Below are 72,089 nucleotides of genomic sequence, written 5' to 3'. Positions count from 1 at the left end.
ATACTGTCATTCAGTCAAACATACAGCATATGGAAAATATTATATGGAAAGTTGACATTGTTTCGCTGCTAATTGGTTCAAATTTTGAGTGGCACATGCCGTAATATTATACAGCAGAGCCAGGTGTCATAACCAACTCAATTGCTGTTATGAAATGTTAGTAAATCCAGATTATGTTCAGATACACACACAGTCTCTCACTCTCTTTCTCTCTCTCTTTCTTTGCCAAAGTTATTGTTGTCCTGCTGTGGGTCTAAATGGTTCACAGCCAGATGATGACAGTTGAAGGTCCTTGGTAGTTAGCCTCTCAGCAGTTATCTGAGCAGGCTAACACACAGACACAGACACACATACACACACACACCCACACATACTAACAGGGGGGACGCAGGGTACCCTTACACCCTGAAAATACTTCTGAGGCTTCTCACCCTCCTGGTTCTGGCACAGCACCAGAACTAATCTGTCACGGTGGGTTTTAACCACTAACTGTCACGCCCTGGCCATAGAGAGGCTTTATTCTCTATTTTGGTTAGGCCAGAGTGTGACTAGGGTGGCCGTTCTAGTTTCTTTATTTCTATGTTTTCTATTTCTTTGTTTTTGGCCGAGTGTGGTTCCCAATCAGAGGCAGCTGCCTACCGTTGTCTCTGATTGGGAATCATACTTAGGCAGACTTTTTTCCAACCTGGTTTTTGTGGGTAGTTGTTTTCTGTATAGTTGATTTGCCTGCAGAACTGTTCGTTTTTCTCTTTGTTATTTTGTTTGAGTGTTTTGATCAATAAAGAATAATGAACACTTACCACGCTGCGCTTTGGTCCATGCCTTCCGACGAGAGACATGACACTAACTTTAGCCCTGAGCTAATGAATAATAAAACAACCTGCTATTATTCATGTTCCAGTGTTACAGGACGATTCTCACCTACAACAATCATCTCCAGGAGTGAGACAAATACTGTTAGAATTAGCTACTCCTCTCTTATTTTGCCTATTTGGACTGTTTAATTATGTTGACAGCTTTTTTGTTACTGTTAGCAGTCCTAAGAACATATACACAAATTGTTCCTCTTATTGAGCTGAGACGATAAATTGAAAAGTACAAATTGCTTCACTGTGGAATGCATAAATATTTCAAAGCCAAAGTAATGCAACAACATTCTGGAGTTTTCCTGCAAATTCTCTTACTGACTGGTTTGTGTTTATCATAGACACATCTCAATATTCTCTCCCCATAGTGACAGACCTGGGTTCAAATACTATTTGAAATGATTTTGCTTGCCTGGCTTAATGGACCATCTGGAATTCCAGGCAGTCTAGGGTATTTAAAATAGTTCAAATAATATTTGAACCCAGATCTGCTGGTCTGTACCCAACTGACCAGGTCTGCTGACCAGGCAGGGTTCTCCCAGTAGCCTGGTGATGAAACTGATCTCCATGTTAACGTGAGCCAAACATTTGTATTTCAGACTGCGTCTGTGTGTTAGCTAGCAGTGAAGTGCTGTGCTGGCCCTCTGCCTACTGGGGAAAAACCTACCATGGCCAGGGTTCTGGAATTACAGCTGACTAGGGTTCCAGCCAGGTCTCCATGGCTGAGCAGTATTTAGGACATTTAGCTTGAGTCCCAAATGGCACCCTACATAGGCCCTGGTCAAAAGTAGTGTACTATATAGGGAATAGGGTGCAATCTGGGACACATCCTAAGATGTTGTTGATACTCTGGGGTTTCAAGCAGATACATCATTCATATGAATAACTTGTTAATAGATCATGTTTCATATTTATGAAGTGCTTTTAATTGAGCCCACTTTTCACCGCTGTGTTGCTGGCAGAGAAAGAGGCAGGCAAGGCTAGCAAGGGAAGGGTCTTTAGTTGTAGCCGGTGTTGATGTAAGTGATCAGGGTTGGCCTGACTCCCTGGGTGTTAATGGTTAATGGATATCACTGTGTTTCGATAAATAGTGGCTCGACCGGGAGGATTGACTTGTAAAATACCACAGAAATGTGTCGTACCTACCTTAAGAAGATTGACTACTGGATACTCCCTACTTGAAACACCACGTACATACACATACTGTAATTCCTATACTCTTCACTCCCCTGTCTTTCTCTTACTCTTTCTGTCTCTCTCACACACACACACACACACACACACACACACACACACACACACACACACACACACACACACACACACACACACACACACACACACACACACACACACACACACACACACACACACACAGTGCTAATTGTCATCTACCACCAACCACTGCTCTGGCTACCTCCCAGACAATCTTCTGTATTTCAGCCATTGCATTTCTCAGTTCTAAAAATATCATAGTTTAAATTATAGGTGGATTTTTTGTAATTTTTTTACAGGGTGTATTTCACCTGATGAGTTCAGGATTTGTAGCTATACACCCTACACATTTCTGTTGCCATCTTATAGGCTTTTATGTGATCAGTAGAGAGCAAAACCTTCAGAACAAGCTATAAATATGACAACAGAATCACTATTAATCTGATGCTCTTGGAAAGATGCACCGAAGAAAAAATCCTTGGATGTTAACTTGGAAGTAATTTGGCCTTTTGGCCTCTCATCTCAGTCTGGTCCATACAGTATGTTATTGGGCAGTGCTCCATTCAATGTTACTACGTACACTGCTGGTGGATGCAAGATTACAAGTCATTGAGTGACCAGTGCAGTCAGGTAAACTAGCTGTCAGATTGATATCAAGGAAACACATAATCAGGCTTGTCTCATCTTTTATAGGGTTGGGTTTATGGTATGGTTAGTGTTAGGGTTTTTTATTTTATCTTTATTTAACTAGGCAAGTCAGTTAAGAACAAATTCTTATTTTCAATGAAGGCCTAGGAATAGTGGGTTAACTGCCTGTTCAGGTGCAGAACAACAGATTTGTACCTTGTCAGCTTGGGGGTTTGAACTTGCAACCTTCCGGTTACGAGTCCAACGCTCTAACCACTAGGCTACCCTGCCGCCCCGGGATAGGTTATGGTTAGGGTTAGGTTAGGGTTAGGGTTAGAGTTAGGGTTAGGCCATATAGTCAGTACTAGTAGGAAGAGAGTCTAGTTGGACAGAGATGTGAGGAAAAACAGATGATGACCCTAATGTTAAGGACCAAACCGTAGTTTCTTCTCATTGTCCCAGGCCAGTCCCAGGCCACACACACAGGCCCTGTCAGTGAGAACCCCTAGCAGAAAATAACCAGGTTAAAATACTTGAGGGCCATAAGGTCTTTGTGCTTTTTGACAGCACTTTTGACCTCATGTGGTGTTCCTCATATGAAAATGTTATAAAAATGAAACACTTTTACACTGTGGCACTGGCTACTATCCCTTATAACGTTGAGCCTCCTCAGTCAGCCAGACAAATTACACTCAAAAAGTATCTGTTGTGTTGCAGTGAAACCATAGAGGAGGATAATGTCATAACAGCAGCTTAAGTTCAAGTGACAGGTGACCTGTTGAGTGCTGCTTGGGAGAAGAGAAGGAGGAGACATAGAAATGTTCATAATTACCAGTATGTGAAAGTGGCCTGTCTTGACTGACAATCGTAACAAAGAGAGGGCTCGTGAGAGAGGAGGGGGTCAAGGGGGAGAGGGGGCAGGCGAGGGGAGGTTTAGAGTTATAAACAATACTCTCAGTTAGAATACTGGTGTGTTCTAAAGAACCTAAAGTAAATGTTGGGATTGTGACAGACTGGGAGGTCCTGTCTGAGAGGTGATTGATTGACAGCTCTCTCCCCCTGGACATCACTGAACTGTAGCTGGGCAGGGCAGGGCTGTGTCCATCCTCATGGCAGACAAACATACCTGAGACTAGACAGACAAGGTGAGACAGATCTCTGATCCCCTGATCCTTCTGGCCCCTCCCCTCAGGGCTCCTCCCTTCAGGCTGACCGGTCACCCAACAACACAGGCAGAGTCGACATGGCGACAGACAGAGTAATAGCCCAATTACCAGTGATTTGTTAGGGAGTGGGCGGAGAGAGAATACTCCCTGGACCAGTCATTGGCAGACAAATTAGCGATATCACAATAATACATCGCTGGACGGCCGTGGTGGGCTACGGGTTTCAGCCCTTAAAGGTGGAGGTATCGAGTGTCGCTGAGACTATTGTGGCTACAACTACAGGGAATTCTATTGTGACTTTTGTGTAGAGGAGGAGGGATTCATTTTAGTTTTTCACTCCAGTCAGCGCTTTGCTTTCTCATCCCTTCACCCACTTTCAAATGTATTGTGTTTAGTTCAAAGTTTAAAATATACTGAACTAAAATATAAGCACAACATGCAACAATTTCAACGATTTTACTGAATTACAGTTCATATAAGGAAATCATTCAATTGACATGAATTCATTAGGCCCTAATCTATGGATTAGGGCTAACCCTAACCCTAAGCCATCTGGGAGCCAGGCCCAGCCAATCAGAATAAGTTTTTCACCACAAAAGGGCTTTATTTCAGACAGAAATACTCCTCAGTTTCATCAGCTATCCGGGTGGCTTGTCTCAGACGATCCCGCAGGCGAAGAAGTCAGATGTGGATGTCCTGGGTTGGTGTGGTTAGACGTGGTATGCGGTTGTGAGGCCAGTTGGACATAGTATAAAATTGTCTAAAACCATGTTGGAGGCGGCTTATGGTAGAGAAATTAACATTCAATTATCTGGTAACAGCTCTGATGGATATTTCTGCAATCAGTATGCCAATTGCACCTTCCCTCAAAACTTGAGACATCTGTGGCATTGTGTTGTGTGACAAAACTGCACCTTTTAGAGTGGCCTTTTATTGTCCACAGCACAAGGTGCACCTGTGTAATGATCATGCTGTTTAATCAGCTTCTTGATATGCCACACCTCAGGTGGATGGATTATCTTGGCAAATGAGAAATGCTCACTAACAGGGATGTAAACACATTTTTCTGGGATCTTTTCAGCTCATGAAACATGGCACCATATTTTGGTTCAGTATACATTAAAACAGCAGTAGTTTATTTTATGAAAATGTGTTTTATTAAAATGTTAAATAAATATATTTATATTTAGGTGGTTGAAGCCCTAACGCACCATATTCTAACACAGTTGGCAGCTCTCCTTCCAAATGCTAAGTAGTGCTGCTTAACATGCTCTGGCACTGTGCCTCAGTACACTAACTGTCTGGAGCGAGGGGTTGAATGCCCTCCACTTCCCCACAGCTAGGCTATATCATGTTCTGCTTCATCATTCTTCCCAGGCTCTCTCTTCTCAGAGTGGGTCTGTCTGTCTGTCATCTAACAAATCTTTTTTTATTGGGCCAATGAATTGTGCGAGCTGCTGGTTTTCCAATCCTGGACAGACGCGGTGGTGGACGGAAAGGACGGAAGGTTTCCATTTCAGTAATGCAGTAATTTCCTCTGATCTGTAGACAACGGCTGGTCGCTGGATGATTGCTGCTGTCCAAGCCATCAGTCCTTTCTGGGTTGGGGAATGTGGGTTTCATCCCAAATGGCACCCTATTCCCTATTATGACCAGGGTCCATAAGCCTCTGGTCAAAAGTAGTGCACTATATAGGGAATAGGGTGCAAGTTGGGGAAACGTCCTGTGATGGTGATCTATAGGGTACACAGACAACAGGAAGAGGTTGACCTGCATTCTCAACTACTCACCATAAAGTCTCACTTCCATTACTGACTGGGCATCTGTGTTTCAGTGTCTTTGAGAAAGACAGATAGAATTGGACTCCATGTTATATGGATGCTTTGAAGTAATAGTTGTAGTATCTGTGGATGTGGTCAATCTGATGGAGGCTCTGTCTTTGCACAGTATCCGCAATATCTTAAGGAGCCAGACCACAGCTACTCAGATACATCAAACCAATTATTAACAGTGGCAGTAGAATCAAACAACCATTTTGCATGTTTTTTCTTCATACTAACCACATAATCTAATTTCACAAGTTATGTAGTAACATCTATGCATGGTGCCAAATACCTTGTTGAAGTGTTTTTTCAGACATTCTTGCCTGTGTCTTCTGAATGCTCTGTGCATACTGCTGACCTCAGCACCCACTCCAGCTGAGGTGTGTTGTAATGACATTACAATGTGTTCCAAATGGGTCCCTCTTCCCTTTATAGTGCACTACTTTGACATGGGCTCATGCCATTTGAGATGCACTCACTGAGTCATTCCACAGGCCCACCACAACCCCTCCACTCCACTCCACCACACAGTAGCCAGAGAATGGTAACTGTTTATGGTGAGGAACACATGATACTCAGTTTATCTATGCAAGTTATTTAGCAGCTTTCAATAGTGAGGGATGTTGGTTGGAATTCTGTTGGCATATTGCTGGCTGGTAGGGTTTTGTGATGATTCTGTTTGAGTTCTTGTGAAATGTCTAAATGTCTGTGCTAAAAACATATATATTGTTTCACCCCTTTTTCTCCCCAATTGGTAGTTACAGTCTTGTCCCATCACTGCAACTCCCCTGTGGACTCGGGAAAGGCGAATGTTGAGAACCATGTGTCCCCCAAAACACGACCCTGCCAAGCCGCACTGCTCGCCTAACCTGGAAGCCAGCTGCACCAATGTGTCGGAGGAAACACTGTCCAGCTGGCAACCCAAAGTCAGCTTGCAGGTGCCCGGCCCGCCACAAGGAGTCACTATAGCACGATGGGACAAGGAAATGCCGGCCAAACCCTCCCCTAACCTGGACTACGCTGGGCCAATAGTGCGCCGCTTCATGGGTCTCCCAGTCATGCACTGCTGTAACACAGCCTGGGATCAAAACAGGGTCTGTCGTGGTGCCTCAAGCACTGCGATGCAGTGCCTTAGACCGCTGTGGCACTTGGGAGGCCCCCTTGGTTTCTTTTCAAATTGAAATGATAACTTACACGGCGGCAGCCTTTAACGCATCAATATTTCACATAGCATCCCCCTATTCTTTACCTTTATTAAAGAGGTCAGGCATTTTTGACAGGTATAAACTCACTTGGATTTCCCCCCTAACTCAACAAAGACACACTTGTCTTCAGCGCTGTCTCTGATGAGGACATCAAGTACTGACCTCTGACCTTTCAGAGCCCTAATGGCGTCCATTTAGTGCCATCTGACAGCCCTGACCCGGCAGTGTCCGGGAGACGCATTGATTTCAGTAGGAAGCTGTGGAAACTTAGTGTCCGTCTGGCTCAGATTCAGAAGACGTTAGAGGGATGGAGGATGGAGGAGAATTGGCTGCAGTTACAATGGTAGTAGCCATGCCCAGATATCTCAGTACAGCATTAAGCCTTGACCAGGCAACCTCTCACACAATCAGGCCCTTACATTGTGGAGGTATTGGCATACACCTTCCCATCCTGTGCTTAGCGTGCCCCAGAGTTAGGGATACCCGCGCGTCGCATTTATGACAGGAAGTTTAGACTCACCACCCGAGGGGAATCTAGTCCAATTTAGAAATGAAAATGTTTGCTGACTCATTATAACATTACAAAATTGTTTGGGATTTAACTTGGTACAGACATATACAGTACACACACACACCAATTTGCTTCAGCTCTTCAAGATCAGACAGATTGATGTTTGTTTGTTTGTGTACCTGCCTGTCCTGCCTGTCTGCCTCAGCCAGACAACACTGACATTTATTGGGTTTAACTGACTGTGGACCGACCAAGACTAATTACATAATGAGTTTATTAGAGGTAAATATGTTGAATCAAATATTCAGTATTACGTTGCGTCCCCCTTTCATCCAGTAAGGAACAAGGAGGTCTTTTCAGGATATGGCTCTGCTCTCCAGCTCACCAGATGTCTGGAGTGTGTAATCGCTCCATTTTAAAACTCTTTTAGCTCTGGAGCCAAAGACTGCATGTCTTTTTTATCACATTGGGAGTTATTGGGGAGTTATCAGGAAGACCAGCTCTTTCACACATTGAAATATGCAGTAATAGTAGGATTCCATTAAGGCTGTGAAGGTTGTCTGCTGACTCCTGGCTCTAACTCTTGTCCATAGACTCCCGTTCCTTAGACTCTGTACTCTGCTGTAACAAGGATGACATTAGTTAGTTCAACAGTCAGAAAAAACATGCTTAAACCCTCATCCAAAGAAAGATCCCTTCAGCTCATCAGCTTTGTGAAACCTCCACCATGTTGTGTGTGTGTGTGGGGGGGGGGGGTACATTACCTGTCCTTCTAGCACATAAGATGTCACTTCACTTCTCCATCACAATGCAGGTTTAAATGGTTCAACTGTATAATGGCATGTGCAGGAATGTACAGAGCCTTGTCCAGAACCCAGCTTAGTACCCATATCATTAGGACTGCTTCCCAAATGGCACCCTATTCCCTAACTAGTCACTACTTTTGACCAGAGCTTTATGGAACCGTGTCATTAGTAGTGCACTATATAGGGAATAGGGTGTAATTTGGGATGCATCCTTTAGCTGTCAAAGTCACATTCCTATGGGATTTAGAGTATTCCTACCAGCTTCTGTTTTAGCACCACTAGAAAACAGAGAGTTTGGTGGGGGTGAATTAAGTGCATCCTCTGTGTAACAGACGGCCAAAGAAGTAAGAGGTCTAAGTATATAAATCAGGTGAACACATTTTGTGCTACACACTATGATCTATAATTTTTTTGAATTAATGAATTAACTAATTGATTATAACAAGCCCTCATCATACAGCCGAATACAGACAAGCACTCATGCCTCAGAGCCACTGCAAACCATAATTTTGCTTTCAGTTACCCAGTGAGTTCCTGAACCTGATAGGCATGTAAAAGAAGGGCTCCCAAGTGGCGCAACGGTCTAAGGCACTGCATTTCAATGCTAGAGGCATCACCACAGAACTTGGTTCGATTCCAGGCTGTATCACAACCGGCTGTGATTGGGAGTCCCATAGGACGGTGCACAATTCGCCCAGCGTTGTCTGGGTTAGGGTTTGGCTGGAGTAGGCCGTCATTGTAAATACATATTTGTTCCTAACTGACTTGCCTAGTTAAATTAATGTTATATTTTTAAAAAGCCTTACCAACACACAGCAGTATTGAGACAGGCCTGGTTAGTGGGTATAGCTGGCACCCACAGACAGTAAACCACTTGACAACAACATGGCTCTGGTTTCTAACTCCACCAGTCTGGCTCAGATAATATTTCCCCAATTTATAAAATCCTCAGGTTGTCATAGAGGTTGTCAGCTAATTCCCCTCAGTTTAGACGCTTTTCCTTCCCTCCCAGTATATTCAATCAGAAATATTGATGTAATCTGTGTTTGTTCTGATTGTCATAAAACCAATAAATACATTTCAATCTCAAAGCTACACTCTTAAAAACTTCTTAGGGCTGCAATCCCGTTAACGGGATGATATGACAACAGCCAGTGAAAGTGCAGGGCGCCAAATTCAAAACAACAGAAATCTCATAATTAAAATTCCTCCAACATACATGTATCTTATACCGTTAAAGGTTAACATGTTGTTAATCCCACCGCAGTGTCTGATTTCAAATAGGCTTTACAGCGAAAGCACCACAAACGTTTATGTTGTGTGACCACCAACTCACAGGAAAACCCAGCCGTTTTTCCAGCCAAAGAGAGGAGTCACAAAAAGCACAAATAGACAAACAAAATGTATGACTAACCTTTGATGATCTTCATCAGAGGACACTCATAGGACTTCATGTTACACAATACATGTATGTTTTGTTTGATAAAGTTCATATTTATATCAAAAAATCTGAGTTTACATTCACTAGTTCCAAAAACATGCAGTGATTTTGCATAGCCACAACAATTCAACAGAAATACTCATCATAAATGTAGATGAAAATACAAGTTATACACATGGAATATATATAGATATACCTCTCCTTAATGCAACCACTGTGTCAGATTTTTTAAAAACTTTACGTAAAAAGCAAACCATGCAATAATCTGAGACGGCGCTCAGAAAATAAATAACATTTTCCGCAATGTTGGAGTCAACAGAAATCAGAAATCACATTATAAATATTTCCTTACCTTTGATGAGCTTCATCAGAATGCACTTGATTTGTTCGAAAATGGCCATTATTTATGTCCAAGTAGCTACTTTTGTTAGCGCGTTTAACACACAAATCCAGACGCTCTTGCAGGTCCATCCGAACGTCGGACGAAAACTTCAAAAAGTTATATTACAGGTCGAAGAAACTTATCAAACTAAGTATAGAATCAATCTTTAGGGTGTTGTTATCATAAATCTTCAATAAAGTTCCAACCGGAGAATTCCTTTGTCTGTAGGAAAGCCATGGAATGCAGGTCGCTCTCATGTGAATTGCGCGGTGACCAGCCTTTGGCTCTCTGCCAGACACCTGACTCATTCAGCTCCCATTCAGCCCCACAACACAGTAGAAGCCTCATTCAAGTTTCTAAAGACGGTTGACATCTAGTGGAAGCCCTAGGAAGTGCAACTTCATCCATATCCCACTGTGAATTCAATAGGGGCTGGGTTGAAAATCGACCAACCTCAGATTTCTCACTTCCTATTTGGATGTCTTCTCAGGTTTTTGCCTGCCATGTGAGTTCTGTTATACTCACATACATAATTCAAACAGTTTTAGAAACTTCAGAGTGTTTTCTATTCAATACTAATAATAATATGCATATATTAGCAACTGGGGAGCAGGCCGTTTACCTTGGGCACCTCTGGGCACCTTTCATCCAAGCTACTCAATACTGCCCCTGCAGCCATAAGAATTTAATTAAAGCATATAGGATGTATCCTACAAGCACTATAAATAACTATACAATGTCCTACTATCATGCATCCCATTCCCAATACTCAAGCAGTAGACACACAGCACCATTGCCTTGCAGCCCAAACTTGATGTTTCGGTGTTCTCATTGTTGCTCCTGCAGGGCTACCATTAGGAAAAGACGTTTCCTCACCGAGCATGACCTCTGACCTGGGCTAATCTGTCATGGACAGACAGGTCAGGGAACGCTCAGGGCTCAGTGCAAACCTGAACAGTCACATAGCTGCTGGACTGGACATACACCCACAATGGCCACTGGAGCCATAGTCTCTCACAAATCATCTCTGCTGCAAACCTGGGTTCAAATCCTTTTAGCATTGACTGTAGCCTGGATGGAGTGCCAGATGGGTGGGGTATGCACTTGTGCGAATATTCCATTGGTTCTATTTTGCCAGGTAAGCTCAATCAAACACAGATAAAGTATTTGAAATTATTTCAACTAGTATTTGAACACAGGTTGTCTCTTCTCATCTAGGACATTGAAGGATGGGGGAACAGCATGGCTGAACTAAATCAGGAACAATCAAACAGCGAGAAGGAAGGAAGCTAAAGCAGAGCCATGCCGTTATTCATACCTTAATGTGTACTGTAATTACGGCTCAACTGACCTCCTGTGGTTATACACCACACACACACACCATGCTAACCCTAACCCTATTCGAACCAGCTGGGGGTAGAATACTGTTTTATTTACATTTTAAATAATGGACTTCCTTCATGTCAGTGGTATAATCACCTTGTGGTTCATATTATCTAACATCCAATACTGCAGCAAGCAGCAAATAAGCGCCACAGGCTGCAGAGGGTGAACCCACTCTCCTTTTCTCTGACAACCTGATGAAAATCTCCTATGGCTCTGCCATGCCCCAGATCATGTACTCTAGAAAACAAGGAAAGGATTAGAGTGAGTTTAAGCAGGGGAACCTTCAGGTGTTTTAGGACTGTTCCTCAGGTGGGCTCAGCCTGTGCGTTCCAGCCCAGTAAGTCCCCACCTAAGTGGGGTTCTTAACATGCAGTGAAGGGAGATATTATCAGTCACATACTGCTCTGGTTCAGACTGGGCTTTTTGTCTCTTTTCAATGTTTTATTGTTGTTTTTAATGACTGTGTGCGGTTTGGTCTGTAACAAGCCTCTGATACAGGCAGAGTTGGATCAAAAGCCATGAAACAAAATCACAAGTTGGGGGGTAGTGGATAGGTCAGGATTGTTTTAGTGTTGTTGCTGTGTTTAGTAATGTGTCAGTTTGGAGATGCCCCAACACACTCACAGTTGCACTTTCGCACTTTCGCACTTTCGCACTTTCGCACTTTCGCACGCACACACACACACACACACACACACACACACACACACACACACACACACACACACACACACACACACACACACACACACACACACACACACACACACACACACACACACACACACACACACACACACACACACAGAGAGAGAGACACACACACACACCTTCTCTCTCGGAGGACCTGAGCCCTAGGACCATGCCTCAGGACTACCTGGCATGATGACTCCTTACTGTCCCCAGTCCACTGTCCGTGCTGCTGCTCCAGTTTCAACTGTTCTGCCTGCGGCTATGGAATCCTGACCTGTTCACCGGACATGCTACCTGTCCCAGACCTGCTGTTTTCAACTCTCTAGAGACAGCAGGAGTGGTAGAGATACTCTTAATGATCGGCTATGAAAAGCCAACTGACATTTACTCCTGAGGTGCTGACTTTCTGCACCCTCGACAACTACTGTGATTATTATTATTTGATCATGCTGGTCATTTATGAACATTTGAACATCTTGGGCATGTTCTGTTATAATCTCCACCCGGCACAGCCAGAAGAGGACTGGCCACCCCTCATAGCCTGGTTCCTCTCTAGGTTTCTTCCAAGGTTTTGGCCTTTCTAGGGAGTTTTTCCTAGCCAACGTGCTTCAACACCTGCATTGCTTGCTGTTTGGGGTTTTAGGCTGGGTTTCTGTACAGCACTTTGAGATATCAGCTGATGTACGAAGGGCTATATAAATAAATTTGATTTGACACACACACACACACTTGATTTGATCTGTGTTGCTCCCGACCCTCTGCTGCTCTGTCACACTGACATGTTTAACAAATAGTGTCTGGGCTGGGGGCAGGACATATTATTATGTCAGGGTGGGGGGCAGCAAGTTGTTGTCTATCTCAAGAAGCTATGATATAGTAAATTATGTTCAGGAACTGTCAGGGTGGGGGCATCAAGTTGTTGTCTATCTCAATAAGCTATGATTTAGTAAATCATGTTCAGGAAGTGACAACCTAAATCATATTAGGTTAGTGTCTTCAGAATTCACATACAGACTTCAAATTATTTTAATGTTCTAGCCAGTTCATATGGCAGTTCATATTGTTCATATTCAATGATTATGTGATGAGAAATACATAGAGATGAGAATTAATTGTACATGTAAATGAGACTATCATCTTTACATCTTAATTCTTCCCAATGGATCTCCATACAGGCAGACATGAAGCCTGGCTGCTGCAGGATGTTCAGAGGAGGGGGTGGATGAGGTCTTTCTCCTCATTCATCAACTAAAGCAACAAAAGGTGCCTCTGTAAATATTTCAGCTGGTTTGACACCTTGGTCGTGTCCCACAGCAGGCAGTCTGTTGCCTCTCAGAGAGACCCATTGTGTTCAGTGAGGGTGGTGAGGAGAGGCCTGCTTTGTGCCGTGTGCTGCCCTGATAACTCACTCTGTGTGTGTGTGTGTGTGTGTGTGTGTGTGTGTGTGTGTGTGTGTGTGTGTGTGTGTGTGTGTGTGTGTGTGTGTGTGTGTGTGTGTGTGTGTGTGTGTGTGTGTGTGTGTGTGTGTGTGTGTGTGTGTGTGTGTGTGTGTGCCCTTTAAGGAGGCAGCAGTGCTTGCATGCATAGCGTACAGCAGAGGACTGACTAGGTTTGCGTCCCAAGTGGTCTCTGGTAAAAAAAAATAGTGCACTATGTGACACAGATTTGTGACACAGACTGGAGGATTAAAGCCCTGGTTGGTTCCCTGTCCTGTGTCTAACTGGCTGCCATGCATGCTCCAACGCCTTGGCACAGGGGACACAGTGTGCCACAGTTGGCCTGTTCACTATCTCTGTTCCCCAGGCTACTTAAGTCAGCCATGTCCCTTGATACCATCACACCACCATCAGTGGTGTGGGTCTTCAGGGAGGTTTCCAATAATAGTAATGTCTTCCCTCGTGTCCGTCGCGCCGCCCGCGACCATTCAACAATTTACGGGGAGATTACAGATTCAAATAAAAATGTTGTAGTCTTAATTAAAGGATCTGCTCCTGATTTTATGACAGTTCCCCCCCCCTTCTGTTGCTACCTCTCCAATCTAATTATACTGATATACCTCATTAGCATGAGCTGGCCATTGTTCAGCTCATTTGCATATTATATTTGATAATTGAAGGAGGAGGCTGGTGATTAAATTAGAGGGAATGACAGATGATTCAGCTCCCGGTCCGTAAGGAACAATTAACAGAATGACCAAGCTGGGAATTAGAGCTAGTTCATTTTCATGCATATTCATTTTGTTCCCCAGCTGGTTGCACTCTTGCTAATTTGAAATAGGCTCTGCACTACTGTGAAGTTGTGAGTCTGCTCTTTACTCGCCACTGCAGATCACAAGCTGCTGTGTTCCTTCCTGCTTGGCATGCTCTTCAGACCCTGTCACAGATATACATCTGTCTAAAATGGCACCCTATTCCCAATATGGTGCAGGACCTATAGGGCTCTGGTCAAAAGTAGTGCACAATAAAGGAATCAGGGTGTCATTTTGGACACACAGAGAGAGCTGTGAAGGCTATGTCAGATGAAAGATAACACTTGGTGAATTGAAACATGTTTTGAAAGTGTAGCTTCATCACTGAGGCAACACGTTTACAGGATGAATGATAAGACAGATTGGAGCAGTGTTGAGACATTCATTTCTGAGCACTTCTAGTGTAAACACAGACTACTCCTAGCTGGAGTCTGTTACATCTACAACTGTTGCTGCTGCCATGGCTTTATTGATGCCTGCCTGGTCTAGAAAACACAAATACAAATACAAATGTTTTTTATCAAAGATGTTATAATTTTTTTTAAAGTAAAACATGGTTTTAAGTGTCTATTTTCATGATAATTACATTTCCACATTCCAATTATACAAATGTTAAAATTCTGCAAATTAGCATTTTAATTGTTAAGAACCATGTTGAGAAAAATATTAAATTTTTACACAACATTTGAAAGCGTTCCTCTTATGTTATTAATCCTAAAGACATGTCCTCCTGGACAATGTAGAACAAGGCTCCCTGGAATGTTTCCACGCTGGATCCAGGTTCCAAGGCGTCCATACAGGCAGGATAAATGTTTAGAGGGGATATTTGGAGCAGCTTTAGCCTTTCACATGGTAATGTAAGCACTGGCGGCAGAAGAAAGCTGTCCTGACCCGGGGGGCACGCCGTGACACAGCCCCCTGATTCACCGCCCCCAGCCTGGAGCTTTGTTTATGTGTGTGCACAAGAAATAATGCAGAGCATAAAACAGGAGAACTTTGAAGGGGACCCACTACCCTGGATGATAAATGTTGCCTGCTCTAAGGGTATAAATAATCCATCCAATAGTACAAAAGTCATTTCAGGAATGACTTATACATCGTCATTTGTACAATAACATTGGTGCATGTTTCCGCTCTCTCTACTGGGAACCTATCAGACTAGGGGTTGAATCACCCTCCTGGCGTTCCACACTTCTAACTTCTGAAGAAGACAGTTTGAAGTGAAGATATACTGTTTTTTTGCGATGTTTTTTTGCGATATTTAAAATAAAATGCTTAATTTGCTACCATTTTTATTAACTCCATTAGGCTACTGTAATTCGGTTGATTATTTTATCATCATTATAGGTAAGCAGAGTTACACCAGCAGGCATAGCTTTTATGTCTTTATGTTTCTGTTGGACAAACTGATAGTTATTATTTTTTAAGATGGTTGTAAATGTAATGCAATAATCTCTCCAGCAGTATGAAAGTGGTGGATAATTCAAAAATCTAATGTTTTCTATAGCCTAGATGATTAAAATAAACACTTATAGATGTATAAGGTGGTGATTAAATATATTTACCTTTAGTAAAAAATAAAAAAAAGATTTTATGTGAGTTTGTGCTCTGTTTCTTTCAAGTTCTACTGCTGACAAACACAGTTAACCAGATATGGATATTTAAATCCGTTTATAAGATCTTGTTGTTCTTGGTTTCCCTATTCATTGCCTTGCGAAATCTGTTCTCTTCCTACCCCAGTATACATCAATGCACAGACTGTCGTCTCATTGTCTGAACAGAGACAGTTTTAGGAGGCAGCGGAATTTACACAACCTTAGTTTGCTCTCATCCCACTATCTGTCAGTAGGTGGTAGGAGCTGTTAAGTGAAGTCCTTACATCAGTCACTTCCTCACAAGGGCTCTCTCTCTCTCGCCCCCCCCCCCCCCCCCTCTCTCTCTCTCGCTTTGTCTCTCTCTCTCTCTCTGTCTTTCTCTCTCTCGCTCATGGTGTCTCTCTCTTTCTCGCTCTCTCGGTATCTCTCTTTCTAGCTCTCTCTCTCTTTGTCCTGGTCTTTCACTCTCTTGGTCTCTCTCTCTTGGTCTCTCTCTCTCTTCTTTCTTCATCTCTCTGATACGGCCTCGGCTCTTATCAGTAACTTGACCGTGCCCACTTCCAGACTTCCAGCTAACGCAAATGTTTGCAGAGAAGATGGAGATCTGTTCTGTTGTTGTGTGTTTTGGGGGGGTTGAGATGAGACTCTGAGATTTGTGGAGCGGTAAAACACACACACACATGCATGCACACACACACACTCAAGTCTCAAAGTTAAGGATGGCCAAGGTGTATAGACTAGCAAGGTAACAGGAACTGTAGCAATGTGTGTGTACTGATATATCTTTCCCTCTCTCACTCACTGAGTGCTTATGTAAGGAGAGAGTACAGTGTATACCAGCTAAGCCCCCTGAGTAATTAGTGTTGTGTTCTCCATTAGGTACCCTGACCTCTGTAGCAAGAACATTTGTGACTCACCACCTGGATTCAGCCTTATGTAGCAAAATGTGAAGTTGTGTTTTTTTTTTACATTGGATAAGAGTAGAGACTCAGAGCTACAAAACTGTATATCATACACTGCATTTGAGGAACAATGGGAAAGTAATTCTGCTTTGAAAGTTGATCAACTTGTAAACTGACATTTTAGAAAATTGCCTTTGAATGTTTTGGTATCTAGTGAAGAGCTCTTTGTCTACACCCACTCAGCATCGTTCACACCCTCTTAAGCTTTAGCCCCACCCATCACGTTTTACCTCTGTATAACATGAAAACAGCCCAACTAGCTCTGCTGGCAACAAATTCATGCTTTTTTGCAGACGTTTACTGACACTGGCCGTATTCAACGGGTGTTGTACACACGTCACGTAACATTAGCTAACGAGCCAGGCCGCTAACGTTAGCTAGTTAAACAACAATGAACAACAGACTCTAACTAGAAAAGCAAACAGCTCTGGGAAACAAATAATAACGTCCGCTAGGGAGCCAGCCAGCTAACGTTAGCTAGCTAGCTAACAGTACACTTTATCTTAAGACATATAGTTGGCTAGCTAGGTAAACAATGAACCTATCTAGGTCAATTTCGTTAAGACCACACATGTAACGTTAGCTAATGAGCCAGCCAGCTAATGTTATCTAGTTAAACAACAATGAACAAAGTGCCAAAAATGCCTAACATTAGGCTCTAACTAGAAAAGCAAACAGCTCTGGGAAACAAATAATAATGTCCACTAGGGAGCCAGCCAGCTAACGTTAGCTAGCTAGCTAACAGTACACTTTAGCTTAAGACATATAACTAGCTAGCTAGGTAAACAACGTTTAAGATCACACATGTCACATAGTTACTTTCTATCTCTTTTGACTTTTAATTTGTTTATACCTTCCGGAAACCTGCCTCACCCAATGTGATACGGAATCGCTATTATTTTTTATTTATTTTTAGAACACACTCAAGAACCTCCAGAAGCTAACCAGCTAACTAGCTACAAGCTATTTAGTCATTGTTCGTTTTTTTTAACCTGGATAACACTCGCCAGTCCAGCTTCCCTTCCCCATCCACCGCTGCCCCCTGGACACTGATCTCTTGGCTACATAGCTGATGCACGCTGGACTGTCCATAAATCACGGTACTCCATTCTGCTTGTTTGTTTTATCTGTTGGCCCCGTTGCCTAGTCTACGCCATTTTACCTGCTGTTGTTGTGCTAGCTGATTAGCTGTTGTCTCACCTACTGTTTTAGCTAGCTTTCCCAATTCAACACCTGTGATTACTGTATGCCTCGCTGTATGTCTCTCTCAAATGTCAATATGCCTTGTATACTGTTGTTCAGGTTAGTTATCATTGTTTTAGTTCACAATGGAGCCCCTAGTTCCACTCTTCATACCCCTGATAACTCCTTTGTCCCACCTCCCACACATGCGGTGACCTCACCCATTACTACCAGCATGTCCAGAGATACAACCTCTCTCATCATCACCCAGTGCCTGGGCTTACCTCCGCTGTACCCGCACCCCACCATACCCCTGTCTGCGCATTATGCCCTGAATATATTCTACCATGCCCAGAAACCTGCTCCTCTTATTCTCTGTCCCCAACGCTCTAGGCGACCAGTTTTGATAGCCTTTAGCCGCACCCTCATACTACTCCTTCTCTGTTCCGCGGGTGATGTGGAGGTAAACCCAGGCCCTGCATGTCCCCAGGCACCCTCATTTGTTGACTTCTGTGTTCGAAAAAGCCTTGGTTTCATGCATGTCAACATCAGAAGCCTCCTCCCTAAGTTTGTCTTACTCACTGCTTTAGCACACTCTGCTAACCCTGATGTCCTTGCTGTGTCTGAATCCTGGCTCAGGAAGGCCACCAAAAATTCAGAGATTTCCATACCCAACTATAACATCTTCCGTCAAGATAGAACTGCCAAAGGGGGAGGAGTTGCAGTTTACTGCAGAGATGGCCTGCAAAGTAATGTCATACTTTCCAGGTCCATACCCAAACAGTTCGAACTACTAATTTTGAAAATTACTCTCTCCAGAAATAAGTCTCTCACGGTTGCCGCCTGCTACCGACCCCCCTCAGCTCCCAGCTGTGCCCTGGACACCATTTGTGAATTGATCGCCCCCCATCTAGCTTCAGAGTTTGTTCTGTTAGGTGACCTAAACTGGGATATGCTTAACACCCCGCCAGTCCTACAATCTAAGCTAGATGCCCTCAATCTCACACAAATCATCAAGGAACCCACCAGGTACAACCCTAACTCTGTAAACAAGGGCACCCTCATAGACGTCATCCTGACCAACTGGCCCTCCAAATACACCTCCGCTGTCTTCAACCAGGATCTCAGCGATCACTGCCTCATTGCCTGTATCCGCTACGGAGCCGCAGTCAAACGACCACCCCTCATCACTGTCAAACGCTCCCTAAAACACTTCTGTGAGCAGGCCTTTCTAATCGACCTGGCCCGGGTATCCTGGAAGGACATTGACCTCATCCCGTCAGTTGAGGATGCCTGGTCATTCTTTAAAAGTAACTTCCTCACCATTTTAGATAAGCATGCTCCGTTCAAAAAATGCAGAACTAAGAACAGATACAGCCCTTGGTTCACCCCAGACCTGACTGCCCTCGACCAGCACAAAAACATCCTGTGGCGGACTGCAATAGCATCGAATAGTCCCCGTGATATGCAACTGTTCAGGGAAGTCCGGAACCAATACACGCAGTCAGTCAGGAAAGCTAAGGCCAGCTTCTTCAGGCAGAAGTTTGCATCCTGTAGCTCCAACTCCAAAAAGTTCTGGGACACTGTGAAGTCCATGGAGAACAAGAGCACCTCCTCCCAGCTGCCCACTGCACTGAGGCTAGGTAACACGGTCACCACTGATAAATCCATGATTATCGAAAACTTCAATAAGCATTTCTCAACGGCTGGCCATGCCTTCCGCCTGGCTACTTCAACCTCGGCCAACAGCTCCGCCCCCCCCGCAGCTCCTCGCCCAAGCCTCTCCAGGTTCTCCTTTACCCAAATCCAGATAGCAGATGTTCTGAAAGAGCTGCAAAACCTGGACCCGTACAAATCAGCTGGGCTTGACAATCTGGACCCTCTATTTCTGAAACTATCTGCCACCATTGTCGCAACCCCTATTACCAGCCTGTTCAACCTCTCTTTCATCTCGTCTGAGATCCCCAAGGATTGGAAAGCTGCCGCAGTCATCCCCCTCTTCAAAGGGGGAGACACCCTGGACCCAAACTGTTACAGACCTATATCCATCCTGCCCTGCCTATCTAAGGTCTTCGAAAGCCAAGTCAACAAACAGGTCACTGACCATCTCGAATCCCACCGTACCTTCTCCGCTGTGCAATCTGGTTTCCGAGCCGGTCATGGGTGCACCTCAGCCACACTCAAGGTACTAAACGACATCATAACCGCCATCGATAAAAGACAGTACTGTGCAGCCGTCTTCATCGACCTCGCCAAGGCTTTCGACTCTGTCAATCACCATATTCTTATCGGCAGACTCAGTAGCCTCGGTTTTTCGGATGACTGCCTTGCCTGGTTCACCAATTACTTTGCAGACAGAGTTCAGTGTGTCAAATCGGAGGGCATGCTGTCCGGTCCTCTGGCAGTCTCTATGGGGGTGCCACAGGGTTCAATTCTCGGGCCGACTCTTTTCTCTGTGTATATCAATGATGTTGCTCTTGCTGCGGGCGATTCCCTGATCCACCTCTACGCAGACGACACCATTCTATATACTTTCGGCCCGTCTTTGGACACTGTGCTATCTAACCTCCAAACAAGCTTCAATGCCATACAACACTCCTTCCGTGGCCTCCAACTGCTCTTAAACGCTAGTAAAACCAAATGCATGCTTTTCAACCGGTCGCTGCCTGCACCTGCATGCCCGACTAGCATCACCACCCTGGATGGTTCCGACCTAGAATATGTGGACGTCTATAAGTACCTAGGTGTCTGGCTAGACTGCAAACTCTCCTTCCAGACTCATATCAAACATCTCCAATCGAAAATCAAATCAAGAGTCGGCTTTCTATTCCGCAACAAAGCCTCCTTCACTCAAGCCGCCAAGCTTACCCTAGTAAAACTGACTATCCTACCGATCCTCGACTTCGGCGATGTCATCTACAAAATGGCTTCCAACACTCTACTCAGCAAACTGGATGCAGTCTATCACAGTGCCATCCGTTTTGTCACTAAAGCACCTTATACTACCCACCACTGCGACTTGTATGCTATAGTCGGCTGGCCCTCGCTACATATTCGTCGCCAGACCCACTGGCTCCAGGTCATCTACAAGTCTATGCTAGGTAAAGCTCCGCCTTATCTCAGCTCACTGGTCACGATGGCAACACCCATCCGTAGCACGCGCTCCAGCAGGTGTATCTCACTGATCATCCCTAAAGCCAACACCTCATTTGGCCGCCTTTCGTTCCAGTACTCTGCTGCCTGTGACTGGAACGAATTGCAAAAATCGCTGAAGTTGGAGACTTTTATCTCCCTCACCAACTTCAAACATCAGCTATCTGAGCAGCTAACCGATCGCTGCAGCTGTACATAGTCTATTGGTAAATAGCCCACCCTTTTCACCTACCTCATCCCCGTACTGTTTCTATTTATTTACTTTTCTGCTCTTCTGCACACCAATATCTCTACCTGTACATGACCATCTGATCTTTTATCACTCCAGTGTTAATCTGCAAAATTGTAATTATTTGCCTACCTCCTCATGCCTTTTGCACACATTGTATATAGACCCCCCCTTCGTTTTCTACTGTGTTATTGACTTGTTAATTGTTTACTCCATGTGTAACTCTTTGTTGTATGCTCACACTGCTATGCTTTATCTTGGCCAGGTCGCAGTTGCAAATGAGAACTTGTTCTCAACTAGCCTACCTGGTTAAATAAAGGTGAAATAAAAAAAAAATAAAAAACGTTAGATAAAAAATCAGCCAGCTAATGTTAGCTAGTTAAACAACAATGAACAAAGTGGCAACAATGCCACAGTGCTGGGAGCTAACCAACCAACCAGCTAGCTAACATTAGGCTCTAACTAGAAAAGCAAACGGCTCTGGGAAACAAACAATAACATCAGCTAGGGAGCCAGCCAGCTAATGTTAGCTAGCTAGCTAACAGTACACTTTATCTTGAAATGAAACCACTTTCTGTCAAAATTAGAAATGTGTAATATCTGAAAATGTAGCTAGCTAACGCTAGACTATTTTACCTGTATACATCAACATGCATCATGGATGCATCTCCCTGTCAGGAATGCCATACCACGGTTGCCCTTAATTTGAAGATGTAATCCAGAGACAGGTGTTTTCTCCATCTCTTTAGCTATCATACTCTAATTCCACTGATTTCAAAACTTGATCCCCCAGAAAATGGAGAGCAACACTTATGCAGCTCCACCACACAATACATTTTTCTTTAAGCCGTGTTTGACCTCAAATAGACAGACACTTTCAACATGGCAGACCCATCCTTTTTCGACATGTCCAGCCCACTCATTATCTCAGCCAATCATGGCTAGTGGGAAAGTTGCTACTATTTCTGTGGCTTAACCAACAAGGCTCCTAATTTAACAATTTTATTCATATTTACAGATGGCAAACAAGTTTGTTATTAAGGTGCATGAAAGTTCACATGTTCAAGAAGGCATTTCTGCCAAAAAACGCATTTTGATTAACAAATATTTTTTATGTTCAAACAGCTCTCCTGTGAATTCGTGACTTGCGACATACGCCAAGTTTCCTGAATCAGGCCATATTTAGGTAGTTCTGTGTTACCTGAGTTCATGTTGAGGTAGGCCTATTTCACATTTAACTTGTCATCCGTTATTCTTTCCTTTAATTGTTTATGTCCTACTCCTCCGTACCGTCTGTTCTTTTTCGCTTTCTTTGCTTTTCCATTCACTTGTAAAGCTAATCCAAATGTACATCTTCAGTGTGACGTCCTTAACCTCACGGTTCACAGTCATTGTAACTTTACAGACTTAAAAACCAACTTTACCGACTAAAGGCCCACTGTTGACCGTCTTGAACTACCTAGTCTTGGGCTGTGTTTGTGTTTCACAAAGTTAAGTTTACGTACCCTTTGTTTTCCCAGAATAACTTCTTTAAGACTTCTGTAATGGGATGCCGTAAAAGCGCAGCAGCCCTGTCTGAGAGAAACACCCACCAGTTGTACTTCAGAAAGGGCAGATCTGTCAGGGCTAGGTTGCTTTTTACGGTGTCTCCCTGTAATTGAGGGCTGATTCATTGGTTCGAACGCTTGTCATTACTTTTATTACCTTGAGGGTCTGGGTCTGGGTAGTTAGATACCTCTGTGAATGAGGTAGGATCCAGTTCAGTGCCAAAGGCCTGTGGGTGAGGAGGAACAATGAGAGCAAAGTCATTTTTCTCCCCCGGCTGTATAGTTACTGGACTGGGGGGAAGCAGCTTTGAAAGGGCCACAGTTTTTGACACAACCCACTGGCCCTGGCACTGGCTGGCGAGTCTTGTTTTATGTCTTCTCTGCAGGGCACACACACGCACACACTTACATACACAAACACACACACACACACTTGAAGAAGGACAATTTGTTTGGCTGTTTGATGCTCCTCTAGACACAGGCTGGTAGAGGATTATATGTGATGGCTCAGTGATTAGTGGTTGTGGTGGTACGGCTACAGTAGTGTGCATTTGGTTCCAGGCTCTTGCTTTAACACAGACATCAGTTGTCCTAAAGTCCCGCTAACTTCTGAATGCTTGCATTATGAGGCTGACTACCTGCATGCGGTCCCATGGTCCCTCAGGGAAGATGGTTGTTCAGTATTGCTTTATGGATTATTACGTTACAGGTATATGTCCTGCTGAAAGAATAATTTCCCTGGGATTTCATTTTGGATTTATAAAACGCCTCTGTTGCCAGGTTCTCTTTAAGCATCCTGGCAAAGAAGATAATCATTGATTCACTGTGAAGCTTAGCGGTGCTCTCTCAAAAACAACCAAATGCTACTGTGAGGATAACCAGATCACACATGCAGAGAGAGAGAGAGAGAGAGCGAGCAAGAGAGAGAGGGCGAGCGAGAGAGAGAGAGAGAGAGAGAGGGCGACACGAGAGAGAGAGGGCGAGAGAGAGAGAGAGAGAGAGAGAGAGAGAGAGAGAGGGCGAGCGAGAGAGAGAGGGAGAGCGAGAGAGAGAGAGGGCGAGCGAGAGAGAGAGAGAGAGAGAGGGAGAGAGAGAGAGGGCGAGAGAGAGAGGGGGCGAGAGAGAGAGAGAGAGAGAGAGAGAGAGAGAGAGAGAATGTGGAGTTGACATTTCCAGAGTTCCATTCATAATTTTTAGAAGCAGATCTTTATCTTCTGTTTAGTTAGTGCTATAGGAACTTAGCATTTTCGTATGACAGAAAAAATAATAACTTGATCAACATAATAATCAAAATTCATAATTCAATTCAAAATGAATGGACATGATACATACCATGTGAAAATACATACATTATGTGAAAACTATGGTACAAATACCTTCATTGCTCTCTGACTTGATGATGTGAACTTCAACTTCAAGTGACATGACATGAACATCCCATCTATTTGTTCTAGCTTTGCCTTCAACATTTGTCTCAATTCCACCGTTATGTGCATTCATCCTTATGAGAGAGAGGTGTTGTTGTTTTAAACCTCTTCCAAAGCATCTTAAGATAGCTCTTCATTTGATACTGCACTGTTTGGAGAGAGCTTTTCAACGCTGCTGTAGAACCTAGTCCAGAAGGGCTTCACCTTTCAGATGATAAAACAGTGAATTATTGGTTTGTTTATCACGCTCTTAAACCCTAAAGTGCATTATTAAACAGAGAACACATTAAAAGGGGTATTGTTAAAAGTATTTTAAAAATCTTGTAAATCCCAGTAATTTATGTCGTCATGGTCAAGAACCTTCACCCTGGCCTTCTGGTTCCAATTTAGGCCTTGCTGTCTGGGTCTGGGTTAGTCTGTACCTGGGACTAGGATGCTGCAGTCACTACACGTTGGAAGCTAGAGAAACACACCGGAGGTCATGTCAGTAAATTGTAGCTGGGAAAAAGTAATAGTGTAGTGCCATTTTTCCAGACACAATTTACTGATCTGACCTCCACAGAGTTTCTCTATCTACCTTCCTTCCATACTGACCACAGCCTGCCCGGACCCCGGTCCCAGCCTCTAGGGAGAGACAATAATGGTTCAGACCAGCAGACTAACAACGTCCCAAATTGCGCCCTATTGCCTGTTTAGGTCACTAAGTTTGGCCAGGGTCTATGGGGCTCTATTCAGAAGTAGTGCACTATATAGGGTGTAGGGTGCCATTGGGACGCAAACCCAGAAGAGTCACCAGACCCCTTGGCTTCTTCTGCCTTGTGTGTTGATCCTTTCCTCTTCTCCTCCTCTCCTCCTCTCATCCTCTCCTCTCCTCCTTAATCAAACAATCTGGGGAGTGATTGGATTTTAATATTACTGGGCCCAGTCATAATGGTGTGATGGACGGATGGAGGGGATGGTCGGCAGGGCCCTGGTGGATTGAAGCAACATGTCAGCTGCTCAACCCCACCCAGGGTTGGTTCCATTAATGGTATTGCTTAATTTCTTAAAGTGGCGGTAACACCGTGGGAGCTGGGTCACCGTGGTTGGTAGAGCCAGAGCCCTGCAGACTCTGCTCTGCCCAGGTGTCTTGTACTGGACTGGGCTATTACTGTAACAATGGAGGCAGGCCATCCCACGAATACAAGGTGATTAATTCAGCAATACTATTTCAGTCAGTAGTTTTGAGATATGAGTCAGTGTTGGATTCATTTGATACCATTTAAAAACCTCTCCTGAACTGACATGAAATTGACCCCAACCCTGACATGAATAGGCGTACCAGAGCGTCTAACCTATAATTTTCTTTGATGCTTATCTTTGATGCAGTTGTTTTTTCCCTTCACTAAGTGACTCTTCCTCAATGCCTCATTGTCTCACATCAATGACAGGTAAATATATGATGTATCTCACAACTAACTGCCTAATAACAGTTTGGTTCAGTGGAAAGGGATGTAGTATAGCTAACCCTTCACTGTGTTTAATAGGGAATAATTGTTGAGTGGGTGGCTTTGACCTTTATTTCTCCTCTTAATGGACATTTGTGTGTTTTGTTTTTGCAATAGATTTATGGTGGGTGGGGCTGGGTGATTTACGACGCTCTGACACTGTCGGCAGTGGGACCAGAGTGACTGACTGTACTCTGTGTGTGTTCCAGGTGATCCCATGCAGTCTGGCCACCAGCCCTGTGAGCTATACACACATATGCACGGATGCACATACATGCACATAAACACACACACACCTATAAACGAATACACACATACAGAAAAACAGACGGACAGACACGCACACACACAATATCTCTGTTGCCTCCCCTGTGCTCTGGTGACCTGATTCTTGGCTGATATAGGAGTTCAACCCTGTTCAGTTCTCTTATCTGTGCTTTCTGTAACAGCCCCCCACACAAACCAGGACATCTATAGTAGGATATAACACACACACACACACACACGAGGTCATCTATAGTAGGATATAACCCACACACACACACGAGGTCATCTATAGTAGGATATAACCCACACACACACACGAGGTCATCTATAGTAGGATATAACACACACACACAAACCAGGACATCTATAGTAGGATATAACACACACACACACAAGGTCATCTATAGTAGGATATAACACACACACACAAACCAGGACATCTATAGTAGGATATAACACACACACACACACGAGGTCATCTATAGTAGGATATAACACACACACACAAACCAGGACATCTATAGTAGGATATAACCCACACACACACACGAGGTCATCTATAGTAGGATATAACCCACACACACACACGAGGTCATCTATAGTAGGATATAACACACACACACACAAGGTCATCTATAGTAGGATATAACACACACACAAGGTCATCTATAGTAGGATATAACACACACACACACACACGAGGTCATCTATAGTAGGATATAACACACACACACACACACGAGGTCATCTATAGTAGGATATAACCCACACACACACACACGAGGTCATCTATAGTAGGATATAACACACACACACACAAGGTCATCTATAGTAGGATATAACACACACACAAGGTCATCTATAGTAGGATATAACACACACAAGGTCATCTATAGTAGGATATAACACACACACAAGGTCATCTATAGTAGGATATAACCCACACACACACAAGGTCATCTATAGTAGGATATAACACACACACACACAAGGTCATCTATAGTAGGATATAACACACACACAAGGTCATCTATAGTAGGATATAACACACACACAAGGTCATCTATAGTAGGATATAACCCACACACACACACCAGGTCATCTATAGTAGGATATAACCCACACACACACACCAGGTCATCTATAGTAGGATATAACACACACACACACAAGGTCATCTACAGTAGGATATCTGACCATTCCTGGAGCAATACATACTGTCAATTGAATATAGAGTTCAGAATATATAAATATGTCTAATGATATAGCCTATATAACTGCTGGGTGAGAAGAGAATGTGTTGGCTAGTGTGTTTTTATGTTTTTCTCATACCACACCAACTAAATATTAAAACAAGAGCTATGGAATACTTACTGTGTTATTATGCCATTGACAATTATCCCTGTATGGCCCAGGCCTTCTCCTCCTTCTTCTCCTCCTCCTCCTCCTTCTTCTCCTCCTTCTCCTTCTACTCCATGCTTTTAAGGTTGACAATATCTGAATAATTACTTCATGGTGTCACTTTCCCATAAAAGCAGCATCCATTCCTCCAGATCGATAGAACACAAGTATCCAGTATTACATTGGGATGTTGACACACACACACACAGTGCTCTTTCATTATCTGTGTAACCTAAGATGATTAAATTCTTGTCACTAGAAGTTAAATTGGCCATTACCCATCTAAGATGAATTGGTCCTTAAATGTCCTATTTAAGAGACCTGACAGGAAGTGCATGGTGGGAGTGCAAATATTCAGTGCTGTTCATAATTTATTTGTTGACAGATGGAGTCAAAATAACATTTAGCTGTGGACATGTGTATTGGAAAATACCGAAAGACATAAAAGAGGATCCTTCAAAAAATAAGAACAGTATTTTGACAAACCCATTGTAAGCAGGAACAATAATATTATCTACTGTATGTGATGTAGCTAGTGATAGTGAAAATTCCTCTGTAAAGGGGACACGTTATTTGCTTTAACTCCTCCCAGCCTTTTCATAGTCGATTAAGGGTCAATAAGCCGTTCTCATTTCTCTGCATGGATCACATCAGTGGTAACTGCCATTGCTCATCATTTAACCTGACTTTAACCCTTAGTTTTCATTGTTATTCCTCAATATACAATGTTGCATGCTACTCTCTCCTCCCAGTCCTATTATTTGTCTCTTTTAAAACGCCCCATAGTCTCTATATTAAATCAAGCTGTCAGAGTGATTCCCTTGAGATGTTGGACTTGCAGCTTTTCCTTCCAGGTCAGTTTGGCGGCCTCTCTTCCACGCTCATGCCTTGGCATTCATCTTTTAACTGCAAATGTGTATAGGCTACTATTCAATTAAACCTTAAATTATTAAATTAAACCTTAAACGTTAAATGTATCTGTCATTATTTTTTATACAAAAGTTATTATGGTTTTATGACAGCCCAAAATATGCATTATTAGTTTGTATCTGGCTCTTTTATTATGATAAGCTAAACCAATATAAATTATATTTGGAGCTCATTTGGTATTACACTAATTAGTGGAAGAATGATGCCAACCACACATCCCTTCTCGGTGTGGAACATTACTGCTCCACTCACTTCGCACGGCCGCTGTGGGACTGGGGCAACACGCTGGAATCTATCCAAACAGGACCTGCTATTCGATTTCACAAGTCCAACCAATTAGAGTGTTGCATCACACCTTGACTTATGTAAATTGTTTGGTGTATTCAATCATTCATGATGTGGTACAATGCCCTTCAGAAGAGTCCAGTTGCACTGAGTGACCAGGTAGCAACTAAATGCCCTCTGTTGTTTTTAGACCGAGACAGTTGGCAGGCAAGCAGTCCTTATTTTCTCAAACACATTCATGAGGAATCAATAAAATGTTAATTGCATATATTGTGCAAGTGTCCGCTGAACTAAAGACGCAATCACAGATGCAAATGCAAAGGTAGGCTATATGACTGGATAAATGAATAGAAATCATTCAAGTAATTCTTTACTCCTCTAAAACATAACTATTAATTTTTCTGAGTGGGATCAATTCATTGGTTGACAGGACTAGCTCAGAAAACGGGATGTCATTCGGTTAGACCATACATTATTGTAATAGTGAAATTCTGGAGTGTGTCTCTAGTTAGCCTTAATAAATGTAATTTATTTCCTGTGCTATCTCAGTGTGTGTCTGTGTGTGTATGTGTGTGTGTGTGTGTGTGTGTGTGCGCGCACGCGCGCGATCAGAACGCTCCCGCGAGTGGGTGTTAATAGTGTTTGTTGTGGTTCTGGTTTAACGCAATGGATAGACACGCCCATTGAATAGCTGATAAAAGATCAACAACAGACACTACATAGATGTTGCACTATCTTAAGTTTTTAGAACGTTCCAAACTTTTGGCATGAACTTTGCGTGCATGCCTTTTCTTGAATGTTCTGTTTACACTGGCCAGTCGTTTTCATGGAATTTCGTAAGTCATGATTTTATATTTTCTTTTGCAATTAGTGTTGCCAACAGTGATTAAATCATACAGGCCTTAACTGGCGCGGTTATCAGCAAGCGCAACTGGAAACGTAATAAAATACATGTAAATATGCAATGGTCTTCTCCAGGCTGCCCTGTGCAAAGCATCAATTAAAGCGAATTCAGGTTGATGTTATAGGATTATGTGATGGCTGTCGTGTGGTATTTTAAAAAAAAGAGTGTAATAAAAAAGGATTTATATTTTTATGTTGTAAAATATCAATAGATATGAGAAGTATAGGTTAAAATCCATCTGAAATTCAACCAATTCGACAGGATATCATGCACTTTTGCAGTATTTTTGCAACGGCCTACTCTGATAATTCCTGCAATGAAATAGGTCAGATTGACCACGGTTTCATAAAGTTGACATGTTTATTTGACCTATGATCTCGCTTAGATTTTTCGATTGTGTTTGAAATAGCCTACCAATTCCAACAAAATTACCATAGGCCTATCCTTTTCCCAAACTATTTTGCCAACTCTTAATTCACAATCCAAATCAAACATTCCAGGCATTTTGAGTTTATAAGGTTGAAATGTGTTTTACCTTAAAGGGAAGAATACAACTTTGTAAATGTTATGAATCTACAGTATAATAAATGTGTATCTAGGACATTTGTCTCTTGAAACTTTCCTCTCCAGGCCTAGATGCACCGATATTGTTATTCCTCTGTCAGTAACTTCTGGTTATCTCCGGTTATCTCTAACAGGCAGCATTGTTTCCTGCAAAGTCTCTAAAACAGCTCAATTACACATCTATTATCTACCCATTGTCATTCAAACTTCCGATTTAGATTTCGGTTTTTGTTTTGTGTTTTCAATTGTTTTCATTTTATTAGGAATGCAAATGTTTATGTGTGTATGTATGTAGGTATGTATGTATGCACGTAGTAACTTATGTATGTAACTGCTGTATGTATGTATGTAGGTATGTATGTATGTATGTATGTATGTATGTATGTAGGTAGGTAGGTAGGTAGGTAGGTAGGTAGGTAGGTAGGTAGGTAGGTATCTAGGTAGGTAGGTAGGTAGGTAGGTAGGTAGGTAGGTAGGTAGGTAGGTAGGTAGGTAGGTAAGTAGGTAGGTAAGTGTGCACATTTCTAAGTATGATAATATTATTACAGTGTATAAGCCCATGTGGGCTGGGAATCATGAAGATGCATGACACTATAATGAAATCAATCAATCAATAAATCGTAGGCCTAGCCAATAGTTGAGTTGAATTAGGATAATGGTGTTTAATACAAATTAAATTATATCTACAAGATATAGAGTTTCATTCCTGAGTCTACTTTGATCCTGTGATATTATGGTCAGACATTAAAATAATAAGTTAGACCCACTTTTAAACGGAATTTATAGCCAACTACAAATGGGATAATTAATAACAGGCTATATATTTCGTCTAAGTCTACTGTATTTGTTTTGTTAATTGTTCCTATTATCTCAAATTATTTACATTATAACTAATTGTGTCCAGGTAGCCTAGTCTTTGCGTAGCCCGGTTAAAAACACACAAAGGTACTTGGTTTGTGATGTCATTACTGAGACGTCTGACCCGTGCGTAATAACGCAATTGACTGAGTGGAATGAAAATAAACTGCGGCCAGATCAGGGTGGGTTTACGAGCTGATCTCTCCCCTAAACTAGCTCTTTCCAAAGAGAGAAGTGGGTTTGTTGTGGCTTCATTCAATGTATCGTTTGCAGGTGATGCCAGGCGCAGATAAGAAGCCGCCGATCCTTGTTGGCTGTCTAGACTTGTGACTTAAACAGTGAAACTGGATTGATCACAACACAAATTCGCCCCTAGAGAGTAAATGACCAGAAGCCAATCCACCTTAATTCCAATCTCCCAGCCTCAGAAAAACTATTATGTTAAGCATTAGGTAGGCAGCGCAAACCCTCAAATTGAGGGTGTCTTATTTACTTTAAATAATATATATTATTGTTCATTCCACATGCAAGTTTTAAGCTCCAATGTTTTTTAAAGTTAAAATGATTAAATAGCCTGCGTAATAAAGCCAACACAATAACATGATAATAAGGATTTCTCCCAAATCAATAGGCCTATCAGATTAGCCTGATAATAGTCATAACATTCAACATTTATATGCAAATGCTTTCATCAATGGACCCTCAGTATTCGATCATTGACGTTTTAATTCATCCTTTTGTATCGCAATTAAATAGGTCTACTTTTCGCAGTGGTTTTATACTTAATGCAGGGATAAATAGGGAACTAAAACCGAACTAAACTTATTCTCCTTGTTAGTAGAATTATTATTTTGATAAATTCAGAAATATATTGGTGTTTGATTTGTTGTATATAGGCCTACACCTATGTGGTTTAGAAGCTCGGGGAACTGGGGGCCTATAAGGTTTGCGTGAAGCATACTCGTTTTGGGAATACCTTTGGTTGAAGGTTTTGATGTTTATAGCTCAAATAACCACTGGTCCACTTGATGAACTGCATGCCACAGGCTGAGTGGGGGAACGGGGGTGTAAGCCTAGTGAGGGAACGGGGGTGTAAGCCTAGTGAGGGAACCGGGGTGTAAAGCCTATCTTGGGAAATTCTACAAGAGTTTATGCAAAGACGGTGTACCTTAGACATTATAAAGATTTAACAGTTTATTTTTGATCCGTTATTACTTCCTTTATGAATCTTTGTCCTGACAATAAATAACAATAACTTACGTTTGTTAGAGAGGCTCAAACAACCTGCCCCTTTCCTATTAAGATCAAATATTTAACAACAATAATCTGTTTTATATAATCTTCGGAAATCATGCTCCTTTTTAAGACAAACACACGAGTCTATGGGCTTGATAACGAAATAAATGTATCAAAAATCACATAAAGAAACCAAGACACGACATGTTCAAAATGAATTGCAGAATGTCCATCTGGTTCGACATTAAATGGCTCCAATGTAATATGGAGGGAGGCTGTTTTGTAAATCCATCACGAGAATCTTCTATCTTCTTTCGGTTCATGCAACGAAGTTCGGTTTTCTTTTGTCACTGATATCCTCAAAACTGCTGAACTGAGTCTTAAAGAAGAAGGGCTTTCGTTCGCGTTGCTTTATAGTGCCGTTAGGTAATTGTTCAACATTTAGAATATGTCATTTTCTCCTCCATGTCCGAAAGGACTCCTCTGTCTTTAGGACGCTGTGATGAGCTGGTCACATGCAGGGCACCGGGGCGGGAACATGCTAGGCCTGGGACCGAGGCTGGTGGCTCGGTCTCACGTCTCCACGGGACTGGGTACCATGCTGTTCGGGGTGTCGGGTAAGTGCGATGACAGAGAAGTCACGTCGCTGCCGGATGAGTTTCCCAATGAACCAGATTCCGAGAAAGACACCTGTAATGTGCAAAGACAGTGATGTCTAAATAAATATGTTCTGGCTTTGTTTAGGCTACAAATGTTGCCACTTCTGACGTTGAAAATTGCCATTTAACGTTATTACTTATAACATTTAAATTGATGACATTAAAGTGAAGAAAAAAACTCAGAAAGTGTCGTCATCAAAATTAATGCGTGCGTGTGTGTTTACGCGCGTGCGTGCGTTCGTGTGTGAGAGAGAGTTTGAATGTGTGTTCTTGAGTAATTACGCGTACCCACATGTGCACCCACATTAGCATGCAAGTATAGAATCTCCTCTATCTTACCAGTTGTTGAAAGGCCGGCTGGTCCAGATCACTCTGCAGGGCGAACTCGCTGAGGGCCTTCCAGGGAGGCTGGTAGGTCTGCACCTCCACCGAGTTACCCTGCACCGTGTTGTCGTGCCTGATAGGGCTTCTGGCAACCAGAGGCGTACCTGTGAGCCCCTGTAGACTCTAATACGAGATTAGAATAGGAAATCCAAATTAAATCTACACTTTGGTAGAGTCGAAGAAAATAATCAAGTTCCCAGATCAGAATGTCAGCATTTTGTTCTGTAGTCTTTGCTTTCCAATACAGGTCATGCACAATTGAATTCTTGATTAATTATTTATTGGCAGGTTGAATACAGAAAAACAATAATGAAAGAACAGCTAGTGGAAATGACCGGCCTCGGACCAAGGGTTATTCAAGTGTGGCACTGGTCAAATCATTCCAGAAAAACGAAAAATTCTTTGCCTTTAATAAGAGGTAACCATTTGGCCACAAGTACTTCTTTGCTGACCAACCTAGACTCACGGGTAGAAGTAACATAGTAAACGAAAATCTTGGAGACTTATGATATGTACATTTGGTATGGTATTAATTTGTGGATGTCTATCATCCATTTCGTATGAAATGTTACGAATTACAATTCGTATGATATGTTACTAATTGCAATTCTTATATCCCGGATTCTCGTTTACTATGTTAAGTCTAGTCTATGAGACCAGACTGTGCTGACATACCTCAACTATCGCAAAAATGTAAGGATTCAACGATGAACCAAACATAAAGAAAAAGTAGTAGGCTAGAGGAAGTATAAAAAAATCTTTCCGAGATTAACTTACGAAGATGCTTACAGTCTTATCACTGTGTTGCTGCTGCTGAAGTTGCTTCATGAGAATAGATCTCTTTTTGTCTTTGCATCTTTTATTCTGGAACCAAACTCGAATAACCCTTGGGCTGAGGCCGGTCATTTCCACCAGTTGTTCCTTCATTAGCGCATCTGGCCGCGGATTGGCGTTGTAGCAGGTCCGTAACGTGTGGAGCTGTTTCTCGTTCAAAACGGTTCGCACTCGTGTTGTCTTCTCTGACTGCTTGTGGACGTGGTTTCGGTGTGGTGCCCGTACTGTCACTGGCTCTGCTGAAGAGAGGCGGAATTATATTTAATAAAAAAGGAAATTAACTAAAGTTTGACTTATATTGTTATGAGTGTCATTGTTATTATTGTTATTATTAATTATTATCCCAGGCTATGCAAATACGTTTTTTCCTGGAGCATGTTCCTTGCCATAGGTTATATAGACCGTTAGTTACTCTTATTAATCTAAAATATAACTTATTGAACTCTTGCCATGCGTTATAATATATATATAGAGAAAGAGAGTACGTGTGGATGGAGAGACTGTTATCGTAAATATATATATTTAACCATCCACACGTACTCCATTTGATCTTGGTATTCCCCCCTAAAAATACATCGCCCATATTGAGCAACAATTATGTCTAGGCCCCAAGACAATGTCATTCTAAAAGCATGTAAGCGCTTGTATTATTATTGTATTATAGTTCAATAGGCTACAGATTCCCATCCGCCACTATGACACTCCTTGTTTATGTCATGCATTAAGTTTTTGTTAAATTTAAAAGGCTTAGTAAATTAGGCAACAAAAACTGTGTGTAGGCCTACTCGTTAACATTCCTATCTACTACAATTCTTTAATTTGCACATTAAGAGATTATCTGTAAAATCGTATTTATTGTTATCCAGATGATCCTGATAGGCCTAAAGTCAAGTAGTAGGGATTAGCCTAAGTTATTATAGCCTACTGTATTTGTATTAGTGGGTCGTGTAAATTAAGATATCAAAATCCTTTAAAAATTCCAACGTCACTTAATTTCAAAATCTATCCATTTTAAAAGCTTGGATTAAAATTAAATCATATCTCAGTGATTTTCCATGGAAAAGTTTAAAGGTCAGTCTGATATCGGTCGCCTATTGCCTAATATAGCCTAGTTATTGACATCTTAATGACTCAAAGCTTGCATCTGATTTTTTTATTGAGTCTACCGATCGTTATGATCATAAAATTAGGCCTATCGATAATTCTAGGAAATATATTTAGAACTATTATTATCAGGCTATTATTAGGATCATTAATATAACAATGAATATCATCATTCTGATTAACATAATTGCCTCCATATTATTATTATTATTGTTGTTCTTCTTCTTCTTCTTCTTATTATTATTACAGAAGTCAGTGGTGGTGTTGTTTTGGATGTGCAACTGACCTGCTAAGTGTAGTGATCTGTTGGAGTGGATATGTCCGGGGCTGATTGGGCTTCCGACAGAGCTCCGCTCCATTAGTAAACTGTGGTCCGCCCGACACAGCAGCTCCTCATCCCGGAGAGAGAACTCATCCCCCGGCAAGAGCTGCCTGCTACACACGGAACATCTGAAACACTCGATGTGGTACACGTTGTCCCGGGCTCGCATCACCAAATCACTGCTGCTGAATCCCAGGTTGCATTTTGCACATTTTATTCCAAATAACCTGCAAGGAATAAATGGAGAAAAAAAATGTATTGAATTAAACAACAACTTCTAACAGCCATTTGATTTGTTGTTACTGCAGTTTTTGTTCCAAGTGTTACATTACTAGGTCTACTTCGAACGTCAGAAACAAGGCTAAGATAAATATTACTGTGCATTGTTTAGCCAGGATCAAAATATAAAAGCTAACTTGAACGAACTATTTTAATTGTGGAAAAGCTGCTTAATTGTAGGTCAAATGGCCTTTTATGCGTTGAACAACAGATACATTTTGCATGGAATTACGCAGACTGAACACACGTTTTAAAATAAAACTTCCAAAACAAGGACATTTGTATTTTTAGGCCTAATAAGCATCTGTGATTTAGGTACAAGTCTTGCATGTATATGGATACGCTATATTTTAGTTTGTAGGCTACCTCCTCATTCACACCAACGTTAAAATACGTTCAATCACTAACAAAATATCTCCAAAGAATTTCAATCCCTACCTTACATAATCTCTTTTGCAATAGGTTTTTCCGTCCCGTACGAAGCAAGTGCATGTCTCATCCAGGTACTGGTTGCACTCAGCACACTTCAGGCAGGCTGCATGCCACTCCAGGTCCGGGGAAACTCTCAGAATGTACTGGTCATGTATCTGACTTCCACAGCCTACACACATCGCGAATCCGGACTTCTCTGCAGAGAGCACAGACATTGTAACCATTCTTTCCCATGTACACAGTTAATGACACCTTAAATCGCACTTTTTGAGAGCCACTGGCCTACATGTCACTTCTTCGTCTTAAATAGTCTTATACAGAGCGAAATACTCCCAGTTTCTCACTGTATTACATTCCAATGACTAAAACCTGTTCTGAAATTATGCACAATCGTTTAGAAAGACATCTAAGATAAAATGAACTATAAACAAGAAAAAGTCCGCATTATGGATAACAAAACAATTCCAATAGGAATATATTATATTTGCTTTATATAAATATAAATATATGAAACACGATGGCATTTGAATGCGATAACAGAATATGTTTTAATTTCAGAGGCTATGATTTGTAGGGTAATCTACAACACTGGGAAAGGTGGATAAAAATACAAAAATATGGCACTTACTTTTGGAATGATCCCCCATATCACCCAAGAAAGAAGAGTTGAAAATAATATCCACCATACAGGAATGATGACGGGATTGCGATAAGATGCAGAAAAGAAGTAAGAAGGAGAAGAAGAGGAGAAAGGAGGGAGGTGAGAAGCCTGTGCCTGGCTGTCTGATAACTTCAGTTCGGACTGTGGGACGTCCCCGGGAAGAGGCGCTGCAGTGTCCCACACACTCTCTGACGTCACGCGTAAAACTGGACATCCATTCGTCCCACATAACATATTCCCACTGTCATATCAAGTCTCGCTAGAGATTTTAAAGAATTAAGTATTTCGAAAATGTTTATTTATTTTGAAACAGTTGGTTATTTGTTAGAATGCAATAGGTAATTCTAAGGTAATTTTGGGGCTTGGATATTTGCCTGCGTTTATGGTGAGCTTTTTTGGTTGATGTATTATTTCCTGACAATTACTGCAAATTATTTTAAATCTGTACACTTTTATTAGGCCTACATTGGAATTGTAATTAGCAGGAGTAAGCATTAAATTGCATGTTTTTCCTGGGACAGAGGAGAATGCACAGAGACAACCCGTCATGACACCTGACACCATGTGAATCAGTTCATCCATCTACTCGAGAACAACAAGGACACCTACTGGAGGAACATTAGAAGTACAATTTTACTGCTTCATGACGGGACAGGAGAGCAGCGCAGTGAGCCACTCTAGACTGGTACCTGATTTTTAGTTATACATAAAATAAAATGTATCCACAAAGTCTCTGTAATGAATTTGTTCTATTTCCTATATCAAATTAATAAAATGTAGATAGGTTCCTTTCATTGTCTCGAAATTTTGGAGTATAGGGCTCTCATTATCAGCAACTCAGCAACTCGCCCAAGCCTTCCCCATTTCTCCTTCTCCCAAATCCATTCAGCTGATGTTCTGAAAGAGCTGCAAAATCTGGACCCCTACAAATCAGCCGGGCTAGACAATCTGGACCCTTTCTTTCTAAAATTATCTGCCGAAATTGTTGCCACCCCTATTACTAGCCTGTTCAACCTCTCTTTCGTGTCGTCTGAGATTCCCAAAGATTGGAAAGCAGCTGCGGTCATCCCCCTCTTCAAAGGGGGGGACACTCTTGACCCAAACTGCTACAGACCTATATCTATCCTACCGTGCCTTTCTAAGGTCTTCGAAAGCCAAGTCAACAAACAGATTACCGACCATTTCGAATCTCACCATACCTTCTCTGCTATGCAATCCGGTTTCAGAGCTGGTCATGGGTGCACCTCAGCCACGCTCAAGGTCCTAAACGATATCTTAACCGCCATCGATAAGAAACATTACTGTGCAGCCGTATTCATTGATCTGGCCAAGGCTTTCGACTCTGTCAATCACCATATCCTCATCGGCAGACTCGACAGCCTTGGTTTCTCAAATGATTGCCTCGCCTGGTTCACCAACTACTTCTCTGATAGAGTTCAGTGTGTCAAATCGGAGGGTCTGCTGTCCGGACCTCTGGCAGTCTCTATGGGGGTGCCACAGGGTTCAATTCTTGGACCGACTCTCTTCTCTGTATACATCAATGAGGTCGCTCTTGCTGCTGGTGAGTCCCTGATCCACCTCTACGCAGACGACACCATTCTGTATACTTCCGGCCCTTCTTTGGACACTGTGTTAACAACCCTCCAGGCAAGCTTCAATGCCATACAACTCTCCTTCCGTGGCCTCCAATTGCTCTTAAATACAAGTAAAACTAAATGCATGCTCTTCAACCGATCGCTACCTGCACCTACCCGCCTGTCCAACATCACTACTCTGGACGGCTCTGACTTAGAATACGTGGACAACTACAAATACTTAGGTGTCTGGTTAGACTGTAAACTCTCCTTCCAGACCCATATCAAACATCTCCAATCCAAAGTTAAATCTAGAATTGGCTTCCTATTTCGCAACAAAGCATCCTTCACTCATGCTGCCAAACATACCCTTGTAAAACTGACCATCCTACCAATCCTCGACTTTGGCGATGTCATTTACAAAATAGCCTCCAATACCCTACTCAACAAATTGGATGCAGTCTATCACAGTGCAATCCGTTTTATCACCAAAGCCCCATATACTACCCACCATTGCGACCTGTACGCTCTCGTTGGCTGGCCCTCGCTTCATACTCGTCGCCAAACCCACTGGCTCCATGTCATCTACAAGACCCTGCTAGGTAAAGTCCCCCCTTATCTCAGCTCGCTGGTCACCATAGCATCTCCCACCTGTAGCACACGCTCCAGCAGGTATATCTCTCTAGTCACCCCCAAAACCAATTCTTTCTTTGGCCGCCTCTCCTTCCAGTTCTCTGCTGCCAATGACTGGAACGAACTACAAAAATCTCTGAAACTGGAAACACTTATCTCCCTCACTAGCTTTAAGCACCAACTGTCAGAGCAGCTCACAGATTACTGCACCTGTACATAGCCCACCTATAATTTAGCCCAAACAACTACCTCTTTCCCAACTGTATTTAATTTTTATTTATTTATTTATTTTGCTGCTTTGCACCCCATTATTTTTTATTTCTACTTTGCACATTCTTCCATTGCAAAACTACCATTCCAGTATTTTACTTGCTATATTGTACTTACTTTGCCATCATGGCCTTTTTTGCCTTTACCTCCCTTCTCACCTCATTTGCTCACATTGTATATAGACTTGTTTATACTGCATTATTGACTGTATGTTTGTTTTTACTCCATGTGTAACTCTGTGTCGTTTTATCTGTCGAACTGCTTTGCTTTATCTTGGCCAGGTCGCAATTGTAAATGAGAACTTGTTCTCAACTTGCCTACCTGGTTAAATAAAGGTAAAATAAAATATAAAAAAATTATATAATTTTACATCAGCTTGTATTTTTCCAATTAAATATAAATGTTTATGTCATGGAATAAATATATGTCTATGGATGGAATGCTTACACCATGTATTCTTTAGCCTACAGTACATCCATTCTCAAATCCCTGGTCTTTTGCACTTTAAAGGGGCCTTTGAATTCATAATGAAATTATTAGATAGGGCTATTTCCTGAGTTCACTGTTTAAAGTGAAAGAGACGCGGAGAGATCAGACTACATTGTTCTCGCGAGATACAAGAGTGGAGAATTAACTGATGCCTCTCAGCTGCCTGTTTACATTGTTATGAAACAGGCAGGGAGCAGGTCTCGAACCCTCGACCATCGAGCCTGAGGTCCGGCGCGCTATCGACTGTGCCGCAAAAGCATGCTCGTGCGGCACAGTCGATTTCCGCGGTTATAAACCCAGGGTCGTTACAATATCAAGACAAATAGGTAGCAAACATTTTGCTGATTAGCTAGAAAGCTAGCCAGTTATGTTCACAACAATTAACAGAAGAAGTTTGGGACAATTGGAAAGTAAAACTCCAGTGTTGACAAATGCAGCCATTTCTTCTACCGTTTCAGATTGTCACCAACGTCTAGTTGGCTAGGCAGACTGAAGTCTGTCTGAGGTCAGTTCAGGACATGGCATGTCGACAACATACTTTCACTCTAATTTGCAACTGCACTGTTAGCTACATACATTGTAGCTATTAACGGTTATCGTGTCTGAGTAGATGGAGCATGAAACTGATCCACATTTTGGCAACATAACTAACTACAGTACAGTGTGTCACCTGACTTGGGTTAAACTAAACTAGCAAGTGATTTTGTTATCTTGGACGACAAAACACACAGTTGACCTGACATGGCTAAAGCCTTCCCTTTGGTGTTCGACAAACGTATTTCATATTGCCTTTATTCCCTGTCGTGCACAGTGTGTTTTATATTGACCTTTGTACACACTACTGTTTACACTGTTAATTTGATAGAGCCAGTCTGATAATATGCCCTAAACCTATGCCAGCTGTCTAGTTTATCATTCAAGGCCAAAATACCAAAATAGTAGTTATTGACAATCAGAAATGTCAATGCAATGGCCTAAACTAAGTCTTATTTATAAAGCAGTTTCATTATGGAGATTGGTAGTGTTCTCTCCTGCAGCCCTGTCTTGGTCCAGAGGTTTCAGAGTACTCTGGTAATAGCAGGGCACAACAACAACCAGCTCAAAGCCATCACACTGAACATCATTACTGCTGCCAGCAAGGTGGGAGGAGAGGTCACCTGCCTGGTGGCTGGAACCAACTGTGCCAAGGTAGGACTGTCACTACGATGCCCCACAGAGGTGGCAACCCCTCGTATCTGGAGAGCTACCAGTGTGCATGCATTTTTTTTAAATGTACCTTTATTTTACCAGGTTGGTCTCATTGAGATTAAACATCTCTGCAAGAGAGACCAAATTTTGACCAAATTTTGCTTCAACCCTACACTAATGCACCTAATTCAGCTAGACTAATTGTGATTCTGGTGGGTAGAATCAGGTGTGTTTCAGGAAGGCTTGCACAATAGCCCAGCTCTGCTGAAGGATGGTTGGCTACTCCTGCCATAACAGCTGTTCAGTCATACATCAATGGAAGTTATGTTTTAATGTGGTATTTCATACGTATGTCACACTTGTGCAGTACAATGTAGCTCTTTCATGATATACAGCTGGCTGGTATGGTTAACTGTTTATTTCTGTGTTGGATTCTTCTTTAGCAGGTTGCAGACCAGATCAGTAAAGTCCAGGGGGTCAAGAAGAGTCTAGTGGCTCAACATGACTGCTACAAAGGACTGTTACCATTCTAGGATGGGATAGTTTTGTTATGTTCTTAGGTCTGTGTGGATATGCTTAGTTCAAATACAGATGCCGGAGATGTTTAGATGATATTTACTGTTGGAATGATGGAATGTCACGATACTTCCTTTTGGTCTAAATATGTACTTTAACCCTGGTCCTCTTGTCTCCATACAGAGGAATTGACTCCTTTGATTCTTGCTTCCCAGAAACAGTTCAACTTCACACACATCTGTGCAGGAGCTTCTGCTTTTGGGAAGGTGAGTTACTGACTATAACACAACAGTGTTCACATGTCTGCATTTCCCCCATATTATTAATAGCTATATAATGATCAAGTCCTTCCTTATCATGGGAAGTTTATTATGTATCCAGACATGCATGAATTATAGTGCATTTTATCATCATAGCAACATCTAGTTGATCTGATTTACAATTTTTAAACATTATGCTTTAATGCTTCTGAAAGTTGTTTTTTTCCTTCCAATTTTACCCAGTAAGTGTAGTACTACCCCTCAATTACTACCCCAGTAATCTGTCATTCTGCAATAGAACTGTCAACTTGCTGATCTAATGGTATTTCTATTGAATTAGGATGCATTAAACAATATCTTATGTATTGTAATCCAACTCATATTGACTGAGGCTGGGTTGTCTGGTCTCGATTTCCCTGAGTAGATGAATGTGTTTTAGATGATGCATCCTAATACTGTCTGGTATTTGATTGAATTTATTTGACTAAAAACATCATCAGCAATCATTTGTCAAAATTGACTTTGAATTCCATTGTCCATCCTTGGGCTAAACTTCACACAGTTTTGTATTTGAGTCTCCGTAGCCCAAGCTAGTTTTATCCAACTCACAGAGGGCAGTTTGTATCCGTCATGGTACTATAGCATTATTGACATCATCTACTTTAAACTGTTTCTGTAGGGACACATTATTTGTAATAGTTTCAATTTGGTCTTTATTGTACCAAACTTTGCCAAGTCCTTAAAATGTTGACAAACATTCCCATTTTAAAACAATCAACCTCCCCATCACCTCTGTGTCCTGAGAGATCCACAGGGTGATATGGTTGAATTAAAGAATATCATCTCAATACCGTATTATGCTCAACAGAATCTCCTTCCCAGAGTGTCAGCCAAGCTGGATGTTGTAACTCTATCTGACATCACCGAGGTCAAATCTCAAGACCCCTTCGTTAGAACAATTTACGCTGGTGAGATTCCTGTTGCAATATCTTTTATAATTAACAACTATTCCATTGAGGTATAAAATGACCCCAAATATTTTGTAAGCACACTAATTATGATGCATTACAACATCGTTTCTTATCGCTGCAGGCCTGTTCTTAGCACTACCTATAATGCATATGTAAGCAGCAGAATAAATGATTAGATAGATTTCAGTATTGGTGTAGTGCTCTGCTAATGGGCTGGGGTCAGGGGTTAAATGGAGATGATTGTTCTATATTCATTAGAAAAGTGATGAGGCTATAGTAGTTCATGTTGTTGTTTCTGACCTCTTAATGACTACATAGATCCACCCTGGTCATCCCAGCTGTCAGTCTGAAAGCCTAAAAGCCTCCCTGAAGAAGAATAAGCTCAGATCATATTTTGATTGGGCACATTATAATCATAAAATATAGATGGGTCTGATTAAAATTATCCACTTAAACTTTGGCAAGAGCCTGACTCTTCCTGGTTGGAAATTCAGTGGGGGTTTTTAACCATTTTGCTGCTGCATTTTTGCCAGACAAAGGTCTTACACTTGGATGTTTTGGTGTTGTCAGACAGTCCAATTAGTAATACACAATGCATATGCCAGGAACCGCCCTAGCTTCATACAATGCAAGTTCTTACAATGCAAACAATTACAATGCAAGTCTGTTCTTTCTTGTTTTTAATTATTACTGTGAACATTTGTCATTGTATTTTTTAGAATGGCCTGAATTGCATCGCATGTAAAACAGACAGTGGCATTTATCAGAGAATAACCAACAACGCAAAAGCTTAATTGAATCACCAAATTCTTTTAAATACTTTTTCTTATTGCGTTTTTTTGCTCTAAGAATATATTCCAATATAACCAAGCAAACACATTGTATGTGGTGTTACTTTACGTGGTGTCTGTACTACAGGTAATGCCCTGGCCACAGTGAAGTGCAATGAGAAAGTCAAGGTGTTCACAGTGAGGGGAACTTCCTTTGAACCTGCTGCTGTGGAGGGAGGCAGTGCTGCTACTGAACATGGTACAGTACTCTTCCATTACACTGTTGACAGCAGCGCCACTCAGTAACCTTTCTCTGTCTCTCATCATAACAGTAATGTTTTCAATACCTGATTATGGCTCCCGAGCAGCATATTCAGATGCAAGTGTAAATAATATTTTGCACATTTAATTTGACTGCGTTTTGAGATTGATTTTTAGTTATGTCTGTCCGTTCTGTTGCAGTTGCCTCACCCTCACCTGCGGGGATGTCAGGATGACTTAAGCAGAGCCTGACCAAGAGCGATCGACCAGAGCTCACTAGTGCCAAAGTGGTGGTGTCCGGAGGAAAGGGCTTAGCTTTATACTGTCTGACTGCTTCAGCCAATGTGTCATTCACATTCCCTGGCCTCTCATTCTGTTAGGTCATTGTGACCAAGCACTTGATTTCTTTGTCCCATTAGGACGAAGGCTGGAGAGCGGTGAGAACATCAAACTACTGTACGACCTCGCTGACAAAATGGGTGCAGCAGGTATAAATAACCATGTGTGTGTACATCAGAGAGAAGGAGAGAGAGAATCTTTGAGAGTGAGTGGGTGCATGTGTGTGTACATCAGAGAGAAGGAGAGAGAGAATCTTTGAGAGTGAGTGGGTGCATGTGTGTGTACATCAGAGAGAAGGAGAGAGAGAATCTTTGAGAGTGAGTGGGTGCATGTGTGAGGGACAGTGGAAAGAGTGTGAGGTCAGTTGTCTGTGTGTAACTGCGTGGTATGATCATGTGTATTAATCACCTGCTGTATGTTGTGAATGCAGTGGGGGCTTCCAGAGCTGCTGTGGATACTGGCTACGTCCCCAATGACATGCAGGTCAGCCAGACTGGCAAGATTGTAGCACCTGTAAGTGATACAACACACATCCTTTTATTGTCTCTGTTATTTCACTGTGTCACAGCAGAAACCAACGTACAATATTTCTTAGTGAGCAACCTGACAAGAAAATAATAACATAACTTTAATAAATTGTATATGATTGTTTCAGTTTTTCAGCATCACACTATCATATTAAATGTTCTGTAAAATTATATTTTAATTTAGTTATTTTGGATTACAAATGTAATTATGTTTGGTCTTGTTGAATGACTTTAATTGAACTGTATGTGCACTTTTGCTGACCTTCATTAGCCTCCAGTTCATTCAGAAAGTATTCAGACCCCTTGACTTATTTCACATTTTGTTACAGCCTTATTCTAAAATGGAATAAATTGTTTTTCCCCCCTCAATCTACACACAATACACCATAATGACAAAGCAAAAACAGGGTTTTAGACAGTTTTGCAACTGTATATACACTACCGTTCAAAAGTTTGGGGTCACCTAGAAATGTCCTTGTTTTTGAAAGAAAAACACTTTTTTTGTCCATTAGAATAACATAAAATTTATCAGATATACAGTGCAGACATTGTTAATGTTGTAAATGACTATTGTAGCTGGAAACGGCACATTGAAATGGAATATCTACATAGGCATACAGAGGCCAATTGTCAGCAACCATCACTCCTGTGTTCCAATGGCACGTTGTCAGTTAATCCAAGTTGATCATTTTAAAAGGCTAATTGATCATTAGAAAACCCTTTTGCAATTGTTAGCACAGCTGAAAACTGTCGTGCTGGCCTTCTTTAGACTAGTTGAGTATCTGGTGCATCAGCATTTGTGGGTTCGATTACAGGCTTAAAATGCCCAGAAAGAAACTCGTCAGTCTATTCTTGTTCTGAGAAAGGAAGTCTATTCAATGCGAGAAATTGCTAAGACACTGAAGATCTGGTACAGCGCGGTGTACTACTCCCTTCACAGAACAGCGCAAACGGGCTCTAACCAGAATAGAAAGAGGAGTAGGAGGCCCCAGTGCACAACTGAGCAAGAGGACAGGTGTATTAGTGTCTAGTTTGAGAAACAGACGCCTCACAAGTCCTCAACTGGCAGCTTCATTAAATAGTACCCGCAGAACACCAGTCTCAATGTCAACAGTGAAGAGGCGACTCCGGGATGCTGTCCTTCTAGGCAGAGTTCCTCTGCCCAGTGTCTGTGTTTTTGCCCATCTTCATCTTTTCTTTTTATTGGCCAGTCTGAGATATGGCTTTGTATTTGCAACTCTGCCTAGAAGGCCAGCATCCCGGAGTCGTCTCTTCACAGTTGACGTTGAGACTGTTTTGTGGGTACTATTTAATGAAGCTGCGATGGCATGATGGTTGCTGATAATGGGCCTCTTTACGCCTATTCCATTTCAAAACTAGTCATTTACAACAATAGTCATTTACAAAATTAACAATGTCTACACTGTATTTCTGATCAATTTTATGTTAATTTAATGGACAAATAATGTGCTTTTCATTCAAAAACAAGAATTTGTAAGTAACCTCAAACTTTTGAATGGTAGTGTATGTAAAACTTCTTATCACATTTACTCAGTACTTTGAAGCACCTTTGGCAGCGATTGCAGCCTCGAGTCGTCTTGGGTATGACGCTACAAGCTTGGCGCACCTGTATTTTGGGCGTTACTCCCATTCTTCTCTGGAGCAGGTTTTCATCAAGGATCTCTTAGTAATTTTCTCCGGTCGTCTTTCCCTCGATCCTGACTAGTCTCCCAGTCCCTGCTGCTGAAAAACATCCCCACACCATGATGCAGCTACCACCGTGCTTCACCGTCGGGATGGTGCCAGGTTTCCTCCAGACGTGACGCTTGGCATTCAGGCCAAAGAGTTCAATCTTGGTTTCATCAGATCAGAGAATCTTGTTTTTCATGGTCTGAGAGTTTTTAGGTGACTTTTGGAAAACTCCAAGGTAGCTGTCATGTGCCTTTTACTGAGGAGTGGCTTCAGTCTGGCCACTACCATAAAGGCCTGATTGTTGGAGTGCTGCGGAGATGGTTGTCCTTCTGGAAGGTTCTCCCATCTCAACAGAGGAACTCTGCAGCTCTGTGAGAGTGACCATCAGGTTCTTTTTCACCTCCCTGACCAAGGCTCTTCGCCCCTGATTGCTCAGTTTGGCCGAGCGGCCAGTTCTAGGAAGGGTCTTGGTGGCTACAAACTTCTTCCATTTAAGAATGATGGAAGCCATTGCGTTCTTGGGGACCTTCAATGCTGCAGACATTTTTTGGTACCCTTCCCCAGATCTGTGCCTCGACACAATCCTGTCTCGGAGCTCTACGGACAATTCCTTAGGCCTCATGGCTTGGTTTTTGCTCTAACATGCACTTTCAACTGTGGGACCTTGTATAGACAGGTGTGCGCCTTTCCAAATCATGTCAAATCAATTGAATGTACCACAGCTGGACTCCAATCAATTGTAGAAACATCTCAAGGGTGATCAATGAAAACAGGAGCTCAATTTCGAGTCTCATAGCAAAGGGTCTGAATACTTATGTAAATAAGATATTTCTGTTTTAAATTTTTTTGTAATTTGCAAACATTTCTAAAAACCTGTTTTCGCTTTGTCATTATGGGGTATTGTGTGTAGATGAGGACATTTAAAAAAAAATATATATATATATTTAATTCAATTTTAGAATAAGTCTAACATAACAAAATGTGGAAAAAGTCAAGGGGTCTGAATACTTTCTGAATGCTCTGTATTTTCTCGATCTTGATGTTCCAAGATGGCCTATCTGTCTCCTACATTCAATTGTGTGTACAGTGTGTTAGTTAGCAGATTTGTGTGGATTTGGGTGTGTGTGTGTGCCAAGACTCTGCGGAGGCAAAGCCAACAAGCCACAAGACAGACCCCTCACAGCAAAGGGAATTAGCCTGAGTCGAGTTGCATATTCCAGTTTTCAGGAATACAGCTATTTTCAACCTAGCTTCCTTTTCCGCTGAAAACCGAATGTGGGAACTCCGCTCAGGTGCTTCTCTTATACCTTTAACCTGCTACATCAGGTTAAAGGGAATTAATACAGGCAAGCACACACTTGTTATCCGAAACAATACAAACAAAATCACAATGTGTGACAATACTCTGTATTGTGACATTATTTTAAATTGAATAAGCTTAAAAAGGCTAAATTGGTCATTTGGCTCGCGACAAGGATATCCCATCTGTCATCAGACCCCCATTAGGGCAGTCTGAAGCGGCTGTAATGTAGTTAATGGCTGATTTTTAAGGTCTTAAATGATTTATCAGTCCCATTAGGAAGGAGACTTAAGTGCTGTGAGTCCACCCTGCCCCTCAAAATGGACAACTCTGCCAATATTGTTGTTTCCTGTTTACATTGTGTACAATCACAGAAGGCTATGATACGCAACATCCTAAACCAGTAACCATTCATTGCTTGTGTATTGCAATTAATATTCAAAACAAATAAGGTCACTGGAAATATAATTGATGTAAACAAATGTAATATACTATTTACAGTAATATTATATATACAGTACCAGTCAAGTTTGGACTCACCTACTCATTCAAGGGGTTTTCTTCATGAGGTAGACACCTGGAATGCATTTCAATTAACATGTGTGCCTTGTTAATTTATGGAATTTCTTTCCTTAATGCGTTTGAGCCAATCCGTTGTGACAATGTAGGGGTGGTATACAGAAGATAGCCCTATTTGGTAAAAGTCCATATTATGGCAAGAACAGCTCAAATAACCAAAGAGGAAACAACATTCCATCATTATTTTAAGACATGAAGGTCAGTCAGTGCAGTCACAAAAACCATCAAGCGCTATGAATAAACTGGTTCTCATGAGGACCGCCAGAGGGAAGGAAGACCCAGAGTTACCTCTGCTGCAGAGGATAAGTTCATTAGAGTTAACTGGACCGCCAGAGGGAAGGAAGACCCAGAGGTACCTCTGCTGCAGAGGAGAAGTTCATTAGAGTTAACTGGACCGCCAGAGGGAAGGAAGACCCAGAGGTACCTCTGCTGCAGAGGAGAAGTTCATTAGAGTTAACTGGACCGCCAGAGGGAAGGAAGACCCAGAGGTACCTCTGCTGCAGAGGAGAAGTTCATTAGAGTTAACTGGACCGCAAGAGGGAAGGAAGACCCAGAGTTACCTCTGCTGCAGAGGAGAAGTTCATTAGAGTTAACTGGACCGCCAGAGGGAAGGAAGACCCAGAGGTACCTCTGCTGCAGAAGAGAAGTTCATTAGAGTTAACTGGACCGCCAGAGGGAAGGAAGACCCAGAGTTACCTCTGCTGCAGAGGAGAAGTTCATTAGAGTTAACTGGACCGCCACAGGAAAGGAAGACCAGCCTCAGAAATTGCAGCCCAAATAAATGCTTCACAGTGTTCAAGTAACAGACACATCTCAACATCAACTGTTCAGAGGAGACTGCGTGAATCAGGCCTTCATGGTCGGACTGCTGCAAAGAAACCACTACTAAAGGACACCAATAAGAAGAGACTTGCTTGGGCCAAGAAACCCGAGCAGTGGACATTAGGCCAGTGGAAATCTGTCCTTTGGTCTGATTGAGTCCAAACTCGAGATTTTTGGTTCCTACCGCTGTGTCTTTGTGAGACGCAGAGTAGGTGAACGGATGATCTGTGTGGTTCCCACCGTGATGCATGGAGGAGGTGGTGTGGGGGTGCTTTGCTGGTGACACTGTCAGTGATTTTATTTAGAATTCAAGGCACACTTAACCAGCATGGCTACCACAGCATTCTGCAGCGATACGTCATCCCATCTGGTTTGCACTTAGTCCCACTGTCATTTGTTTTTCAACAGGATAATGACCCAACACCTCCAGGCTGTGTAAGGGCTATTTGATCATTAAGGAGAGTGAGGGAGTGCATATGACTTGGCCTCCACAATCACCCGACCTCAGCCCAACTGAGATGGTTTGGGATGAGTTGGACCGCAGACTGATGGAAAGGCAGCCAGCAAGTTCTCAGCATATGTGGGAACTGCTTCAAGACTGTTGGAAAAGTATTCCAGGTGAAGCTGATTGAGAGAATGTCAAGAGTGTGCAAAGGGTGGCAACTTTGAAGAATCAAAATTATATTTTGATCTATTTAACATTTCTTTGGTTACTACATGATTCCATGTGTGTTATTTCATAGTTTTGATGTCTTCAGTATTATTCTACAATGTAGAAAAGAGCCAGGTGTGTGCACTTTTGACTGGTACTGTATATATTTAAAGTTGTATGTATACCCCCCCCCCCCCCCCCCCCCCCACACACACACACACACGCACACAAAGAAATCACATCTTTCCTCATGCCAGTCTGAGAGGGGAACCATGTTGTGGATTTATAATTTATCATTCTTTAGAGGTGATGCAGTATTCACATGATAATTAGGATACATTTTTGATTGCTGCCTGCGGGCATTTCTGCATTGTTGGCTTCAGGAACCTGGGCCATTATGACCTTATTAGTGTAACTGTCAGTGGCCTGTTTTAGTTTACACATGTGTTGTCGTGTATTTTATTATGAACTGCACTCATCAGGATAAAACTTATTAGTGGCTTTTACAAGACGCCGTGTCACTTAAATGAGGAGAGCAACACCTCCGCTTGACTCAATGTATCAGTCAAAATAACGCTGGCAAAATTAACGTTTTCAATTACTGTATTCTTTTTAATTACTTACAAAGACTAAGTATTTTACTTGAAATGGGATACAATAACAATTGATTAAAATAATGACATACAATTGTTTCAAGTTTTGTCATAAGGAACAAATAATGAAAGATTTATAATATAAGGCTATTGTTAAGTGAGAGCACTGTATAGGCATTGGTGGTTTCAGAATGATGCAGGTTGATATAGTCTTTTACTTATGATTTTAGAGGACTAAAGTAATAATTTCAAGTGATAACTTTTATAATTTTCTCATCTTTACAAGCATTGTCACATGTAGGCCAACAGTAGAAATATAACTAAATAAAGACTTCTAGTGGGACCACTTTTACCCTTTTTTCATATGCTTTTCAAGGCATTGAATATCATAGATTCTTCTGTCAAACCAGTTATAGGACTCAGTCCTGAGATGCCACCGAGCCAGTCTAACAGTATTTAGTATTGTTAGCCAACCTGTTGTCCTTTGCTGTCTGTTTGCACACAGCAGCATCCCGTGATCACCTGGTTGATTAATTCCGTTGTGTCACAATCTGGCTGTGTGTACAGGAGCTTGTGTTCTCACACCTGAGGGGAGCTGTGCTGTGTGAACCACTGGATTTCAGCATCACTTTGGGGGATTTTATTAACAGGCCAGCGAGTGCACCAAGTCCCTGCCCTGCTGCCACGGCTCACAGCAGCTGTGGAGAGACCGAACACCAGACAGGCAAGCAGACAGACAGGCAGAAGAAGAGGGAAAAACTGGCCAAGCTTGGCAAATCGTCTGGCCATTCTCCTCCTCTCCCTGCATATACTTTAAAAACATCCAGGGCTAAATGACCCCCCCAAGTCTAGCAGTTTGTAGTGGAAAACTTTCAAAAAGCTGTTTATACCCAGCTGGGGACCTACTTGGAGGCTAACAGGGAGAAGCTTTTCTATTTTTTATTTTCTCTCTCCCAGTCTGGGGGGAAAAAAGGCCTCTGGATTGACAGTGCCTTTCATACTGTATTATCTGGCCTGGAGAACTGTGTTCACAAATTGATGCTCTGTTCCTCTGGGGCTGCAGCTGAAACATTAAATCCTACTGAAATATTCATATGTGAGTGCATTTAGCTGAAAGCAATTGATGTGCTGCTCCCTGGAGAATGGATGGTAATGTTGCAGCCAGGGGCCCAGGCCCCCACACTCTGGCTGTCAGACACCCTAAAGGACCACACTGGTCAAAACCATTGAGATGTATGGTCAGGAATTGACTGCCTACCGGGTCAGAGTATGGTGGAAATGGTTCCGGGGGATTGGAGTTCAGTTTGTGGTTCTGGTGTTGGTCACTTATGGTCACTGCAACTACTGGTTAGAGATTCTCTGATGGCCATGCTGTCTATGTATGTGTGAAAACACGCATCATCTTCTCATTTTAAGTTGTTGAAAAGTAATGGTTAAATCAAAGTCTTACATATTATATTGTGGCCAAACCTTTTCATTCATTTGGTTGAGACTTTTTTTTTCAGAATATATATTTTTTGTTCTCCCTACAATAACTCTGTTTATTAAAACTTGAAAGCTGATGTATTCTATTTATTTATGTCTGTGTAGTATTATTGCAATAATATACATTTTTTGTTATATGAATGACATTTTTGATAAAATGGCCAGTCAGTATATAATAACGTATTATGTTTTATTTCCAGGAACTCTACATCGCAGTGGGCATCTCTGGAGCTATTCAGCACCTGGCTGGGATGAAGAACAGCAAGGCATACCATATCACACACATCAAACTAAGCAGTCTAAATAAGCTAGTGGTATTACTGTAGTATAGCTGTGTTATGACTTGTGGATAATACTTCTCATTTAAACAAATGTAAAATAGATTTGTTCTACTGATGAAAAAAATAAATATATATATATTTATATATTTGAGGATGCAAGATGTTCTGAATTTTTCTAGTACTCCCAAAAAATACAGGGTGTGTTTTATACAGCAAGATATTTTTGAAGCAAGTTGTGCTTTTTAAAACATGTTTTTTTGCTGATTCTTGCTGTCGCAAGTCATGCATAAGTACGTATAGTTATGGGGCTTGTGCGTCTGATTGCTAAATGAACTGTAGTGTTGATTTATTTTATTAAATTCTTCTGAGCTCTTTGTGATGTAGCACCTTGTCACCAGGAGAGTGATAAATACGTCTCACCCTCATGTTTATCACAATTTCATGTAGCTAAGCTTATTCTACCGCCTTTTATGGAATTTGCACAGTGATGGATTAACAAGTAAAGACATACATACAGTAAAACAATGGGGATACTGATTAAATGTCATATTGATTTAAAATAAATTGTATTAATGTTAAAAAGGGTTAATTCATTTAAAATAATTTACAACTCTTTGAAACTGTTTTTAAAATGTTTATCTTCAGTCAATCATTTGATATCTTCAAGTTATCTGAAAGTATAAAGATCACCCATTCCAATAATCAGTCCAGTTAACACTGTTACTGTATAGGCTGATTTGAAAAAGCCAAAATGGGTGTCATACAACTGCACCAATTTACCTCATTAATAGTATTACAGCAATTCACTCTTTCAGAATGTCTATATATGAGGAGGATTTGAATGAACTTGGTCAGAGTACTTTCTCTTATTTGTATTCCTCTTTTTTCACTGTAGTTGACCCACTTTTACAACAAGTGGAGGGCAGAATACATCTGTCCCTGGAAGAGAACTGTTTTATGTAAATGTAAAATGGAGAAAGTCTTTCGTAGCCATGACAACAGTCTCCTGAGTGGATTTCTTCCACCAAGGCGAGCTATCTGCTCCGGGATCCCGTGCACTTAAGAAGTATGTTTTAAAAGGGAACCCGAAGAAGCTTTTTAAAGAATGATGTATAATTTATTTGTATTTTCTCTCTTGCTTCTTAAGAGGAGAGTGTCTTGTGTGGGATGTGTTCTGAATGTGTCAGACCACAGTATTATGTACTATTATACAGCCATAGTCCCATATCTATTTGTTTTGTATGAGATGTACTCTGCTTCTACGTATATCCAGCCGCTTGATGTCACAGAGCTGTTTATAAAATCACTTTCATCTACTTAAAAAAAGCACATTCGTATGTGTCATTTGGGTTTGTATGTTTGCTGCTTTAACAATCTATGCAATATGTAATGAAAGCATAGTGTGTGTGTGTGTATAAATAACATGAGAGAGTAGTAAGGGATGGTAATACAACTTCATTTTATTTTTATTTTTTTATTTTGTTTTTTTTTAACTTAATTTTGATTCTCATCATAGTGACTGATATTGTCCTAATGCCGGATGCTGACTCACTGCTTTAGGATGTGGATCAACAGTTTACATAGCAATGCATCTTTAATTTGTGATTTAAGTGTTTGGTTTAGCCTCCATTAAAATTCTGAGGCAATCCATGTATAGTATGCATACCGCTTTGCATTTTCATTCAGAGGACAGGTTAGTACACGTACTGAGATGAACTGTGACACGTGTTTTATTTCTAGATAATCGTTGCCATCAACAAAGATCCAGAGGCACCTATTTTCCAGGTAGCTGAATACGGTTTGGCGGAGGATCTCTTCAAGGTAAGACTGTCAATGATGACACGATTAGACATTGTGATACTAAAGATGTGAAATGAATCCCTATTTGGAGGTAGATATTTAGTTCATCTTAAGGAGGTGGACCTAGATCTTCAGCATTGGCTAAATGAAGTATTGTACACCACACCCTGTAAAGGTTTAGTGAAGTGCTATGAGTGTTATCCAAGGCAACACTGATACACTGGATTTAACCTGTATGGTGCCCAGTATTTCTAATTCATGACAGCGTTTAAAGTGTCAGTGTTCATGTACTTGAGATCTGCTTAGTCCTGATGGGTAAATTGTGGTGAGGAGTCTTGAGGGAAATATCCATCACACCCTCATGCCATCGTTACAGATCCCTGTCACACCCTGTCCATCTCTCCTTTAAGAGTCATTCTTCTAGTACCCTCAGGAGGATTTAAAATAGGTTTATTAATACGATGTGTATTTGTTATATTAATAATATGGACCTTATTCTACCAAAAGTGGTTTCCTGATAAAAGCAAACATAACATTGGTTTTGACTGAATTAGGTTGTCACGTTCTGACCTTAGTTCTTTTGTTATGTCTTTGTTTTAGTATGGTCAGGGCGTGAGTTGGGTGGGTTGTCTATGTTCCTTTTTCTATGTTTTGGTATTTCTGTGTTTGGCCTGGTATGGTTCTCAATCAGAGGCAGCTGTCAATCGTTGTCCCTCATTGAGAACCATATTTAGGTAGCCTGGTTTCACCTTTGAGTTGTGGGTGATTGTTTTCTATTTAGTGTTTGTCACTGTACAGGACTGTTTCATTTCGTTTCATTTCATTCTCTAGTTATGGTGTTCATGTAAATAAAGTAGCATTATGGACACCTATCACGCTGCGTATTCGTCCGATCTCTCCTACTCCTCCTCAGAGGAAGAAGACAAGCGTTACATAGGTCCTTAATTAGCTATAAATTATTATAAACTGGCTGGTTCAAGCCCTGAATGCTGATTAGCTGACAGCCGTGGTATATCAGACCGTATACCACAGGTATGAAAAAACATGTATTTTTACTACTCTAATTAGGTTGGTAACCCGTTTTATACTAACAATAAGGCACCTCAGGGGTTTGTTGTATATGGCCAATATACCACGGGTAAGGGCTGTATCCAGGCACTCTGCATTGCGTCGTACTTAAGAACATCTCTTAGCCGTGGTATATTGGCCATATCCCACACCCCCTCGTGCCTTATTGCTTAAGTATACAATAGCAAAACACATTTGAAAAGCGCAAGAAAGAGGTGATATCTTAGATTTCCTCCTCAGTTAATGATGCTGAAATAAGACACATCAACGACTGATCGACTAATGTTACTGCATTTAAACTGACTCCCTCTGAGCCTTTATTCAAACATTTCAATTATTAAGGGAAATGTCTAATGGTCACTGTTAAGTCACTCTTCTTCTTATCAGATTGTGTCATTGAGGCACTTCCTGGTTCACTAGAGACCTCCCATAAGCCATTTCCTGTGATCAGAGGCCCAGGCTGTCAGTTAGACGCTCATTAAAAGTATTCCTGTGTAATAATGTCATTCATTGTAAAAGCATTTTGTGACAACTGTTGATGTACAAGGGGTTCTATAAATGAGTTTGATAAAATGAATTGAATAGTTAGGTTTATTATTCTAAATCATTAAAGGGCACCTTCCATTTGCCGTTCAGTCTTAAACAATGGGATTCATTAGCTTGGTGGTGCAGCCATCTATTTGACCTGTTTTAAAGGCAATGTTAATGTCTGGTTTTCCCTCTCATACATTTGAATATTATTCAGTTGTTTAATCTCAGAAAGCAAAACTTCTAGAGACCTTGTGCCTTACTGAGTTGTGCCTTATTCAGTTACAATCCATTAACTAGGTTTCTGGGATTAGCCTAAAATAACACTGAGTGAAATCATGTTTAAATGAATATGCAGTTAAGTTCTTACTCTCTCCGACTGTAAACATTTCTCTGTTGAGTGCCTGAATCCAAACCTGGTAAATCAGTTATTGTGATTGATAGAATAGGAACCATTTGGAACTGTATATTACTCCACCTAATGAAAAAGCATATGTACTGAATTATTGAACTCGTGAATGTATCAGTGGATAGTTCATGAGAGGACCTCCTGCTCAGAGAGTAACTTCCACTCCTCAACCTTAACAGAAACTACTTGATAGTTAAACTAAGGGGACTGCCTGGTGTTGGCTTTCATATCGATTCTGTGTTCCTCTTCACCTATTCACTCCTAATTGACATGTTCAGGTAACTTTGGCAGGGCTCAACGCCACAGGGTTCCAGGCAGCACTTCTACCTTCTAGTTTAGGCATAAATACGTAGGTGGCAGATCCAGATCCAGTGCCCAAGCTTTGCCACACTCTTCAAGAGGGACCCTTTGTGAGAAGTGAAAGCCTAGTGGCTTTTTCCATTTGTTTGGCTCATCATTTATTAACCAGTGTCGTTGCGTGTGATCGGCCGGTGTTGGTGACTAGGTGTTTAAGTTAGTAATATTCTGCTGAAGTGATGGGTAAGTAGAGATAATAATAACAGGCAGGTCCAGAACTGTGACAATAGTTCTCATCTTACCTGTGTTTACATACACTTTGATTTCAGATAACAGTCAAAGACAATGGATGTGTCATTTGTTGTTGTTGCCAATGAAACTGTCAGGGGTATGAGAACTGTTTGTACTTGTAGGCTGTTCCTGAGATGACTGCAGCATTGAAGAAGTGATCATGATCCAACCAAGATCCTATAATACTCCGAAATCTGAAGATGAAACATTAACCACCATAAGCTTCCAGTTTGAACTACCCAAAAGAAAATCCTGCCTTAAACTGCATTTCATGCTTCTTGTGCATTTTGAAATGGGTGCTTAAAATGTCTACATCTGATACATCTTTGATTGTGATATATTTTTAATTAATAATAAAGCTAGTGGATATGCTACAATGTCTCACAACTTGTTCCTTTCAATTTGTTTTTGTTGAGGATTTGAAATCTGATCAAATGGATGTTTGGGCTTTCCTTTGTGGAAAGCTACAGTATCAAAATAATAGTGTTATATATCACGGTGGATAATGGAAAGCTACGGTATCAAAATAATAGTGTTATATATCACGGTGGATAATGGAAAGCTACAGTATCAGGATAATAGTGGTATATATCACGGTGGATAATGGAAAGCTACAGTATCAGGATAATAGTGGTATATATCACGGTAGATAATAGTGTTATATATCACGGTGGATAATGGTGTTATATATCACGGTGGATAATGGAAAGCTACAGTATCAGGATAATAGTGTTATATATCACAGTGGATAATGGAAAGCTACAGTATCATAATAATAGTGTTATATATCACGGTGGATAATGGAAAGCTACAATATCAGGATAATAGTGTTATATATCACGGTGGATAATGGTGTTATATATCACGGTGGATAATGGAAAGCTACAGTATTAGAATAATACAGTGTTATATATCACGGTGGATAATGGAAAGCTACAGTATCAGGATAATAGTGTTATATATCACGGTGGATAATAGTGTTATATATCACGGTGGATAATAGTGTTACATATCACGGTGGATAATAGTGTTATATATCACGGTGGATAATAGTGTTATATATCACAGTGGATAATAGTGTTATATATCACGGTGGATAATGGAAAGCTACAGTATCAGGATAATAGTGTTATATATCACGGTGGATAATGGAAAGCTACAGTTTCAGGATAATAGTGTTATATATCACGGTGGATAATAGTGTTATATATCACGGTGGATAATGGAAAGCTACAGTATCAGAATAATGCAGTGTTATATATCACGGTGGATAATGGAAAGCGACAGTATCAGGATAATAGTGTTATATATCATGATGGATAATGGAAAGCTACAGTATCAGGATAATACAGTGTTATATATCACGGTGGATAATGCTGTTATATATCACGGTGGATAATGGAAAGCTACAGTATCAGGATAATAGTGTTATATATCTCGGTGGGTCATGGAAAGCTACAGTATCAGAATAATTGTGTTATATATCACGGTTGATAATGGAAAGCTACAGTATCAGGGTAATAGTGTTATATATCACGGTGGATAATGGAAAGCTACAGTATCAGGGTAATACAGTGTTATATATCACAGTGGATAATAGTGTTATATATCCCAGTGGATAATGGAAAGCTACATTATTAGGATAGTGTTATATATCACGGTGGATAATGGTGTTATATATCACGGTGGATAATGGAAAGCTACAGTATCAGGATAATAGTGTTATATATCACTGTGGATAATGGAAAGCTACAGTATCAGGATAATAGTGTTATATGTCACGGTGGATCATGGAAAGCTACAGTATCATAATAATAGTGTTATATATCACGGTGGATAATGGAAAGCTACAGTATCAGAATAATAGTGTTATATATCATGGTGCATAATAGGATTATATATCACAGTGGATAATGGAAAGCTACAGTATCAGAATAATACAGTGTTATATATCACGGTGGATAATGGTAGCTACAGTATCATAATAATAGTGTTATATATCACGGTGGATAATGGAAATCTACAGTATCAGGATAATTGTCACGCCCTGGTCTTAGTATTTTGTGTTTTCTTTATTTATTTGGTCAGGCCAGGGTGTGACATGGGCTTATTTTGTGGTGTGTTTTTGTTTTAGTAGGTATTGGGATTGTGGCTTAGTAGGGTTGTCTATTAAAGTCTATGGTTGCCTGAGGTGGTTCTCAATCAGAGGCAGGTGATTATCGTTGTCTCTCATTGGGAACCATATTTAGGCAGCCATATTCTTTCAGTGTTTCGTGGGTGATTGTTCCTGTCTCTGTGTTTATTTGCACCAGATAGGGTGTATAGGTTTTCACGTTACGTAATTTTTTTTTGTATGGTTCGTTTTTTCATTGTCATTAAACATGTATCAAAATTACCACGCTGCATTTTGGTCCGACTCTCCTTCGATGGAAGAAAACCGTAACAGAATCACCCACCACAACAGGACCAAGCGGCGTGGTGACAGGCAGCGGCAGCAGGAGCAACAAAGTTTGGAGTATACGACTTGGGAGGAAATAGACAGGTGGGCGGTCGACCCAGGGAGAGTGCCGGAGCCCGCCTGGGATTCGCTGGAGCAGTGCGAAGAGGGTTATAGGAGAATGGAGTTGAAGAGACAAGCACGGCGGCGCGGAAGGAAGCCCGAGAGTCAGCCCCAAAAATGTATTGGGGGGGGCTCAGGGAGAGTGTGGCAGAGTCAGGGTTTAGACCTAAGCCAACTCCCCCTGTTTATCGTGAGGAGCAGCGATCACAAGACTTCTGGACTTGGGAGGAGATATTGGACGGAAAAGGACCCTGGGCACAGCCTGGAGAATATCGCCGCCCCAAAGAAGAACTGGAGGCGGAGAAAGCGGAGAGGCGCTGGTATGAGGAGGCAGCACGGCGACGCGGATGGAAGCCCGAGAGTCAGCCCCAAAAATGTATTGGGGGGGGGGGGGGGGGGGCTCAGGGAGAGTGTGGCAGAGTCAGGGTTCAGACCTGAGCCAACTCCCCCTGTTTATCGCGAGGAGCCAAGGTGGAGACCAGAACCAGAGCCGGTGTTGGAGGTGAGCGAAGCAGAGACTGCGAAGGAGTTAATGGGGAAAGTGGAAGAGAGAGTTATGAGGGAGTTGCTAGTTTGGTGCTTTAGGTACGATATTTGATGGCACCTGGGTCAGCGCTCCATACTTGTCCTGAGGTGCGTGTTAGTCGGCTGGTGAAGATTGTGCCAGCCTCACGCATTAGGCCTCCTGTGCACCTGCCTAGCCTTGCACGTCCTGTGCCAGCCCTGCTCTCAGGCTCTCCAGTACGCCTTCACGGTCCGGTCCATCCTGTGCCACCTTCACACACCAGTCCTCCGGTGGCAGCTCCCCGCACCAGGCTTCCTGTGCGTGTTCTCGGCCCAGTACCACCAGTGCCAGCACCACGCACCAGGCCTTCAGTGCGCCTCGCCTGTCTAGCACTGTCAGAGCCTTCCTCCTCTCCAGCGCTGCTGGAGTCTCCCGCCTCTCTAGTGCTGCCAGAGCCTTCCTCCTCTCCAGCGCTGCCGGAGCCTCCCGCCTGTTTAGCGCTGCCAGAGCCTTCCTCCTCTCCAGCGCTGCCGGAGTCTCCCGCCTGTTTAGCGCTGTCAGAGCCTTCCTCCTCTCCAGCGCTGCCGGAGTCTCCCGCCTGTTCAGCGCAGCCAGAGTTGCTAGTCTGCATGGAGCAGCCAGAGCTGTCAGTCTGCATGGAGCAGCCAGAGATGCCAGTCTGCATGGAGCAGCCAGAGCTGCCAGTCTGCATGGAGCAGCCAGAGCTGTCAGTCTGCATGGAGCAGCCAGAGCAGCTAGAGCCGCCAGTCAGCCAGGATCCGCCAGCCTGCCAGGATCTTCCAGATCCGCCAGTCAGCCAGGATCCGCCAGTCAGCCAGGATCTTCCAGATCCGCCAGTCAGCCAGGATCCGCCATTCAGCCAGGATCCGCCAGTCAGCCAGGATCTGCCAGAACCACCAGCCAGCCAGGATCTGCCAGAGCCTACTACCTGCCTGAGCTTTTTCTCAGTACTGGGCTTCCTCTCGGTACTAGGCTTCCTCTCAGTACTGAGCTACCCCTCAGTCCCGAGCTTCCCCTCAGTCCCGAGCTTCTACCTCAGTCCCGAGCTGCCCCTCGTTCCAGTGGGGTCCTTGGTGAGGGTTATTAGGCCAAGGTCGGCGGCGAGGGTCGCCAATCAAAGGATGTGTTACAAGGGGACTAAGACTTGGTTGGAGTGGGGTCCACGTCCCGAGCCGGAGCCGCCACCGTGGACAGACGCCCACCCGGACCCTCCCCTATGGGTTTAGGTGTGCGGCCGGGAGTCCGCACCTTGGGGGGGGGGGGGTTCTGTCACACCCTGGTCTTAGTATTTTGTGTTTTCTTTATTTATTTGGTCAGGCCAGGGTGTGACATGGGTTTATTTTGTGGTGTGTTTTTGTATTGGGGTTTTAGTTGGTATTGGGATTGTGGCTTAGTAGGGTTGTCTAGTAAAGTCTATGGTTGCCTGAGGCGGTTCTCAATCAGAGGCAGGTGATTATCGTTGTCTCTGATTGGGAACCATATTTAGGCAGCCATATTCTTTCAGTGTTTCGTGGGTGATTGTTCCTGTCTCTGTGTTTGTTTGCACCAGATAGGCTGTATAGGTTTTCACGTTACGTTTGTTGTTTTTGTATGGTTCGTTTTTTTCATTGTCATTAAACATGTATCAAAATTACCACGCTGCATTTTGGTCCGACTCTCCTTCGACGGAAGAAAACCGTAACAATAATAGTGGTATATATCACGGTGGATAATGGAAAGCTACAGTATCAGAATAATAGTGTTATATATCACGGTGCATAATAGGATTATATATCACGGTGGATAATGGAAAGCTACAGTATCAGAATAATAGTGTTATATATCACGGTGCATAATAGGATTATATATCACAGTGGATAATGGAAAGCTACAGTATCAGAATAATACAGTGTTATATATCACGGGGGATAATAGTGTTATATATCACGGTAGATAATGGAAAGCTACAGTATCATAATAATAGTGTTATATATCACGGTGGATAATGGAAAGCTACAGTATCATAATAATAGTGTTATATATCACGGTGGATAATGGTGTTATATATCACGGTGGATAATGGAAAGCTACGGTATCAAAATAATAGTGTTATATATCACGGTGGATAATGGAAAGCTACAGTATCAGGATAATAGTGGTATATATCACGGTGGATAATGGAAAGCTACAGTATCAGGATAATAGTGGTATATATCACGGTAGATAATAGTGTTATATATCACGGTGGATAATGGTGTTATATATCACGGTGGATAATGGAAAGCTACAGTATCAGGATAATAGTGTTATATATCACAGTGGATAATGGAAAGCTACAGTATCATAATAATAGTGTTATATATCACGGTGGATAATGGAAAGCTACAATATCAGGATAATAGTGTTATATATCACGGTGGATAATGGTGTTATATATCACGGTGGATAATGGAAAGCTACAGTATTAGAATAATACAGTGTTATATATCACGGTGGATAATGGAAAGCTACAGTATCAGGATAATAGTGTTATATATCACGGTGGATAATAGTGTTATATATCACGGTGGATAATAGTGTTACATATCACGGTGGATAATAGTGTTATATATCACGGTGGATAATAGTGTTATATATCACAGTGGATAATAGTGTTATATATCACGGTGGATAATGGAAAGCTACAGTATCAGGATAATAGTGTTATATATCACGGTGGATAATGGAAAGCTACAGTTTCAGGATAATAGTGTTATATATCACGGTGGATAATAGTGTTATATATCACGGTGGATAATGGAAAGCTACAGTATCAGAATAATGCAGTGTTATATATCACGGTGGATAATGGAAAGCGACAGTATCAGGATAATAGTGTTATATATCATGATGGATAATGGAAAGCTACAGTATCAGGATAATACAGTGTTATATATCACGGTGGATAATGCTGTTATATATCACGGTGGATAATGGAAAGCTACAGTATCAGGATAATAGTGTTATATATCTCGGTGGGTCATGGAAAGCTACAGTATCAGAATAATTGTGTTATATATCACGGTTGATAATGGAAAGCTACAGTATCAGGGTAATAGTGTTATATATCACGGTGGATAATGGAAAGCTACAGTATCAGGGTAATACAGTGTTATATATCACAGTGGATAATAGTGTTATATATCCCAGTGGATAATGGAAAGCTACATTATTAGGATAGTGTTATATATCACGGTGGATAATGGTGTTATATATCACGGTGGATAATGGAAAGCTACAGTATCAGGATAATAGTGTTATATATCACTGTGGATAATGGAAAGCTACAGTATCAGGATAATAGTGTTATATGTCACGGTGGATCATGGAAAGCTACAGTATCATAATAATAGTGTTATATATCACGGTGGATAATGGAAAGCTACAGTATCAGAATAATAGTGTTATATATCATGGTGCATAATAGGATTATATATCACAGTGGATAATGGAAAGCTACAGTATCAGAATAATACAGTGTTATATATCACGGTGGATAATGGTAGCTACAGTATCATAATAATAGTGTTATATATCACGGTGGATAATGGAAATCTACAGTATCAGGATAATTGTCACGCCCTGGTCTTAGTATTTTGTGTTTTCTTTATTTATTTGGTCAGGCCAGGGTGTGACATGGGCTTATTTTGTGGTGTGTTTTTGTTTTAGTAGGTATTGGGATTGTGGCTTAGTAGGGTTGTCTATTAAAGTCTATGGTTGCCTGAGGTGGTTCTCAATCAGAGGCAGGTGATTATCGTTGTCTCTCATTGGGAACCATATTTAGGCAGCCATATTCTTTCAGTGTTTCGTGGGTGATTGTTCCTGTCTCTGTGTTTATTTGCACCAGATAGGGTGTATAGGTTTTCACGTTACGTAATTTTTTTTTGTATGGTTCGTTTTTTCATTGTCATTAAACATGTATCAAAATTACCACGCTGCATTTTGGTCCGACTCTCCTTCGATGGAAGAAAACCGTAACAGAATCACCCACCACAACAGGACCAAGCGGCGTGGTGACAGGCAGCGGCAGCAGGAGCAACAAAGTTTGGAGTATACGACTTGGGAGGAAATAGACAGGTGGGCGGTCGACCCAGGGAGAGTGCCGGAGCCCGCCTGGGATTCGCTGGAGCAGTGCGAAGAGGGTTATAGGAGAATGGAGTTGAAGAGACAAGCACGGCGGCGCGGAAGGAAGCCCGAGAGTCAGCCCCAAAAATGTATTGGGGGGGGCTCAGGGAGAGTGTGGCAGAGTCAGGGTTTAGACCTAAGCCAACTCCCCCTGTTTATCGTGAGGAGCAGCGATCACAAGACTTCTGGACTTGGGAGGAGATATTGGACGGAAAAGGACCCTGGGCACAGCCTGGAGAATATCGCCGCCCCAAAGAAGAACTGGAGGCGGAGAAAGCGGAGAGGCGCTGGTATGAGGAGGCAGCACGGCGACGCGGATGGAAGCCCGAGAGTCAGCCCCAAAAATGTATTGGGGGGGGGGGGGGGGCTCAGGGAGAGTGTGGCAGAGTCAGGGTTCAGACCTGAGCCAACTCCCCCTGTTTATCGCGAGGAGCCAAGGTGGAGACCAGAACCAGAGCCGGTGTTGGAGGTGAGCGAAGCAGAGACTGCGAAGGAGTTAATGGGGAAAGTGGAGGAGAGAGTTATGAGGGAGTTGCTAGTTTGGTGCTTTAGGTACGATATTTGATGGCACCTGGGTCAGCGCTCCATACTTGTCCTGAGGTGCGTGTTAGTCGGCTGGTGAAGATTGTGCCAGCCTCACGCATTAGGCCTCCTGTGCACCTGCCTAGCCTTGCACGTCCTGTGCCAGCCCTGCTCTCAGGCTCTCCAGTACGCCTTCACGGTCCGGTCCATCCTGTGCCACCTTCACACACCAGTCCTCCGGTGGCAGCTCCCCGCACCAGGCTTCCTGTGCGTGTTCTCGGCCCAGTACCACCAGTGCCAGCACCACGCACCAGGCCTTCAGTGCGCCTCGCCTGTCTAGCACTGTCAGAGCCTTCCTCCTCTCCAGCGCTGCTGGAGTCTCCCGCCTCTCTAGTGCTGCCAGAGCCTTCCTCCTCTCCAGCGCTGCCGGAGCCTCCCGCCTGTTTAGCGCTGCCAGAGCCTTCCTCCTCTCCAGCGCTGCCGGAGTCTCCCGCCTGTTTAGCGCTGTCAGAGCCTTCCTCCTCTCCAGCGCTGCCGGAGTCTCCCGCCTGTTCAGCGCAGCCAGAGTTGCTAGTCTGCATGGAGCAGCCAGAGCTGTCAGTCTGCATGGAGCAGCCAGAGATGCCAGTCTGCATGGAGCAGCCAGAGCTGCCAGTCTGCATGGAGCAGCCAGAGCTGTCAGTCTGCATGGAGCAGCCAGAGCAGCTAGAGCCGCCAGTCAGCCAGGATCCGCCAGCCTGCCAGGATCTTCCAGATCCGCCAGTCAGCCAGGATCCGCCAGTCAGCCAGGATCTTCCAGATCCGCCAGTCAGCCAGGATCCGCCATTCAGCCAGGATCCGCCAGTCAGCCAGGATCTGCCAGAACCACCAGCCAGCCAGGATCTGCCAGAGCCTACTACCTGCCTGAGCTTTTTCTCAGTACTGGGCTTCCTCTCGGTACTAGGCTTCCTCTCAGTACTGAGCTACCCCTCAGTCCCGAGCTTCCCCTCAGTCCCGAGCTTCTACCTCAGTCCCGAGCTGCCCCTCGTTCCAGTGGGGTCCTTGGTGAGGGTTATTAGGCCAAGGTCGGCGGCGAGGGTCGCCAATCAAAGGATGTGTTACAAGGGGACTAAGACTTGGTTGGAGTGGGGTCCACGTCCCGAGCCGGAGCCGCCACCGTGGACAGACGCCCACCCGGACCCTCCCCTATGGGTTTAGGTGTGCGGCCGGGAGTCCGCACCTTGGGGGGGGGGGGGTTCTGTCACACCCTGGTCTTAGTATTTTGTGTTTTCTTTATTTATTTGGTCAGGCCAGGGTGTGACATGGGTTTATTTTGTGGTGTGTTTTTGTATTGGGGTTTTAGTTGGTATTGGGATTGTGGCTTAGTAGGGTTGTCTAGTAAAGTCTATGGTTGCCTGAGGCGGTTCTCAATCAGAGGCAGGTGATTATCGTTGTCTCTGATTGGGAACCATATTTAGGCAGCCATATTCTTTCAGTGTTTCGTGGGTGATTGTTCCTGTCTCTGTGTTTGTTTGCACCAGATAGGCTGTATAGGTTTTCACGTTACGTTTGTTGTTTTTGTATGGTTCGTTTTTTTCATTGTCATTAAACATGTATCAAAATTACCACGCTGCATTTTGGTCCGACTCTCCTTCGACGGAAGAAAACCGTAACAATAATAGTGGTATATATCACGGTGGATAATGGAAAGCTACAGTATCAGAATAATAGTGTTATATATCACGGTGCATAATAGGATTATATATCACGGTGGATAATGGAAAGCTACAGTATCAGAATAATAGTGTTATATATCACGGTGCATAATAGGATTATATATCACAGTGGATAATGGAAAGCTACAGTATCAGAATAATACAGTGTTATATATCACGGGGGATAATAGTGTTATATATCACGGTAGATAATGGAAAGCTACAGTATCATAATAATAGTGTTATATATCACGGTGGATAATGGAAAGCTACAGTATCATAATAATAGTGTTATATATCACGGTGGATAATGGTGTTATATATCACGGTGGATAATGGAAAGCTACAGTATCATAATAATAGTGTTATAGATCACGGTGGATAATGGTGTTATATATCACGGTGGATAATGGAAAGCTACAGTATCAGGATAATAGTGTTATAGATCACGGTGGATAATAGTGTTATATATCACGGTGGATAATAGTGTTATATATCACGGTGGATAATAGTGTTATATATCACGGTGGATAATAGTGTTATATATCACGGTGGATAATGGTGTTATATATCACGGTGGATAATAGTGTTATATATCACGGTGGATAATAGTGTTATATATCACGGTGGATAATAGTGTTATATATCACGGTGGATAATAGTGTTATATATCACGGTGGATAATAGTGTTATATACCACGGTAGATAATAGTGTTATAGATCACGGTGGATAATAGTGTTATATATCACGGTGGATAATAGTGTTATATATCACGGTGGATAATAGTGTTATATATCACGGTGGATAATAGTGTTATATATCACGGTGGATAATAGTGTTATATGGATAATAGTGTTATATATCACGGTGGATAATAGTGTTATATATCACGGTGGATAATAGTGTTATATATCACGGTGGATAATAGTGTTATATATCACGGTGGATAATAGTGTTATATATCACGGTGGATAATAGTGTTATATATCACGGTGGATAATAGTGTTATATATCACGGTGGATAATAGTGTTATATATCACGGTGGATAATAGTGTTATATATCACGGTGGATAATAGTGTTATATATCACGGTGGATAATAGTGTTATATATCACGGTGGATAATGGTGTTATATATCACGATGGATAATGGAAAGCTACAGTATCAGGATAATAGTGTTATATATCACGGTGGAAAATAGTGTTATATATCACAGTGGATAATAGTGTTATATATCACGGTGGATAATAGTGTTATATATTACGGTGGATAATAGTGTTATTGTCACGCCCTGGTCTTAGTATTTTGTGTTTATATATTTATTTGGTCAGGCCAGGGTGTGACATGGGGTTATTTTGTGTTGTGTTGTGGTATTGTTTTTTTTTAGTAGGTATTGGGATTGTGGCTGAGTAGGGGTGTCTAGCATAGTCTATGGCTGCCTGAGGCAGTTATCAATCAGAGTCAGGTGATTCTCGTTGTCTCTGATTGGGAACCATATTTAGGTAGCCTGCGTTTCACTGTGTGTTTTGTGGGTGATTGTCCCTGTCTCTGTGTTAGTTGTCACCAGACAGGCTGTATTAGGTTTTCACTATTCCGTTTGTTGTTTTTGTATTGTTCGTTTTCATCGTTATTAAAGATGTATCGATTTAACCACGCTGCATGTTGGTCCGACTCTCCTTCGACGGAAGAAAGCCGTAACAGTTATATATCACGGTGGATAATAGTGTTATATATCACGGTGGATAATAGTGTTATATATCACGGTGGATAATAGTGTTATATATCACGGTGGATAATAGTGTTATATATCACGGTGGATAATAGTGTTATATATCACGGTGGATAATAGTGTTATATATCACGGTGGATAATAGTGTTATATGGATAATAGTGTTATATATCAAGGTGGATAATAGTGTTATATATCACGGTGGATAATAGTGTTATATATCACGGTGGATAATAGTGTTATATGGATAATAGTGTTATATATCACGGTGGATAATAGTGTTATATATCATGGTGGATAATAGTGTTATATATCACAGTGGATAATAGTGTTATATATCACGGTGGATAATAGTGTTATATATCACGGTGGATAATAGTGTTATATATCACGGTGGATAATAGTGTTATATATCACAGTGGATAATAGTGTTATATATCACAGTGGATAATGGAAAGCTACAGTATCATAATAATAGTGTTAATATCACGGTGGATAATAGTGTTATATATCGCGGTGAATAAGAGTGTAATATATCACGGTGGATAATAGTGTTATATATCACGATGGATAATAGTGTTATATATCACGGTAGATAATAGTGTTATATATCACGGTGGATAATAGTGTTATATATCACAGTAGATAATAGTGTTATATATCACAGTGGATAATAGTGTTATATATCACAGTGGATAATAGTGTTATATATCACAGTGGATAATAGTGTTATATATCACAGTGGATAATAAGGTTATATATCACGGTAGATAATAGTGTTATATATCACGGTGGATAATAGTGTTATATATCACAGTAGATAATAGTGTTATATATCACAGTGGATAATAGTGTTATATATCACAGTGGATAATAGTGTTATATATCACGGTGGATAATAGTGTTATATATCACGGTGGATAATAGTGTTATATATCACGGTGGATAATAGTGTTATATATCACAATGGATAATGGAAAGCTACAGTATCAGGATAATAGTGTTATATATCACGGTGGATAATAGTGGTATATATCACGGTGGATAATGGAAAGCTACAGTATCAGAATAATACAGTGGTATATATCACTGTGGATAATGGAAAGCTACAGTATCAGGATATTACAGTGTTATCACTGTGGATAATGGAAAGCTACAGTATTAGGATATTACAGTGTTATCACTGTGGATAATGGAAAGCTACAGTATCAGGATATTACAGTGTTATCACTGTGGATAATGGAAAGCTACAGTATTAGGATATTACAGTGTTATATATCACGGTGGATAATGGAAAGCTACAGTATCAGGATATTACAGTGTTATATATCACTGTGGATAATGGTGTTATATATCACGGTGGATAATGGAAAGCTACAGTATCAGGATAATGGTGTTATATATCACGGTGGATAATGGAAAGCTACAGTATCAGGATAATAGTGTTATATATCACGGTGGATAATGGCACATTTATGAAGGACAAAGATAATCAATGTGTTTCAAAATGTAAAAAATGTATAGTTTCTGAATGAACACCGTAGTACTCAATTACACTATAACAAAGGATATCTAATTAAGAATGCAAATACATTTGTTAAGACATACACACCAAACGTTTCTTCCGCTAACCCTAAGTAGAGGAAAAGCATTGTCGCCAAAGGAGAGTGGTGTGATCGTTCAGCTGGAAATAAAACGCTACATCAGCTCTTATTGAAACCCATAATGACTTTACTTCACATGATCCAGGTCCTCAAATAACATTAGACCCAACCCCCACTTTACTATCCCCATGACTTAATGAATACTTCTGAAACACTTAGGCCTGCTTGATTGAAGCCTTGGTTGTTATTAATTAACAATTAAACATACAATTTACTTGTAAACACTTGACAAGCAACAAAATGGGTAGTTTGTACTAAATTAATTATTTGATCGAAAGTTAATTAGGGGGTTTAATCCTCATTACCAGACATTTATAATGACAAACCTCGTCAACCAATTACATTTTTGTTGTGACAGGTCTCTCCAATGTTAATAGATATGAATCATTTATTTCATTTCAGAGCGATATGCAAATAAGTTGACAGTTGCTAATGCAAAAGTGTTGTAGGGTGATGTTGTAGAGTCTGGAGCCAATGGGAAGGCTCAGTCATATCTGATAAAGAGCCCACATGTAAAACAAACTCATTCATATTAATGTAGAGGATTCTATCTCGGATTATGCAAATTAGAATACATCGTAGTACTTTTTGGTATGGAATGTATTCTACTGTGTTATTTCATGTATTGCTTTGTAAAGGGCATCCATATATACATCATTTCCCTTGGTAAATGCAACTAATGAATATTAGAGTGAATACGAAAATCTCTGCTACCAATGTACAACATATTTTAATTGAAAATGACATGGCTCATGTATAATGTAAAGCAATGAGTAACAGTATTGTTAATGTTACAAAGGTTTATTTATTATTTGAATGGCACCACCTGATATTTGGCAATGAGTACCCCACATATTAAGTTTACAAAACATCTGTAAAGATTAAAGTGCACAGGATTGGCTAGCCATGTTCAGGCTGCAGATCTTTTAAAGAAAGGTTCATGCTACCAGCACTCCAATCTAAAACATCAACCCTCCATCACAGCTCATAATCAGATTCACATGCTTTTCCTATACTGTACCTCTTGGGATCCTTTAGGGCCATTCACCACCTATCCTCATACTTTTAATTCCTCCGTCATTTCTTCAATTGCCTGTTCTTGTATCTGGCTAGAAAATGCCAGGCTTGATATGGTTGATGTTCCTCTACTTCAATACAAACCTCTTTTTCTCTGTTATAGAAAGACAAAAGTATAGTAAGAAAGTGTCTGTTTATTTGGCACAGACAGTTTGTCCAGAGAAAGCACCCTGTGGCTTGGTTGTTAGAGCAGAGAGAACTGCACAGTTACAGTAGATAATACAAATAAAAAGAAAGCAAAAATATCACCCACTCCCACTCCCACACCCACTCCCACACCCACTCCCACACCCACTCCCACTCCCACTCCCACTCCCACACCCACTCCCACACCCACTCCCACACCCACTCCCACACCCACACCCACTCCCACTCCCACTCCCACTCCCACACCCACTCCCACACCCACTCCCACACCCACTCCCACTCCCACTCCCACTCCCACACCCACTCCCACACCCACTCCCACTCCCACTCCCACACCCACTCCCACACCCACTCCCACTCCCACTCCCACTCCCACACCCACTCCCACTCCCACTCCCACTCCCACCCAATTTAGAGAAATTCCATGTCAAATCTGTCTTGTAGTTAACATAGGAACACTTAAATAGGCTTGTTCTGTAAAGGCTTGAATATGGCCCATTGCTGGTTTTATTTCAAACTGTTTTGTTTCACATTTGGGGCCCCAAATGTGGGATTTCCTGATGATGGTTCTTTCTAGGCCCACAGATGTCTCCTCTGTCCTCATTGGGTCATTGTTGTGCAAATGGGGCATTATTCAAAGTCACCCCAAGATTGAGTTTGAGGAGGGCTGTGTCTGTCTGTCTGTCTCTGTCCGGAGCCCCACAGAGAAGGGAAGACTAACATGAGAGCGGTAGCCTAGCCCCAGATCTGTCTGTCTGTCTCTGTCCGGAGCCCCACAGAGAAGGGAAGACTAACATGAGAGCTGTAGCCTAGCCCCAGATCTGTTTGTGCTGTCTTGCTAACAGATGGTCTTTGTAACGCCAGGTTTGATCTTGGACCAGGCTCTGACTTTGTTTGAAGCATGAGGATTTGGAGAAGCCACGTTAGTCAGTTCTGTCTTGAGCTGTATGCTCTGTCCACTGGGATGAACTATTGCCCTTTTCACACTGTTGTGCCGACCCGAGCCAACCAGTGCTGGCTCTGACATATTCTTTTCACATGTCCTTTCCAGCAATGTTCAAACAACTATGGTGGATGCATGACCAGGCCAGCACAATGCAGCTCGGTTCGGCTTGGCTCAGCTCAGTAGTGTGAATCAACCCTATGTATCAGGCAGACGGCCCAGTGGACCATCAGCAGGGCCCAGTAGCCTATACTTCTCCTCCAAAGAGGACTCAGGAGAGCCGCCCTGCAGGTGGATGAGAGGCTTAGTCTGTAGGAGCACAGTGGCTGCGGCTCGGCCCTGTCTCTGGCCCCGGCTCTGGTACTGGTTCTCCTCCTGATTCTTCCAGTTGTAGATGTTGATTCTGTGCTCCAGCT

General features: G+C 41.9%; 2 protein-coding genes across 5 annotated transcripts in view; both read right to left on the bottom strand.

Annotated features, from left to right (window-relative positions):
- Nucleotides 1-32,325: 32,325 nt before the first annotated feature.
- On the bottom strand, nt 32,326-37,199 carry LOC109885620 (insulin gene enhancer protein ISL-3-like). Of its 4 annotated transcripts, none has more exons than XM_020477453.2 (6): nt 37,039-37,199; nt 36,417-36,606; nt 35,664-35,926; nt 34,217-34,512; nt 33,395-33,562; nt 32,326-33,086 (listed from the first exon to the last, which is right to left on the bottom strand). In XM_020477453.2, exons 1-6 carry the CDS (start codon nt 37,094-37,096, stop codon nt 32,970-32,972), a joined length of 1,092 nt encoding a protein of 363 aa, XP_020333042.2. In that variant the 5' UTR covers nt 37,097-37,199; the 3' UTR covers nt 32,326-32,969. The 4 variants fall into 4 exon arrangements, with proteins under 4 accessions (XP_020333042.2, XP_031687133.1, XP_031687132.1 ...); XM_031831273.1 differs by having other exon boundaries at nt 34,229-34,512; XM_031831272.1 differs by having other exon boundaries at nt 34,217-34,509.
- A 33,866-nt stretch (nt 37,200-71,065) lies between these two features.
- LOC109883498 (transmembrane protein 266) overlaps nt 71,066-72,089 on the bottom strand; it is a 13,272-nt gene continuing 12,248 nt past the window's right edge. Inside the window, exon 4 of the mRNA XM_031831269.1 lies at nt 71,066-72,089. This exon is cut by the window's right edge and continues 660 nt beyond it. Coding sequence (XP_031687129.1) covers nt 71,872-72,089 — 218 coding nt within the window. The 3' untranslated portion in view covers nt 71,066-71,871.

The sequence above is a fragment of the Oncorhynchus kisutch genome, linkage group LG8 (assembly GCF_002021735.2).
Source record: "Oncorhynchus kisutch isolate 150728-3 linkage group LG8, Okis_V2, whole genome shotgun sequence".
NCBI lineage: Eukaryota > Metazoa > Chordata > Actinopteri > Salmoniformes > Salmonidae > Oncorhynchus > Oncorhynchus kisutch.
This window is presented reverse-complemented; position numbering and strand designations above follow the sequence as displayed.

What these genes read in the sequence shown, in the direction of transcription:
- LOC109885620 (XM_020477453.2), bottom strand. Translation starts at nt 37,096, where the DNA reads ATGGTGGATATTATTTTCAACTCTTCTTTCTTGGGTGATATGGGGGAT. An exon ending in TGCAAAAGAGATTATGTAAG is followed by an intron (nt 35,927 to 36,416) that starts GTAGGGATTGAA and finishes TATTCCTTGCAG; the next exon opens with GTTATTTGGAATAAAATGTG. An exon ending in AGCCGGCCTTTCAACAACTG is followed by an intron (nt 33,087 to 33,394) that starts GTAAGATAGAGG and finishes TGCACATTACAG; the next exon opens with GTGTCTTTCTCGGAATCTGG.